Source organism: Eupeodes corollae, chromosome 2 (genome assembly GCF_945859685.1).
Source record: "Eupeodes corollae chromosome 2, idEupCoro1.1, whole genome shotgun sequence".
NCBI classification, from domain to species: domain Eukaryota; kingdom Metazoa; phylum Arthropoda; class Insecta; order Diptera; family Syrphidae; genus Eupeodes; species Eupeodes corollae.
In genome coordinates this window covers 91,947,069-92,005,827 of record NC_079148.1, presented here as the reverse complement: position 1 = coordinate 92,005,827, position 58,759 = coordinate 91,947,069, and the positions used below count along the sequence as shown (strand labels likewise).

Here is a 58,759-nt window from a genome sequence, read left to right as displayed (position 1 = left end):
TATTGTACCTTCCGAAACAGGATTTAAGTAATTGAATAACTCTTTCCTTAGTTACATTTGGAATCGAAGCTTTAGCCTAAATATTGTCGATTTCTTCAAAATAACCGCATACATTTCTAAATGGGAAGGTCCCACGATGCCTTGAACTCATTATTTAAAAAAAAAATCACAAAAATTGCTTTTAAAACTGTTACAACGCACTTTACACAACCCGTTGAGGATCTCGAATGAATGCTAAGGACTTCAAAGTGTGGCTTTTGTATAAGATCAGGCCTACAAATTATGGAGTTCAACAACCCATTTAGTCATAAGCAAATGGTGAATGAAAAACCTCTACGTTTCCTCAATAAACCACATATGTGGTCTTTACCATATTTGTCCACAAAACTCCCACTTTTCAAATCCTTGCGCTTTAAATCCGATTAATCCGACAAAATCGGTAGGTAAAGAAACTTTAATTTAAATTGTGTCAGATTGATAGAGCAGTGGTTTTAAGTTTCAGGAAAATGATGATAATAGCAATAGGTATGCGCCAAAAATTTAAAAAAAAAATCAATTTTCGTCACCTATTGGGGGTATTTTTAGCTTAAAACCTTATAAATTTGAAACCGCTGGAAACGTATTGTTGCATGCTAATCAAAACGTCAAATATGTTCTAAACCTAATAAGACCTAAAAGTTATAATGCGAATATCTCGCTTAATATGCGTCCTATGGTCAAAAGTCCACTCCCAAAAGGTCCATTTTTTAACTTCAATATTTCTCGATATAGAACACCTAGATGGCTGAAATTTCAGGATTGTAATCTAGGAATCATTCCCTTTCCAATGGTGTGCCTATCTTTGTATAAGACCAGTTTTACAACAAGTTATGGAAAAAATCCAAGTTCAAATTTTAAATGCGAACATCTCGCTTAATATGCGTCCTAGAGGGTCAAAAGTCCACTCCCAGATTTCCATTTTTGAACTTTAATATTTCTCCACCTAGATTGCTGAAATTTCCGGATTGTGATCTAGGAATCATTCCCTTTCCAATGGTATACAAATAATATTTTATAATAAATAGTAGCTCAGGAACCGAAATCAAGGATGGGAAAAAAGCATACAAATATCAATTTGTCAAAATTTTGAGGGTCGGTACAACCCCCTAGACAAATTTTAATATTTTGTTTATATATTTTTGTAATCTAAGTCCAATTACGTAAGTTTTGAGAGGTCTTTTGTTCGGAAAATCCAAACAAAAATTTGTAGGGACACCCTAATGACTACTTGATTGGAGTTTCCAATGACGCCGATATTTTCCTCCTGCTACATTAGTGTCATTGTTAAACAAAAAGAAAAAACATATCTGTGTATATGTATATGTACAGTGATTAATATTCGGTTTTTATTCTTAAACATACTTTTGGTGTTTTTTCATAGTAAAAGTTGAATTTAGGTTTATTATTTGGTTATTTTATAAATAAGTATATTACTTCCTAAATATTTCATTAAAAAAATGGTGCAATCACTTAATTCCATTAAGATATACGATAAACAACGCAAAAAGGACACATGTAAGCGCTTCATTAATATTCGTTTTTTTGGGTTCTTTGCTGAGTTTGACATTTGCTCCGATTAACAGTTTGTTTATTCAAGAGTGCCGTTAAAATAAAGTTTTGACTAGACGTCTGCATTATTTAAAAAGTTAGGTTTTATTTAAAAAGTTAATCATGAGGCGCAAAGGAAAAATGCAAGCCTTGAAAAAAGAAACCTTGTTTTTTTTCACCATAATAAAGCTGAAACATACAAAAAATTGCTGATATTTTAGAAATAAAGCCAAACACTGTTGGTGATATTGTTCGGAGGTATAAAAGAGAAGGAAGGATCGAACCAAAGAAGCAGATGGGTCAACAAAAAAGTTAATAACGAAAGAAGAACGGCTTATAGTAAGAAAAATTAAAGCAAATCCTCGTTTAAGTGCACCAAGCCAAATGAAGATCTTAAAAGCAGGAATACAAAGCAATTAGTGAATGTATTTGTATGTTTATTTTTAAATAAAAACGATTATAGGTATTTTCTTAAAAATTTTTACAATTAATTAAAACTTTTAAGTTACAAACAATTTTTTATTTTTTAAAAATAAATAAAATAAAATTAGCTACGCGTTTAGAACTCATGTTCCATCACCGGGCTACTGTTTACTAAACTTTTTTTGTTTTTCTATTGTTCATTTGTCTGTTGTGTTGTTGTTGTCAGGTTGCTATTGTTTTGAGTGTGGGAGCTTTTTGGAAAGCTTTCTTTTCTTCTTATTACTTTTTGTTGTGAATTTTAAAGCTGTGTCAACAGTGAATCATGGAGGCGGGCTCAACATGGTTTGGAGGTGCAATTCGACAAGAGGGCATGGCAAATTCAGTATTCATCGACGGTATATTGAATAAGGAATACTATTTGACGATCCTAAAAGAAAATTTAAGGCAAAGTGCTGAGAAAATGGGCATTTTAAGGAATTTCAAATTTTACCAGAACAACGACTCTAAGCACAAGGCGCATGTTGTAAGGGAATGGCTTCTGTTTAACTGTCCAAAAGTTATCCAAACACCTCCACAATTTCCAGACCTGAACCCAATCGAGAATTTGGGGAATGAATTGGACCGTCGAGTTCGCGAAAACCCTGTTTCTTCAATAAGTGCACTAAAGCAACGGCTTCAAGAAGAATGGAGCAAAATAGGAATTGAATACCTACCTTCAAACAACTAAAAATTTGCCCAAGTGACTGGATGGAGTTTTATCTAATCAAGGGTATCCAATAAAATTTTAAAATCAATGATAAAGATTAATTAAAAAATTAATATAAGTATGTAAAAAAAAACGATTATTAATGAAGTGTTATTTTTTGAGTTGTCGTATTCGTTATTTATTTCATTTTGTTAGTTTGCTATTTTAATTAAAAAATGTTTATATAATTAAATTATTAAATACAAAATATTTTAAAGACAAACTGGTTTTTAACTTTTTTTAAAGTTTAAAGTAAAATATAAAGTGTTTTTATGGAAAGAATAAAAAAAACGAATATTTATGGCACTCACTGTATGTATAATATAAAATCAAAATAAATGTTAACTTCGATGTATTTTCAGAGGCTTTCGCAGATTATTCTGTCCCGGTAAGTTTTAGCCACTTTGCAGTACATAAAGAGTTTTTCCTGTTCCATAAGGTAATTAGATCCGAGGAAGGCTCTCCTACTTTCTACTAGCACAGGAGTACATAAATAGTTTTTCCTGTTCCGTAAGGTAATTAGATCCAAGGAAGGCTCTCCTACTTTCAACTAGCACAGGAGCCTTCAAATTCGACTCGCGTCGTATTTCCTTATTAACGAATTCGCGGCGAAGCGAAAATATTTCTTCCTGTATTCCAGTGATTTCACACTTTTGGTTTGACTTTTTCTTCTTATTTTTTTGTGATTTAACACTTTTGATTTGACAGCTTTCCACACATTTTTTGTATTGAATTTGTGAAATTTGCGGTGATTTAATCAATTATTCTGGGAGGAATCCCAAGAATCCTCAATTTAAAAATTGAAAGTAAAGCTAACTATCATTTTTATATAATTACAATCAAGAAAAAATCCACGCAATTGAACACTTTCGCCCATGTATCCGTCAAAAAAAAGCTGTTGGATTTCAACTCGCCAACAAACATTATGACATTTCAAATTCGCCTTCGAATTTGTAAATTGGTAGAATTCAAGACAAAGAAGGCGAAAGTGAGAGCAATAATTGAAAAATGGCAAACTAGCTATCAAAACGATTCGACGCATTTTGCTTGCTTAACCTAATATGGAAAAATGCATTTTCCAATAAAAGAATTAATTTATCTGCAAAATATAAGATGAAGATAAAGTATTTAAATGAACTCTTTGCTATGCTTCTCCAGTTTGGGGGTCATAAGAGTACGAGGAAATTGAGAAATTCAATAGGAATTTCATAAAAAAGCCAAAATACGGCTTGTTACGCTATATACTTGGAAAGCGGACTACCAAAACTCTTGACAAATACATTCAAGTCACAGGCTGAGTTCATAATACAGGTATGCTGTCATTATGAGTAATCAAGGCTTTCAAAAAACTACTTTTCTATGCGTGAATAAGGACTGGTGGTATGAAAGATGGCAATCTATTGGCAACGCTTGTGGGGAAACCTTACATATTGATGTCAACAACCAATCTTCGAAAGAAGATTGCTTTCATATCATAAGTATATGCCCAATATTCAAAGCGCAAAGGGAAATTTCCTTTGGAAAACAATCATTAACTATGCAGGAAACTATCCAACTTCTAAACGAGTGAGACTGGAAAACCCTAAGCAATTTCTTTAACACAGTTTACAAGTATAGTATCATTATTAATATCAGAATGCGTTTGATACTTTAGTTCTTTTTTTTGTTTATTATTGAAAATTTAATTAAATTTTAAAATAGACATTTATTGTTGAAGACAAATATGAATGCTTTTTAAAATTATTTATACCAATTACAAAGCTGAAATAATCACTAGATGGCGACTAAGCCACTCTTAAATTCACTCTAATTCATCCAATTTTTTGTATTCTATTGTATTGTAATTGTAAAGTTAGTACTTAACATTTCCGGTAAGATCGAATCGCCCTCTTTTATAATAACCTCCAACCTGGTAAGACGTACTTCTCTTCAAATAAAATATAATACATATTTTGTGAACCGAACTGACTTGGTGTTTTTAATTGTTTTCGGAACCACATCTTTAACTATTAATCTTGTTGGAATCTACCCCAAACATTTATAAACTTGCCAACCAGGCTGACGGCTTAGCCATAGCTCTTAAATTCATAATTTGTATTCTATTTTTATATTGAAATGTAAATAAATGAATAACTTACTTAACTTACATTGACGGGTCGATCCTTTATATGCGAAATACAGTTGAGATGCAGGAGCTCCCCTCGAAGTCTCAGCATCATAGAAATCACCTCCACACTGTTTTCTAAAATAGTTATTTGGACCTTGGGTCATGACAGAGATGTTTGTAAATTAATCTGAGTTGAATTTGACGCTTCTTCTATACAGCGACTACGGAGTTTTTCATCAAACCTTGCAATTAATTTATACAGTTAAACTCGGCGCTCATCAACGTTACGGAAATCCAGATCCAGTGACATTTCACTCAAGAAAGCCAGCTCGTGCCATTCTGCGTACCAACTGCTTGTTTGATTGATTGCATAGAGGGCTGCTATCTTTGATAATTTTTCATTGTGAATTCGCAGAACATTGATGATGTAGTCTATATTTAGTTTTAAGGTTTGAAGTTATTGTGGTATTGAAAATGTTGACATTTCTTTGATAAATTAAAAACGTTGGCGTTAATGATTTATTTGATAAATGAGTTGTACGAAAGCGATATATAACATTAGAAGTACTTTTTTTCTCGCCACAGGTGATTACTTTAAATACGATGAGATCCAATTTAAGAAGTTGATGTTAAAACCTTGATTGTTAAGTTTTAAAATTAATAGAAATTGTGACACAACTTGTCAAAGGCTTTAAAAAATAAAGTAAATACACAATCGGCTTGTCTTCGTTTTTTCAAAAACATCTAAACAAAAGGACCTGAACTTAAATAAATTGTTAACTGTCTCTTCTTCATGAAACCATGCTCAAACAGTTTTGGTATCACAGATAACACTGGAAAACAGCATGTTTGTTGCATGAGATTTCTTAAATGAATCTGAATAATTTTTCAAAAATATATGCTGTTTTTATGTGGCAGCTCTAGTTTTGGAGTAATGAAGGGATAGGATTTTTCATTGAAAATGCACATATTTTAAGTTTAAAAAATTTATTAAACATATTTATACTGAATAAAATTTTCGTTTTTTGGATTTTCTGGAGTGAGATGTATTATGAGAACTATTTTGAATGCTCCAACAATAATCAGCCATCATATGTTCATTCCAGTACCCCTGATACCTTTCCTCCATAGTGCGAATATCCTGGTGAAAGTGCTCTCCCTGTTCCTCGCTTAGGACACCGAGATTTTCAGGAAAATAGTCTAGATGGCTGTGAAAGTAGTGAAGCTTGATGCTCATGTTGCATCCAAGCCGCTGAAAGTGTATCAGCAACTGCTCGACGTGTTGAATGTAGCCGTCAGACTTCCTACTGCCCAAAAAATTCCTCACTACCCAAACAAACTCTTCCCATGATGAAATTTGTATCATCTATCAACTTCCTGATTTGTGGGACACCGAAAATACCACTCTTGATTTTCTCACTACTCAATTTTGGAAACACTTTTACAATGTAGTTGAAACATACGCCATCTTTGTTTAGAGCTTTTACGAACTGTTTTATCAACCCCAGTTTTACATGCAAAGGAGGCAATATAATTCAGTCTCTGGATACCAGTGGAGCATTAATTACATTTTGCTTACCGGGAATCAAACCCTCCCTGGAAGGCCATTCTCTTTTTGTCCAATGCTCAGCTTTAGCTCGGCTGTCCCATAGGCATAGGAAACAGGGGTATTTTGTATAGCCACTTTGTTGGCCCAGGAGAAAATTTACCATTTTTAAATCAACACATAAAACCAGTTATGTTCCTTAATTTTGTCGAGAACTAAAGATATTGTAAGATATTCTTCTTTAACCTTTGTAGAATGAGCAATAGGTAAGGAACCAAGTTTGTTGCCATTATGTAAAAGTACACATTTCAAACTTCGTTTTGACGAATCAATGAACAACCGCCACTGCTCTGGATGATATTCTTTTAATCCCATTGCATTCATTAGACCCGGAATATCAGTACAAAACACAAAATTATCTTTTTTAGTAAAGAAAGGAAGTAAATCTTTTTTCCTGTTACGGTAGTACGATATCTTTGTTTCTCTGGTCAACAAATTTCTTTCTTTCAATCGGGAAGCTAAAATTTCTGATGCCGTTTTAGACAGTCCAAGGTCCCTGATCAAGTCATTTAGATCATCTTGATTTAGTGGTCGGGGACTAATGCAGCAATCAAAATCACTGTTGCCGTCGTTTTCGCTTTGTCCGCTGCACTGGTCTGAATTTTCCGAAGATGTACATGGTTGCTGTGGTGTTGATGTATCACCAATACTCAAAACTGGTCTTATGGCAGATTTTAAGTTGGGATATATCCACTTAGAGCAATTTGTATGGTTTATTCCTATGATTTTCGTTACACAGAAATAACAGTCGTCATGATGGTTGGATGGTTCACGCCAAATCATAGGAGCTTTGTACTTAAATGGGTCTTTTTTTGTTTGCCCACAGCCGCAAAGATTTAACACAACTTTTACATACCTGGTATCCAAGGTTTAGCATTTGATGGCAACGGAAACCCAAAGTAGTCGAAGTATGCTTTTTTCACAAAGTCCGACACATTTAAACGAAATTTTTGGAGCATATATCCTCCGCAAATGACACAAAAACAATCAGGGTTATTTAAACACGTCCTTCTTGAGGAAGACATAATGAAATTTCTAAAGGAACTACTTAAGTTACACCGCTATTAATAGAAACTATCGACTACTTAAGGGTACCCGTATCTCACTAACAAGAGCTGCTACAAAAAATCTGAGAGTAGATTTGAAATCAGAGAACCCAAATTAGTAAACAACGGTAAAAAAATGTCATGCAACACAAAAAACGGTTTATTTTGTTTTTCTGTGTAATTTAGCTATAGTTCTGTTGTCGATTAATTCATTTTTGGACCTTTCTTGTGCACAAGTATAATGAATCAACAAACTTCAAATCAAAACAATAGTGTAAAAAACTTACCAATAAAATATATATGTTTTAATTTCAAAAAACAACAATAAATTTAACTATTTTAACGTTTAATAAAAGGACTTGTTAATGATGAATATTTCATGTGATACATCAAATATAAATACTTAAACAATAAATGCATTTATGATTTTGTTTTAGTAACAGTTGTAGTCTCACGTTCCAAAGCCCTTTGTTTGGCTTTCTCATATAATGGAGTTAATTGACCTTGTTCACCAAGCATTTTTAAAAGTTCAACAATAAACGGCAAATAATTATGCTTGCGTCGGATATTTTCGATCTTAAAAAAAAAAAACAATGTTAATCCAGTTGAAAAGAAAACAAAAAAAATCTTGACTTACCCTATAACGCTTACGCTTAACAATTTCATCTTCAATCATTGATCGAATTCGGGCTACTTCAACTTGTTTGTCATCAGTTTCCATTGCATTTTCATCGGCAGTAAGTAATTTGTCAATTTGTTTCTGATAGATCATTTGTCGGTCCGAAACAATTGCCATCAGATTGAAATGAATTTCACCCTCGCTATATTTTTGCATTCTCTTCTCAATGATAGGACGAACAACGTCAATCCAGTTTTGTGACGTTTCAATTGCTCCCAAATCGATAGGACCTTCTTTCAAGCCATCCAACTCATACAGACGACCATCAATTGGTATGTAACCAATGAAATGAAATACATCTTCATCTTTGTTTTGGTTCTTAGAATCTAATTCGAATAGGGTTTGCCTTGCAAAAGAATTATGAACTGTTCGAATTTGGGAGGCGTTGCTTAGCGTAAGACCTTTGTTATATGGATCAAAGCACTGACAAAATTCCTGAAAATAAACAATTAAAAAACATTTTTTTTTTTACAATTTTGAATTAAAATAAAATATGAACATAGCAAGATTGCCGTCTGCCAGAAAATAACATTTGCTTTAATAAAATAATTAAGTAAATAGTTGGTAGGTTTTCATTAGATTTCATAGATAATTTGTTGTTTTACATTCGCTCAAACAGAAAAAATATATGATCTTTTGATAACTATCGATTTTTGCGTTTTAGTTTACGTTTTTATAAATAAATATTATAAATTGTTTTAGAAATTTGTTGGTTAATATTTTTAATAAAATAGAATTAGAAGAATAAAATTAAAAGGTTGAAAAGCTTCTTCGATAATTTAAGGCATGGTCACAGAACATGACAAGATTTGTCGTCCCAACTGATCCGTTCATCATTACACCCAAAATTACGTTCTCTAGAGAGCACACTATGTTGAAAATAGAGCCTTCGAATTTCTTGTAGTATCGGACGAATAGCTATGAAATGGTAAATATCGTCACGGTCATTTCTGTTACAACAATTGGAAAGATTGACCGATGCGGAATATAATTCATTTCAACCCATTTCAAGATGAGCCCATTCCTTAAACGGAAATGCTTCTGTTCGCAAAAGAACCTTTATGATAGATTTTTGAAGATTCGAACTTGGTTTACTCATCACTCTTGTTAGAAAATCTGCATGCAATTTCAAATTTTTAACATAAATCGGCGCAATTCCAGACTCAACATGTATTGCATAGGTTGAAAAAAGGCGTTGTATCAAACCAAATTCTTATTAAAAGGTGTGACCAAAAACTTGAACACCGTAAGACACGCAAGTGTTAATGGTTGCTTTAAAAACTCGGTATTTAGATCCTAAGTGCATGTTTTTGTTTGAGAAGAACGTTGGCCACATTATGTTGAGAGCTACTTTAGCTTCTGTACTCTTACGCTGAACATGTTTATTGAAGCTACCTTTAGCAGACATCAACACTCTCATATATTTGAATTCCTGTACTATTTCAATAGGTTGGTTGTTAAGGGACCACCTTTCTTCTCTCAACCTTCTACAACTCCATGCCTCAAATACCAATATCTTTGTTTTCTCTGAGTTTATTTTGAGGTCCCAGATATCGCGGTACGTTTGGACTTTATTGATTTGTAGCTGGAGAGAAGATAGGTTATCCGGTAGCATAACCAAGTCATCCGCGTTAAGAAGTACTTTCATACGAATACCAGAAAAACAACTCCACAGGGTAAATTATCTGAAATATCATCAATGTAAAGGGCAAACAGGATTGGGCTGAGGATACATCCTTGAGGAACACTTGCAGTGGTTTGAAACCAATTTGAAATCTCGGCCCCATCCCAAACTGTAGCATAAGTTTTACATACAAATTTTTCGTAGATATTTTCTAGATATACCAAGTGAGCCCATTTTGAAAATAAGAGCTTCTCGATTGACGGTATCAAATGCAGTTTTTAAGTCGATATAGCAAGCATACATCTTTTTCTTTTGGATACATTTGTTAGCGATACTCGATAAAGCAAAAATATGGTCAACTGTTGAAAAGCCCTCACGAAAACCAGCTTGAAACATACTTAAGTGATTGTTTGATTCTACCAAACTGACAAGTCTTTTGTATAGAATTCTATCAAATACTTTTCTAATGGAATTAAATATTAAAATACCTCTGTTATTGTCAAGTAAGCTAGCATCACCTTTCTTAAATATTGGAAATATAACAGCTTAATTAAAATACGAGGGAATGCAAGCGGAATCGTTAAGTTGTTATAAAAAGAAAGAAGATATTGCTTGTATTCTAAAGATCAGTTTTTAAGAAATTTAACGGGAATGCCATTGTTTTTATTGTTTTTCATATTAAAAAGAGCAAGTTCCTGTTCATCAAGGACTATTACAGAATCAAGCAAATCATCAGCTGTGTTTTGGCAATAATAATGAAACGAGTGCAAGTCATCTTGACATATAATTTTTGGTCTAAAAACAAAAATTCGATTTTTCTCAAAAACAAACCGAAATTTTGTCTAAAATTTTATTTTTTAACTTGGATTCTTTTAATAAGAAAACCGTATTTTTGTATTGCTTAGAAAAGGTACCGCTCATAGAACCGTTATTTTGTTTTTTTAATTTTCTCAGCAACTTATGAACTGATTTCAATATTTTTTTTTGAATAAATTCGTATATCGCTTTAACAATATGTGATTATCAAAAGTACAATTTTTATTGTTTGGATTTTTAAAAAAATATTGAATTTTTTTTTAAATCTATATCTCAAAAACGGGCCAACATTTTTTTTAAGAAATTCAAATGTAGAGCGTATACAGAGGTAGTCAAAAGTATTTACACAACAAGCTTTTTTGTGCATATTCAATTGAAAGAGCTTTTTCTTGTTGTTGTTGTTGTAGTCTAACAAAATGCTATGTTCTTTAAAGCCTTGTGTATGCCTGAGCGACCGAAGTCTATTTGGTAAGGATAACGGTACATTGGACAGAAAACAAAGCAAACGAACTGATGATTAGCGATAGTCAAAAGTATTTACACACATTTTCATTGCGTCAAAAGTATTTACACAATGCAAATTAGCATTTATTTTTGCATTTAGTTTGAGTCAGAGCAGTCTTTAAGTTCTATTGCTTTCATAACAAACTAAATTCTAAAGATTTTCAAAAAAAAAAAATTGAAAAATCAAGGGTTTTTTGATTTATAAAATGGCATTTAAATTTTTGAAGAGAAACATATTTTTCAGGTAAAATTTTGAATAGTTTTTTTTTTAAGTTATTTTAACTGGGGAGTCATTCCGTAATTTCCGAAACGATAATCGTCAAAACGATTATCATTAACGATATCGTCAATAATTTGCTTTACGTAACTTTATCACTATCGTCTCTTTCAATCGTTTTCAGTATAAGTTCGTTGAGTATATTATACTATGACTGAAATGTCAAAATGAACTCAACGAAAGATAATGCTTGTTCAATAACTTGAAAATGTTATTAAACTTGGTTTTTCTCTATGGGAAATTTTGAAAATATGCAAAAAATTCATTTCGTAAACATGCCAACTATCTTGTGATGTTTATTGTTTGTCACTTTTTGTGTTTTCATTTGTTGCCGCAGAAGATAAAACTATAATATCAAAATGTTTGTTCAATGTCCTATGTTTTTGTAAATTAGGTGCAGTAATAAACCCAATTTTGTCCAAGGGAAGGAAGTGAAGACTCCATTTTATCCACAGGGAACATAACTTGGCTTCAAAAATATTTGTTGTTTCCAAAACTAATTTGGATTAGTGCTTTGTGCAAGAGCGATACCAAAATCGTTGCCGGTCGAATATACCAATGTTCATCATTCATGTTAATATTGAACAACCGCCTGGCAAATTAAGTGTTTATAATTAAAAAAGTCCTTTTTTGCAATTCCATAACTACAATTGTAATATTTAAAAACAATTTAGAGAGATTACTAATGTTTTGTATATACAAAAATGCTCACATATGAGTTAGAATAGATAGAAAGTCCCATTCATTAATTTTCTTCGTAACCGAATTCATTGTATTCTTTTGAGTTTCTATTTCCATTTTGTAACAAAGTTAAACTACACCCAAGACTTTTTTACTTCAATTTGCTTAGTTATCAATAGAAATTAATAGCAGACGATACCTACTTAGCTATCGTGCAAACGCTATCGTTTTGACGATATCATTTTGACGATTATCGTCTTACGTGAAGTGATACTATCGTCGAAACGCTATCGTCTAACGATTATCGTTTTACGGAATGACCCCCCTGTATTAAATGTAACCTCCTCTCATCTCACCAGATCAAATGCTATGCATGAGCCCGAAAGAGAGCATAATTAAATTTGAATAACATTTCTATCTTTTATCGAAATGAATGCATTTGGTACATATTTATGTATTTTCATAACTATAACTATTGTAAACACCCAACGATGGCCGTGTATTCAATCTATTTTAAAGTTTCTATCAAGAAGTAATATCTTGGTACCTTTGTATTTATGTTTTTAAAATATTATTCTTTAAGAATAAGGTTGTTTTAACACATATTTTACTTGCCTTCGCTTATATAAAGGAATAAATACTTAGTACAAGTTAAAGAAACGGGCCAGAAAGAGTATATGTATTTTCTATAAGAATCACTTTTTCAACGTACACCTATCTACATATTGTATTACCTACAACCTCTACAACTGCTAAGTTCATAAATAAAATCAAAAACGCACAAGAGCCTGAGTGTAAAAAACACATGAATAGCAATTTTTTGTAAATGTTCGTTTGCTTGTTTTTTTTTAACTTTAATGAAAAAATAAACTGAACGTAATAACTCCATGTATGCGCTGAAAACTTGCACGGAAAAAGGAATGTGATTGGATTGTATTTGGTACCATCTACCTACCAATAACATTCCTTCATTATCATCATTAATATGTCCTCATCTATCTATCTGCATAAAGCTGAGCACTATTTTTTACTTAATTACTTTACTATATTTACTTTCCATCCTGGTTCTTCTAGTATGAAAATAAAATAAAGCTATCCAAAGGAAAAAGGTTTGAACGAACTAGTTGAATACACAAACAATTGTTTTCGTTAAGTATGCTTACAAGTATTTTTCATTTCCGGGATGGGATGAGTTGTCCTAGGATGAGTCTTGGGATGAATCGCGCGTTTTTTTTTTTTTGAAAAATGAAAGGCATTTATATCTTTGAAGAAAAACTTATTTTACAGGTATATTTTTAAATCTTATATAGAAACTTTAAACAGATTTTTTTTCATGCAGGAGAAAGTTCGTGCTAAGAAAGTGAAAGAAAGTTTTTGCTATCTTTTTATCACATATGCATAAAACTGAAGTACTTACTTCTGGTAGAAAAAATAAATACTGGTACTAATGCTCTATAATAACCCTTTCTTTTGAATGCATGTATTATTTGTCAATTTCTTAAATGGAGTCATTAATAACTGTGTAATTTCATATCTCTCGTTCGTTGATTCAAGAAAACTATATGCTTGAATCATGGACTGAAACCGGCCATTCACTAACAACACTTGTAGAACATTCCTTTGCAGTACAGGAACCTTGAAAGTAGATGTCTACATATTCCTTGCGATTGATATATTTCTTAGAATGTAAATTAGGTTTATTTATTTCTACACGGGAACTAACCAAGGCTCCTATGCATGAGGTAAACTGTAACTCAAAAGCCAATCATGTATAGCTGATAAAGTTCTTCAAAATTCAAAGGAACTCCATACAGAGGAAAATATTACATTACATTACATTTCACACTACTCTGCACATAAATGTGCAGACTAGAGAACACAGCACCTTGAGCAACTAGGCTATGTAAGGTGATAACAACACAAGACATTAATACAAGAAAGAAGAGAAAGAACAACAGAAAGAAAGAACACATGACAACAGCACGCGGTAGGTTTCGAGACGGTCCCCCATCTTTCTACTAACCACGCTCACTGATGCTTGATCTCGGTGATCGATGGGAACCGAAGAGAGGAAAATATATATACATGTATATACATTAGAGTGACCGCAATAAATCGATTTTCGGAATTGGGTCGGGGGAACCCCATAAAATGATCAGTCCTTGCAGATTTTTAGATAGCCAAAATTTCAGCTCGATTGGATAACGGTAAATGCTGCCGACACGCGCTCAAAGTTTCAAAAATCTCCGATTTTTCCCTGTTTTGCGAAGTAAACTAGCCCTATCTCCCAAACAACTGTCCCTATTTAAGTTAGTACTGTTACACATAATTCACATGCTAAATGTTTTTACCGTCACTTACAACAATGTAATTAGTAACCAAAAAGCTTTCAAGTCGTTGATATTGTTTAATAAGCAAAAGTGCAAGTTCGTATATTTCAATAAAAAACAAACGCGCTTTTTATTCGCTTATTATTTTTAATATACAATAAATTTAATGATTAAAAATTGTGAGTGTTATTTCTGTTGTGTTTTCTACAATATTTTAAGTCATTTTAAGGATTTTACAGATATTTGGTTTGGGAGCTCGATCTAATTTTATTCGTAAAACAGGGAAAAATCGGAGATTTTTGAAACTTTGAGCGCGTGTCGGCAGCATTTACCGTTATCCAATCGAGCTAAAATTTTGGCTAGCTAAAAATCTGCAAAGGCTGATCATTTTATGGGGTTCCCCCGTAACGAATTCGACAAAAAAAAATTTCTTCGGGAGTTGCGGTCACCCTAATATACATATATAGAAAAATATTCGCATCTTTTGTGATAATTTTTAATTAAATTTCTTACCAATAAAATACTCGCTTTACCACCCAACGTTTTCTTTTTCAAAACGGTAAAGCATTTTGAAATTGTTACTCCGGCAATTCTTTGCTCCTTGTGAACCTTTCCTGAGCTAATAGGTAAAATTGCTGATATTTAAAATAAATATAATGGACCGAGTGTTTTTAAATTAGACTCACGAATGCGAATATGTTGCTTTTAACACACAAAAGTATTTACTATAAAACATCAAGGTTGGTTTTTATTTACTTGAAAAATTAGCAGAAGGAAAAGAAGAAGTATTTACTGGAAAAATTCATTTGAAGCTAGTAAGTACTATTTTTTATGGTAAGTACGACTGTTCTAGTATTTACTTTGTTTTTATGCATATGACAACTTGTAAGTACTTTGCCAGTAGAAGCATTTACTATCGTGTATGCATATGGCCCATGATTTCATCGTACATTAAATACATATTTTGTTTGCTTTCATGATTGGTGCTTAAAAAAGGAAATGTTTTGGTGAAATGCAACAATAAAGGAATAGAAATACGAAATAATTTTTAATGCTAAACCATCACAAAAAAAAGAAAGAGTTCAAATAAACTTGCCTCCTAAACTTTTTTATTTTGAGCTTGCCATAAATCATTTAGCCATTTGGCTTTGAGCCAATTTTGTTTTACTGATTTCTAATTGTCTAAAAATCAGATTGTCTTGTTCGATTCATTATATGATTGAGTTCGTCTGAATAAATTGGATTGGAAATTCAAATAGTCGCAAATGACTGGATGGAGTCCAATGAAAAGTATTATTTTGATTTGAAAAATTCGACTCTGTCGTTTAACAGCTTAACAAATACTGACAGATTTTGAAAGGTATAAGATGGATGAGTCTTGATTTTATCTGACAACATTTGCATTGATTCTTGTAATTCATAATCGGTCTGTGTCGTGGCTATCATAACTTTGCGCATCGTTTTTTTAGCGGCTCTATACTTTAAGCTTTAGTAGATATAGACTGCAAATGTCAAACCCAACTGAGTAATAAGTCTAAATAAAAATCTCACCCGGCAAAAATGGCTTCTAAGATATTGTTTTGATATTTAATGATTTTGTGAACGGAAAATTTGAGAAAGCACTTTTCATGACAAGAATTACTCTTAGATAATTTCTCAATTGCTCGCAAGAGGCAATACCCGTGAAAAAGTGGCATAGGCAGGGATCGAACCCAAGACCTCTCGCATGACAGTCCATCGCACTAAACATCATGGCACGGGTACTACGGAATTTACAAATACTACAAGAAAAATTCTTGTCATGGAAAGTGTTTTATCAAATAAGACGTTCGGGTTCGGAAAATCGTCTTGCTTTTAAAAGCTTCCAAGTAACAAGAGAAATATTAACTAATTTGTTTGGATTTTAAGGATGTTGGAGCAGTACTTATGCTCTTATTTTCTTGCTTCTGCCATTGGTTAAAGGTATACATGGCATTACAACCAACCTTTGTGGATTTCATGCCATACTCGTTTTTTTTTAGGTTTTCATGTGTACAAAAAAAAAGAAGTTTTACGATAAAAACGGATAAACTACCAGATAATTTTAACCTACAATTTTGACGAATATAAGGTTTCATTTACTTTTAAGTATGTGGACAAATGCCAAATGCAGTGTCCTTCTTAGGACTTAGGACACTTCCTCCTGTTTATGAGTTTCTTTGTCTTTTTTCCATAGATTAACAAGCAGTCGTAGAAATCGTACATATCTATTTTTGTAACAATATTAAAATCATAAGAACCAAGTCAAAAAATTCATTTTCCAACTTAACTTAATGTTGAAAATTTAAATTTAAAACAAATATAAAAGCTGGACAACAACAATCACTCACTTGAGCGTTCACTCACCTTGAAATTCGTTAATGTATCTCCAAGCTTTATATCCTCGTCATTGCAATTAAGCAAAATACTTAAAATAGCTTGAGTGGCACATGCATTGTTTATGACTTGTTTGGCAAAGAAAATCTTTTCTGTTCTATTGTCTGTAACAATGGAGCCCGATGGTTCATCGTCCTGCACCCATTTGAATAGAAAGATCAGTCCATGAATGGGTTCTAGGTTTTTAAAGGAATCTGGCTCCAAACTCCAAATCTCTTCAACCTGTACCCCTTCAACACCTAAAGTTCAGATTTAAAAGGCATTAAAAACATTTTTATTGAAGTATGATGCGAAGTTGCATTGCCGGCTTTTGGGTTTGTTTAAACCAAAACTTTAAAATAAACACTTACCGAACTCTCGAATTAATTCAGTAAATACACCAGGATCGCTTTCAATTAAGCACCAATTGCCAGCGTTTTCAGCCATTTTGTTGTTTTAGGGGATTTATTAAAGGAAAAACTTTGTTCAATTCCAACAAAATTATTCTTCAGGAATTTCAAAAGTGGCAAGTGCAGACGGAATGACAATTGTTTTTTTTGTCTGTCAAATATAGAGCATGGCGCCTTAATAGAAAAACATAGAAAGTTTGTATTCAGTGCTAAGAATTGGGCGCATTCAGTGAAAAAACAAAAAAATTGTTTATATTCGTATCGAAGTACACATCCACAGGTTATTTATAGATCTTATTACAGACCTACAGTTGCCAGAAAAATGTTGTGAGTGGAGTGGTTAAACCTTATAGCAACAAAGTTTGCAGGGTTTTAAGTTGAAAAATCTTATAAGGCTGAAAGTAAAACGTTTTGGATACACTTTTTTGTAATTATTGATTTTTTCTGATGTATCACTCATGTGGTTATCATTCTAAACTCAAAATAGGAAAAAATACCATTTTCAACCGCTTATTCCCAATCAATCTTGAAAAAAACTGCCAATAGGTTAAATTTGATGTAGTTGAGCGTATATCTACACATTCGCATCAAGGAATTTTGGTTATCATTTCACTCCCAAAATTTACTGCCGGCGCGGCGCTTAGACTATTAACGTTGAAAAGGAGCAGCATAAATTTAGGCAAATCTCAAATTTAATCATCATGAATTATTTAAACTAAGTTCGGTGGCGCAACAATCCGTTTGAGAACTAGAGCCTAGTGACTGACAACTCTCAACCATTCCTGTGTGCGAGTACTGTTGTCAGGAATGGAAGGGACCTACAGTTTTAAGTCGAATCCGAACGGCAATGAATTATTTACAATCTTTAATTAATAATACAAGATAATCAAAGAGAGTTTGGATTTTAACCATATGTGTCAATTTTCCGGTCTACCGTCGGTCCAGTTGTCAAATATCAATTAAATATCTTTAAAAAAATCTTATTTTTGTTGACGTTTGTAATATTTTGTGGTTATGGATTCTTATTAAATTTTAAATTATTTTATTTACGAATATTATGTATGTATACATTTCTTTGATTTTAAAAATTTGTCCCAAACCAATAACGCACAACAATTTTCTACTACATCTAAGAAGATTATATAATTCGTTTTCCACCATTTTTAAAGACAAAAAAATCATCAAAAATTATTCATTTCAACTATAATTTGATTGTTCTTATTACTTTTTATATTTGTACAGTTTATTTACATACTTGTTTCATTTAAACATGAAATAGTCATTCCGATTACAGAATCCAGTGAATTAAATTGTAAAAAATAATTGTTCTTATTACTTTTTATATTTGTACAGTTTATTTACATACTTGTTTCATTTAAACATGAAATAGTCATTCCGATTACAGAATCCAGTGAATTAATTCCTTCCTTCCTTCCTGGCTTCCTACGATGATTTGACACTTTTAATGTGATGAAATTTCAAACGTGAATAATAAAAAAAATAATGTGAAGCATTACAAAATTAGAGATGGTGACAAGGGCATATATGTACAATTAAAATTGACACAACTACAAATTTGTATATTGGAGTTAAAGTGTATTCATGCCAAAAATTCAATTTCCACTTCACAGAAAGGTGAAGTTTTGTCAGTCAAATGTTTACGTGAATAAGAAAATTGTGTTTTATTTAACTGTTTTCATGAGGTTTAAATTTGTTTCTTCATGAAATTATAAATATGCAAGTAATATAAAAAGAATTTGTTACATTTTTGTGTTTTGAATCACTATACAAAATTTAATAGGATTTCAAGAAAACCTTTGCTAGGCAAATATGAGCATGAACCAAACTTAAAGAAAAAAGTTGCTTGGTGAGTGCCTATCCTAAGACCATTCCTGGGCTCTGCGAACAAAGCCAAACACAACCAACAAAGTTTGAGCACCACTGTTGGACAAAGTGGCAAAGAAAGCAATAGCGGCGAAGACGAAGAACAGAAAAAAAATCTCGCCAAGTGATGTCGTCGTGTTAATTTTTCCAAAATAAATGTTAAAATTTGCATTCAAATTAATAAAATATATTCAAAAAAACTCAAATAAACTCTCTCCAAAATGGGTCGTTACCCGTTCAAGTATAATTTAACTCCATTGTTATGTGAATTCTGGTGAAAATGTAACCGTAAAAAAAAAACTTACGAAGAAGAAAAAATATTTTGCAGGAAAATTGAAGTTCCGACCGAGTTCTGTGTGTGTTTTTCTTTTTGTCTTTTTTGTTATTTTCCGAAGTGAAAATATTTTTATTTTGGTCATTTGTCGAGATAATAAATTCCCAGCAAAATGGTGGTTTCCAAAGACTCCAAAAGGAAGCGCAAGGAGTCCCCGCTCATTGAATCGTCACCAGAAATGCCAAAAAGGTAAGAAAAGAAAAAATCTAATTGCAAAAAAAGAACACACTCGGATTTGTGTAGCGCCCCCAAACCAATTCGAAGTTTCTTCTCCTCTTGCTGCCGATGAAAATGTCTCGTATTTGTCATAAGGCGCTCGGTGTGGTGCGGTATGCATTTTGTATTCGAATTATATGAATCCCAATTTGACGCGGGTGGCATAGTTGGATGGATATGGATGGAGGTGGCAAAGAGGACGAAGAGCGCCCAGAAGCACATTACCTTTTTTATAACATAAATTAAAACTTATTTAAAACATTTATCGAGGGTGTGTCTAAATAAGAAATAGAACAATCGCAATCGGTGACATTTTGGCCAATTGCTCAGATTCAGAGGATTCCACTGTTTCTTGTAATAATAAATATTCGGAGAATTGTATCATCTTCCTGGGCTAACCTACCTACACCTATAAACTCTTTATTTTCTCTAAAATCTTATAATAGCGATAGTCAACTTATGATGTGGGTTGTCTTTGGAGTTGCTGTTGAACTGAACTGAACTGCACTGTCATGGATAGTTTTATCCACTTATTTTCATCATATTTATCTAACTTCCAAAATAACCTATTTTGAGGTCTATACCTGCATATTTGTTTTAATTTATGTGAACAAACTAACTTGAATTTACAATTTAATTATTTTGTGTTCTTAAAAGTCGCAGATTTGGCCTGGATAGGATGTCAATTACCTTTGAGTTGGACGATATCGATTTGTACTTCTTTAATGTCTTTTGTAGATTTTCCAGTGATTAAATGTTAATTTGTTACGAAGTTAACTAATTAAATAGGAGTAATGTCGATAGTTGCCCTCTAGGTACCTAGAAATGTTCTTTGTTGTCAAGAAATTAAATGAAATCTTTGTTTGATGCGGACTTGTGCTTTTTTAAACCAAATTTTTAATAATAAACCCGATTTGTTAAACAAACTAAATGGGTTAATATATATTTATTTAATTTTGTTCCACTGTGAGATGGTCCAGTTCTCATGTTCTCTGGCAACAGCTAACCTAGCCATTCGGTTTTTTAATGAGAGCAGTGGATGTTCTTTTTTGGCCGATCTTCCAAATATCTGGCTCAACAATTAAGCTGTCCTGGGCTTCAGTTGTTTTACGGGGTCTTCCCGTCTTGCCACGAGGTCTGTGGTTTTGTGGTTTTCAATTTGGGTCCAATCGTTTAAAGTGGTTTTAACTTGGGTAGTGAATTAATGATTAAATGGCGGGTTTTAACTGAAATTAAATTATTTTCTAGATAGGTACCTATAAGTAGAGCAATAGTAGAAAGAAGTCTGTCTTAAGCAAGCAACCCTTAAAAACATGAAAAACAACAAGGCAGCCGGGCTAGATGGAATTCCAGCTGGATCGCTTCGCACGACCCAGTCTGCAGCACTGGACACCTTGCTCTACCTTACACCTCTTGACATATTTAGCAAACAAATAGCTGCAAGTTCGGCTATTCGCCTCAATGCTTCGTCGCACTGGACTAACAACAACATTGGCCACTCCGTAATTCTAAGGTACTTAGAATCAATTCCAAAGCACACAGACTACACCATCCCCCAACTACAATTCGACAGGAATTTCCAAATTTCTATACCTACCAGATCTTTTTGGGAGGATAGGACATTCTTGGAGGATGAGTCAATCCATTTTTACACAGATGGCTCAAAAACCAAAGAAGGGGTTGGTGGTGGTGTGTACTCTGAACGAATGAAATTAAGTCTCTCATTCCGCCTTCCCAATCATTGTAGCGTGTTCCAGGCGGAACTTTTGGCGATTAAGGAAGTCTTTTCTTGGCTCAAAGAAAACGTGATATCAACATCTGATATCTGTATTTTCTCTGACAGCCAGGCCGCTATCAAATCTCTGGACTCTGTCTCTACAAACTCTATAACAGTCCATAACTGTAGATTAGCTCCAATGGAGACGACGACACAACAGTTTAATATTCACCTTTGCTGGGTGCCGGGCCATAGAGACATTCCAGGTAACTGTAAGGCAGATGAACTCGCCAGGAACGGTACAGTACAGCCCATCCTACCATGTTTGGCAAGTACTGGCATACCAATCGCTACTTGTAAACTGCTACTAATGCAAGACGCTGCAAGGAGGGCAGGCACCAGGTGGACCAACATCACCACGTGTCAAGCCACAAAAAACATCTGGCCAACACTGGATTTAAAACGTTCAAGGTGCTTGCTCTCTCTAAGCAGATCGCATATAAGCTCCATAATAGGTGTCATAACCGGACACTGTCTAATAGGAAAGCACGCCACGAGACTAGGCGTATTCTCAAATGACTTTTGCAGAAGCTGTATGGACGAGGAAGAGGAAGAAACGGTTCTTCATCTTCTCTGCACATGCCCTGCTCTAGCTCGAAAACGCAAGAATTACCTAGGAGAATTCTTCTTTAACGATCTTAACGATCTAAATTATATCAGTATAATCAGCCTCTCACGTTTCGTAAGGGACTCTAACTGGTTCCATTGAGCTTAGGAGGAAGCATCAAGATTCATGTGGTATCACAATGGGCCATCCACTATAACCTAAACTAAACTAACCATCCCCGTCTTTCCTAAATCTGCTTCTTGATTTTTTTAATAAGCTTCTTGAAAAAGAAGAAATACCTCAGTCATTTTTAATATCAAAAATGTGTCCAATTTTTAAAAAAGAAGATCCTAGCTCACTAGCAAACTATAGGGGCGTTTCGATTCTTCCTTGTTTGAGACAAATATTTACCCAAATTCTATACTGCAGGCTTATGAGGTGGGTAGAAGAAAAAACAAAAAGCCAAGCACTTTCCAAGCTGGTTTTCGCTCTGGTCTTTCAACTGTGGATCAAATCTTCGCACTCTCCAATATAGCAAAACGTTTCATCGAAAACAAACAAAAACTTTATGTCTTTTTCATTGATTTTAGGGCAGCATTTGATACTATCAACCGGAATTCACTAATTTATAAATTATCAAATTTTGGTATATCGACGACATTTTTTAGACTCTATAAACTTCTCCTCACAAATACTTGCCCTACTGTGTCAAATGGGAGTTCCATATCCAGCTTCTTTAACACTGATTGCGGTGTGCCCCAAGGTTGCCCCTTAAGCCCGATTATGTTCGTCCTTTTCATTGACGATGTCTCCCGTGATTTTCCTGGGGGTGTAAGGTTTGGAAATATACTTATTAAGGTACTACTTTATGTGGACGACCTTGTTGTTTTGTCGGACAACCCCACCACATTACAGTTACAAATCAATAGACTTAAAAACTTTTTTGATAAACGGGACCTAAATATAAACACCTCAAAATCAAAAATTATGATTTTTGAAAGCACCCGTCGAAGGAGAAACCCGCTAGAAGCATAGTCATTGGATCGTGAACCTATAGAGGTGGTTAACCAATTTAAGTATTTAGGTGTTCTATTTGTTAGCAATCTAGATTTTAGGCCCCATGTTAAGGAAAAATGCTTATCGGCAAAAACTGCAATAAACCTTATATGGAACAAAATCTTCTGCAATAAGTACATAGACATCTCAGCTAAATTTAGAGTTTTTGAAGCTACTATAAACTCATGCTTATGCTATGCCAGTCAAGTTTTTGGTTACCAAGATCTTGATGAATTTGAGATAGTGCAACGCTTCTTTTTTAAACGAATATTTAAACTTCCCAACTATACACCAACTTACGCTATACATGTGGAATCAGGGATCCCTCCGATTTTTCTAAAAAAATCTTAAATTTAATGCCGATTACATAATAAAAGTAATGCAAAGGTCAAATGAAAATCTTCATAAGCAAATGATGGATTTCGCATTCCGAAGGAATTTATCGCCGTTTAAAGAATGGTATAAAATTTAATTTAAATCTAAACCTTGGTACAACTTCTCATGATAATTGGAAAGGTAGGTTTTATGAATGTATTGCGTTGGTTGATGATTCATTGTATCTCAAGTTCTTGAATAGGGCTCGAACCTCTCCAAGCAGATTGGTCTATAAGCAGCTCAATCACACTTTGTTTGTAAACAATTATTTTAATAGTAATCTTTCTGCAAATCAAATAGGTACTTTGTTTAAAGCAAGAACTGAGATGCTAAATCTGAATTACAAACCTCACAGAAATGATAATCCCAGGTGTAACCTCTTCAATCGAAATGAAATCGAAGATGTCAACCACTTTTTAGCCGTTTGTCCAATTCTACAAGAACTCCGAAGACTTTATTTTTCAAAAAGCTTTCTAAATCACCAGGAAGCAAAACAAATTTTAAATGGAGAGTGGGGTTGGAAGGACCTTTACAATTTTATTCATCATGCCTTAGATTACCGAAACAGTTTTTTAGAGTAATTTTACATTTTTAAATATAGGAATATTTATGTATTATTATTTAAGATGTAACGAGGAAATATATATTATAAACTTGGAAATTATGCTTATTTAAATTCAATTTATTTATTCAATTGTCTACATAATCTATTTAAAAACTTACTGTAATCTTAAAAATCTTAAACTTTCTTTTTTTTATTCTCGATAAATGTCAATTTTTAGGCAGACGGCAAATGTATTTCGAGTTTTGGTCAAATAAAGAATTTATAATAATAATAAAGCCATTTGTGCTACCAAGCAAAGTAACTACTTTAAGAGAATTGCTAGCGAGTTATTTAACTGTAAAAATTCAAAAGTTTGTTGGCACAAAGTTCGGAAAAAGGGCACTGTAAACAGTCGACAGCTATTGCTGTTGAAGCAGAAACGTTTAGATTATACTTTGGTCGACTTCTGACAGGAGGAATTTCTCCACTAATTTTCCAATACGCACTACCGAATGTTGTTGATGAAGATCTCGATGCACCAATTGGATTAAATGAGTTGGTTAACGCACTTAGTACAATGAAAAACAACAAGTCCTATGGAATTGATGGCATACTAGTTGAGTTTTTTAAGAATAGCACTGCATATTTTCATGATTCTCTTTTGATATTCTTTAACAACCTCTTCTTAAACGAAGACGTTCCACGTCTATTCTTAAAGTCCCTTATTTTTCCGATTTTCAAAAAGGGTGATGCATCCTTGAAAACTATAGGGGTATATCAATTCTCTGTAGCCTAAGAAAAATATTCGCTCAAATACTGTATAATCGCTTTTCAAACTGGGTGCAACATAATAATCGGCTCAGTATCTTCCAAGGGGGCTTTGTCCTGGTCTTTCAACACTCGATCAATTTTTTGCGCTGGAGACTATAGATAGAGTAGAACAGGTAGTGGAGTTCCACAAGGTTGCGTCCTCAGTCCTATTTTGTTCGCCCTATTCATTGACTTAAACATTAACACCAGCACACGGCAGAAAGAAGGCGTCCGAGAGAAAAGTGACAATGGGCAGGCCAACCTAGAGGTTGTTAAGGAATTTAAATATTTAGGTGTCCTTCTATCTTATAATCTTAATTTGCGACAACATATAGAAGAAAAAGTCAGTAAGGCAAAAACTGCAATCAATCTTTAGATTAGATTAGATTTTTATTGGTTCATAGTTTTTTCTTTTTAGAGATTGAATACAATATTTAAGATACATAAAATCGTTTGAGCATGGCATTTGCCGTCTGCCAGATTGACAATACAATATAAACTCTATATATGTGTTTGATAAAATTACATTCTTAATTTAATAGTTCAGTCTTTATTTTAATTAAGGATTAAGATTCCGTTTGCATATTTTTTTTAACTGTAGGTAAGTTTTAATTTCAAAAATCACCGTTTTTAATTCTGTTCTTATATCTAAGAGCAGTTTTTAGGAAATCATACAATAAATCAACATTCATTTGATTTAATAAGAAAATACAATATTCTTCGGTTAAGGTATCATTTCCAAATAAGTTTCTTCTTATTTCACACAAAACTGGAAACCTTCCCAAGAAATTAATGATGTCTTCACGTTCTCGTCGGTTGCATAAATCGCATATAATCGGTAATTCACTTCTATGTGGTATGTAATTGAGTTGCAGCAATTCGCCTCGTAATCGGAACATCATTGAAATTGTGCTTGTATTATTTTCATCTTTGAAGGAGTTGTTTTCGTTGAAAGTGTAATCTAGGCGATTATATATAGTTCGGTGAAGAGATCCTGCTGCTTCTTCCTCTTGTTTTTCCCTATATCTAAGGTCTCTTTTTTTATAAGATCGTACAATAAGGGTCTCAAGTACAAATCCACACTCTTCAGCTTAACATTCCCATTCTTTAAAAATTCCTCTTTTGATCCGCACCACTTGAATGGCGACCACCTTAGGGAGCCAGTGATCAGGCAATTGCATGACACGGAGAACATAGTCAACTTGTAGTTTGAGTGTTTTAATTAGTATCGGAGGCAATCCAGTCTCAATCATAAGCATATAGTTCGATGCGTTGGGGGGGAGATGAAATGTTCGTTTCAGGTAGTACCTTAAAAGTTTCTCAACCGATTCATATTCTGAACTTCCCCATACCTGTGCAGCATAGGAGATGATTGATTCCGCTACAGTTTCAAAGACCCGATATTTACTACTGTGCCTTATGAATTTGTTGTTGAAGCAATTTTTCTAAGTAGCGTTTATTGCAGTTTTCGCCGTAGATAATTTATCTTTTAAATGTTTATCCATTTTCATATTTTGAGTGAATAGTACACCAAGATATTTGTATTCTTTTAGAACCTCAACAGCATTCCCTTCGTAATACCATTTCTCGTTTGCGCTAGTTCTGCCTGCTCCCTTTCGAATTACCATAACCTTGGACTTATCCGGATTAACCATAAGATTCCACAACTTACATAATTCTTGGAGCTTATTTAATATTAACTGTAGAGTTTCAGGTGAGTTTGCCATCATCACTACATCATCTGCAAAAAGAAGGGCTTGAATTTGCAGTCCCGCAAATATGCCACCAGGTAGACAATAGACCAAGTCGTTTATAAAAAGTGCAAATAGATCGGGGCTTAGAGGACAGCCTTGTCTGACTCCTGTTTTGGTTGCAAACCACTCTGATCTATTAGCACCATTCCATACTGACGAAGATGACATACAACTGTTTACTTCTTTCAAGGTATGAGTCAGCAATACTTTTGAACACGAAAATGTGATCAATAGTAGAGTAGCCGAATCTGAAGCCCGCCTGAAATTCACTTAAGAGATTTTTTGATGAAATCCACATTTTGAGCCGATTCTGAAGTGAAAATTTTATAAAGCAACAAATTAGAAGATTTTTTTTTAAATTAATATTTTCAATTTTTTTGTTATTATTTTTGTAATTTTTTTCAATATTTTGTTGAATTTCCTTTTGCTTTAATAAGAGCCTCAATTCTGCGCGGCATACTGTCAATGCATGATTTGACTGTTTGCTGAATTTGTGGGTTGTGATTCCACACGTGAATTACTCTTTCAATAAGTGACCGCATCTTTAGCTACTTACCTCTTCATCAGCTCCCACACGTTTTCAATGGGTTCAAATCAGGGATGTTTCCCGGCCAGTCCAACAGAGGGATGTTTTCTTCCCTCAAATAAGTTTTAATGGGCCGGACTGTGGGGCATGGAGCTCCATGTTGCATAAAAATGTAACCATACATCCATTCTTAAACGTCAAAAATATTGCGTATATATCGAATAATTAAAAAAATTCTGCAGTGCGTCTAATAATATGGCCAGGGTCTGTAAATGGTGTATACATAGTCGTGCCATAAATCCTGTTACAGAACTTCAATACCTTGTTGCTCAAAACATTCATTTGATATAAAATGATATTTACATTAGTAAAAAATAAATAATTTTGGTGGCGCAACTGTTTAGAACCAGGGCCTAGTGACTTACAACTCTCAATCATTCCTGTGTGTGAGTACTGTTGTTAGGTTGGGTGATATAGGCAGGGATCGAACCCAAGACCTCTGGCATGACAGTCCAGCGCACTTTTTTTATTAACTCCATCTTAAAACTATCTTAAAGCTAGACAAAAATTCATAAAACTAGCCTAATTAACCATAACATACAACTAATTTACTTGTCCCATACGGACACTCAAATTTAAACAATAATTCTTAATTCGTATACCCTTCGGCGCTAAGATCTATGTTACTGTAATTCATTGTATTTATTTTGTATTTAGAAAATTTTAAAAAAAACTAATTTCAATATCTTTTTTCATTTTTACTTAAAAACTACTTAAAAGAAGGTCCTTAAAATAAAACTTATACTACCTATTCTACCTATAAACTACTTAAAACTAGGAACAACCACGGCAGCAAATCTAACTATCTAACATTTTTTGTTTTTCATATTTTGTTGTCCTTTTTTTTCTTATTTCTTTTTTTTTATACTTTATAATTTGTTTTTATATTTTTAATTTTTTTTTGTGCCACCCTATTCTACTTAAAACTAAACCCTAAAACTATAAAAAAAGTATGTAAGCCGGCCAAGGCTTAAAGCCCCATTCCGGCTACCCACTATTAAGTGCCGATTGAAGCCACCAAAACTGGTTCACCCAATCAGTTCAGTCCCGTTCGGATAAAGCCCTATTGAACCGAAGGAGCTCTGCTCCGTCTTGTGCCTTGACGTCCCGATTGTACAGAAGTCGCCTATCCACGGTTCGTCGTCTGACGTGATAGATTAGCGGAACTGCCAATCTACACTGTATTAGACTGGTGGAATGAAGCCGCTCAAGCGTGCAGTCTCAAAATACTCGTTGTTCAGATAGAACGCCCCGAAAATAAAATTATTGGTCGAAAATATAGCTCTTGCAATGTGACCTCGAACGAGTTTTATCACGAAATTGTCAATTCTGTTGATTCGAGTCCCATTGTATAGGACCTCGTTGGAATAGTAATGAACAAAAGAAGATTCGGCTGTTCGATATAAGCCGGTACAGCGTCGTAAACAATGCCGCTCGAACACCCGAAACTTCTTCATCTGTTAGGCGTAACATTGAACCGGTCAACCATAAACGAACCTCGACCGTATGAAAGCCATATAGCAAATTACCTTCACTCTTTGTTCAAGCCGACTGCTGTACAATAGCCGTTTCGTCAAAGCGAAGGCTCCTTTGGTTCTGGTCAGAGCAGCATTTATATGTCTGTCAAAATATAAATACTGATCTAACCAGACTAACCATCATGCCACGAACTACTACATTTACGTTTACATTAGTAAGCAAATAATTGGTTTCAGTTCTTCTAATTTTATAGAACTATCATTGCTCTACAGATCATTTGTTAACTCCTAGACTCCAAAAAGTTATCTTGAAAAGAGCCAAGAGGCTTTTACTGTGGCACCCGAGATAGGAGCAGGAAATAACTCTTTTTTTCTAATGAAAAGAAAACGTTACAATTTATGCGACATTATCACATTAAACTAAAACTAATGTTCTAAGGGTCAAACTTAGCCAAACTTAATAATGGTTTGATTGGAAGAAATTTGAAAATAGTTGACAGGTAAATTCTTTGACAAATATTTATTTCAATACAGATAGATAATTTACCCTACAAGATTTTGCTAAGACAAAAGTGCCTTAAAATCAACAATCAACATACTAAGTTTTTAAGAAGCTTAATATTGGCGCTCGGAAAGTCCATATTTGAATTTCCAAGTTTGTATTGTGGTTAGAATTGAAGAGCTTCAAAGTTTTTTTACGGGCATTTTTAAACTTTTAACATAGAGTTAACGAAGCAGTGTCAAAAATATCAATATAAACAGAGCGTGCCACTATAGCTCGATGGCCACGACGTTTAAGGACGTTTTATAAAACTTATATTATGACCAAATAAATGAAACATCAATGAAGAGACAATATTATATAATTTGTATTTTTGTAACAGAACTTATGGCACGACTACGTATATGAATATATATATTTTATTAGCATACGACTTTAAAGCCATGTTCGTAAATCTTATATATTAAAACAATTGTACTTTATATGTTGAAAAAATAAAGATAATAATAATAATAAACAACAGCATAGATTTTTTATCTTTACGACTAGACTGGAACTTAAATACTATAGATACATTATACCTGAAAACTATCATCATTTTCCTTTTAAAGTTATTACTCTTGGTTGTTGGTGCAATAAAAATCCGTTAAAATATAAATAATTTGCATGTAAATGCAATACAAACTAACAATGTATGTAACTTAGCGATGACTAACATAGATTTCAAACCATTATAACTCTGTTAAGCAAGGGTACGAGGCTTGGGTTTGATTTTTGTACTATTTTATTCGTTTTTATGTACTAAACAGTTATGTGGTTTTCCAAAACTAAAAAGAGAAGGGAATTTTTAGATTTGATAGATTTTTATTGCTCGTCTTAAATAATTTACATTGTTTACAAAAATCAAAAAAAACATGACATTCTGCCGTGTGCATAGGTGACAAAACATAAATTGGAAACTTATTTTTTATGACATAAGCATTTAGTTTTTGATCAAGATTAAATTAAAACAACTAATTTTAGTTAAAAAAAAATTATATAATTGTATAGTTTTGCTTTCTCAAATAAGCATTTCAAGACGTCCCAATTTTTAGGTGGTTATTTTATATCCCGCCCGAGACAGACTCTGCCCCGCAGAAATTAAAAAAAATATTTGCTATAAGCTAGAATTCATAAACTTTAAAAATGAAATAAGCTTCTATTAAAAATGTTACTTAACAAGTTCTTCCTTAGACCTACTAGTTGAAAACTCTTAAAATACCACTTCGCGAAAATGGCAGCAGCTCTTTAAACAGGTTTGCACAAAATAATACCAGAATTATGTTCAAGTTAATTTTCATATTAAGTGTCTGTTTTCTGTTTTCCCGAACGAATTTTTTTTTTCAAATGAGTCTGAAATAGTCAGATACTAGAAATAAATGTTCTATGTCATCAATAACGACAGAATAAATTATCTAGTTTAAATTGGAGTTAACTTGTGCCGAGTTATAAAAGCATATAACAGAGTAAAAGGACATTTAGCAAAAGTTAGAACAATGTATATTTTGATAAAAACTAATTTTGAACTTAATGTGTTCAAAATTAGTTTAGATTTTAAATAAGTTAATAAGTAACACAAAAATATCTGCATAATTTTTTTGGATGTCCCGCTTTCGACATAGAAATTCCTCTTTTTTTCCCTAAAAATGTTTCATAATCCCGATTTGCCCGCAAATCTCTAGGATTAGATTCTCTTTGGACTGTTACGTAACCTAACTTATTTATTTTTAATAGAATGTAGTGTTGGCTTTAGAAAAAAGTAGAACACATAATAGTAGAAATAATCGTTAATTTTTTGTTTGTATTATTTTCATAAAAAATAAAAACTAAAATAAAATATATTAAGTATAATATATATTAAGACATCGATGGCCAAAATAATAATACATAATTCAAATTCTGTTACTACAATTTTATCACAAAAGTCTTTTTTTTTTAATATTAAAATGATCACAATGTATTGTAACTAATATTTTATATATTTCATGTGTCTTTTTCAAAAAGACACAAAATAAGAGCAAATTAGATTTTTCCTAAGGTTAAGGCAAAACATAAGTAAACCTCAAGACTTCAGTACTTGGTGTGGAGTTCTTTGTTTTTAAGAACCGATTTACACCTTCCTTCTTGGTATAGAGTCCACTCGTTTTTGACATGTTTCTACAGGTGTTGCGTACCATTTTCTCGGATTTCTTTCCAAAGTGTCTCCGTTCTTGGTCTGTCTTGCACGATAGTTTATTTTTTAAAATTTCTCAAATATTTTCTTTGGGGTTTAGATCTATCGATTGTAAAGGCTATTGTAAAACTGGCACATTCTCTTGTGTAACCCACTTTGTCACGACTTTAGCTTTGTGTTTGGTGGCCATTATCCAGCTAGAATGTCTACACTAATGGCAGTTTATCTTTTGCAAATGAAAGCATAACGTTTTCGAATATATATTTGGAGGTTTCTTTTTTCATAATATTTTAGATCCAAAAGATAGGGCCTACTACATTATAAGAAAAGCACTCCGGAATTTGTAAACTACCGTGTCACCATACTTTACCTGCTTTGTGGTATTTCTAGTATTTAGTTCTTCATTGTTTTACCTTGTTATTATTTTGTGCACTAAAAAATGAGTTTCGTGAATAAAAGAAACGGTGCTCTTATAAATTCAGTGAAATTAATTTAAAATCCAAGAACAGGGTCTCTACTGTGTAACTCGATTCTACAATGAAATTGCTCGAATTCGAAGAATTGGTACTATGTATCTATTTGACTACTTTCAACCAACGAGAATCGAATAGTTTTAGTAGCGCCAACTATATTCTTATGAACTTTCGATTAAACGAGGAACTACGTAACTCGAAAGTAGAATTCAAAACAAGGCAAAATCGAAAATAATCACTCTACATCAAATATGCTTGCGAGCGAAGTTTTTTTTTTTGTCAAAGTGTAAGTGTAAGTTTTTCTTCCTCGCTCATTTCAAAATTCATCATCAGCGGGCACAAGACTCTTTCGATTGAAGTCAAAACTTCGGCAAATATTTTTGACATGGTTTGCTGTGCAATTCCAGCGTTCTAGTCACCACCGATTTGGTTTTGGTAACCTCCTGTTGCCAAAAATTTCAATGCTGCTGTTTAATTAATCATAATCGGAACATCATTTTGTCTTCTGAGAGTAGTCATGTCGGATGATATAGTGTTAAGTAAGAACATGAATCCGTCTTTAGAAAGACGATAGCTCTTAACAAAACTAAAACAAAAGTATATACTTTTCATTAAGAATGCGTTCAAATATTCTACCGTATATACAGTTGTGTTCATAAAAATAGCAGTGCGCTCAAAATAAAACAAAAAGGAATTCAATATCAACGTTACAATACATTTCACTAAACTTCTAATAACAAACTAAAATATTTTATTTATAATAACAGAAAATAAGTATTATCGATTTTTACCGTTAGCTTTGTCACAGTAAAAACCGTTTTTTAAATATATGGCTGTTCATAAAAATAGCAGGGCATGACAAAGTACTAGATCTATTACGTAAGAAGTAAGAAAAATTGTAATAAGTTATATGAAAGTGTAGAAATAATGATAGCTTACAATTAGTTCTTTTTTTTATGATGCTTCGCATCTACATGGCATCGAGTCCACTAAAACCTGACACCTTTCGACTGGTATTGCGTTCCACGAATCACGCACTGCTTCCCACAATTATTTCGAATTCTAGGGTTTTGTTTTATGAACTCCGTTCTTAACATCCCCCCACAAATTTCTGTATAATGGAAGTCTGAAATCACCGGTATTCCTTAGATTATAAAACGAATTTGTTCCGTTGTAAATATGTAGGATACATTTCATTTTTGATTTTAAAAATCATCACAAGCGCATTAAATTTAAGTCTTTGTTCAATATTTAACCATCCGAGGACCGTAAGCATGTCATAAATAGGTGTTCTATATTCGCACTTAATCACTGTTCTCATTGCTCTATTCTGTAATACTTGAAGTGTTCTTATATTTTCTCTATTTGACATGTATATTATCGACGAACAATAATCGAAATATGGTAGAATCAATGTATTATAAATATTTAATGCACAATTTAAAGGTATATACTTTCGAATTCCTTTAAAAAAACCGATCATTTTAGAGATTTTAGCGCATTGATTATAAACATGTTGACTAAATTTGAGTTTATTGTCGATAAAAACACCAAGGTATTTTATTCCATCCACACATTCGATAAGTTGACTATTTATTAATATATTGACATTTAAACCACCATTATTTAAGCACATACATTTAGTCTTAGTTACATTAAGTTTTAATTTATTTTTGCAGAGCCAGTTGTTAATTTTTTAAATTTGATTTTGCTTTACACTTTGACAAGACTTGAGATCATTTCCTGCAACGTAGATCAGGGTACCGTCTGACATTTTAACCATGGTTTTGCCTTTTTTGACGTATGCTTTGGGTTATAGTCTTTTTGGTATACCCAAACCTCCTCGAGAATGTTCACATACTCGGTTGCATCCCTTATACCCCCCATGAGATAAATAGTCCCGACACCGTAATATGAAAAGCAAACTCATATCATAATTTTTCCTCCACCATGGTTCACTGTTTTTATAGTGTACCGTGGATAGTATGCTGCATTTTAGGGTCTTGTCACATATTCTCGACGACCCTTGGACCCAAAAAGGACTTTTCTTTCATCGCTTCACAGAACATTCCTCTATTTCTCTTTGCCACATGCCTTTTCGTCAAGAATGTTACCTTGCGTGGTCTTCGGGCCGATAGCTTCGCTCTTAAATGACGTCTTCGTATTGTGACAGCGCTAACAGACAGTTATAGTCCATTTCTTATTTTCATAGAGCCTATGAAAGGGTTCTGTTTTGCTTACTGAACAATTTTTCTGTCAGTTCTTTCAGTAATCATCCTGGGCGTCATTTTGGGCGTCTTAAATATTTTGATAGGTTTTTCCCTCTAAACGCAGTTTTCGAATAAGTTTTCGAATATCTTCGGTGCAGTGTCTTGACCGTCCGATTGTTTATTTTGGAGCTAATATTTATTAATTTTTTATATGCTAGTATGGTAGAAATACTTTAATAATACTTTAATAATAATACTTACTGAAAAATAAAAAAAAATAATTTTTAACACTTTTTAATTATAAAATCAAAAGCACTGCTATTTTTATGAACACTCTATATCCAGAGAGTTTGAAATAATGGGTGTTCACCGGGAAAAGTAGAGTATAACTTCAAGCTAAGTATGAAAACGAAAGACCGTTAGATGCAAGTAAAATGCCAATTTTTTTTGTAAGAATTTCCGTTCTTAAAATAATTGACAATCTAATAAAATGTGACCAGCACTGCTATTTTCATGAACACAACTGTATGTATGTACATATATGTACAAACCTTTTCTTACTCAGCTCCATTATTTTGGAATTATCTATTATTCTTCTGCGTTTGATTTGCTGGTACCGTTCTTCATTTCCTTGCAAATTGATCCAAATTCCAACGGTGTCCATTTTTGTAATAATTATTCTTGTCACAAAATTGTATGTTTTTTTGTTTTTAAAACTGTCAAACAACTCGATTCGAAGGTAAACATCTTTTCTTTTCTACTTTCATGCGTAGTACGAGTTACATAGTAGAGCAAAGTTTATAAGAATGACTTCTGAGCTGATTCCATTTCGTCATTGAGTTTAAACTTAATTTTTGTCACAATATCTGCTTCTAGTATTAAAGTGATTTTTGCTAAGCACCCAAATCTATGCTTTCTTTCGTCATTAATGGTCATGCAACGTTTTTAAAGTTATAGTAACATTTCTGGATTCACGTACTTTCGTGGCTATAGTAAGTGATAACAATTTTCAAAATACAAAGAAATTATAAAATAATAATAAAATGTTACTTTCAAATTAAAAATATGTGTTAGAGGTCTTAACAAGATTTAGAACTCTCTTCTAATGAGTTATTCTAAAATTCCCGCTGTAATATTATTTGTTTTAAATGGTTTTTCACTTCATTTTTTCATTAGTATTCAAGTTTTAAAAACGTTTTTGGTACTACGCGTGAAAGTCCTCTAAACATGATTTAAGTTCTAGAAGAAGAAAAGCTTTTGTTGAATTTTATTCGTTTTGAAACACCACCACAGATAAATCCCTGATCCATCCTATGTGACAATTATTTTATAACGCTTTTTGCCAAATCCATGGATTTATTGAGCATTTATTTATAACAAGTTTTTATTTAGCGATTTTAAGAAAAGGAGAATTCTAAACTTTGTTACAAATTGTAATTTCTTATGAATGAAAGCCAATCATATTAATAATTAAGGTACTCCCTATCTCCCGGCATCTAAGTTAAGCGAAGGCCGTTTTAGGACGAAGCAAGGTCTTAAATCTCTTTTCGACAGAGTATTAACAAAGTAAATAAGTATTTATCTTGCTTGTCGTTGATGCAGGGACTTCTTTTTACAACAGAGCAGACGGGCTCCAGCCTGAACTATAGACATTTCCTTAAATCATGCATCATGCAAAAATTAAACAAATATTTGGTCAGAATCACAAGAATGTTTTTTTTTATATTTTTTCCAGGCAAGCTTAGCATATTTTGTGATAACTGTACCATAAGTCCAAACAAAAGACTTACAACAGCAAATTGCTGAAACATTTTTAATTGAGTGCTTATCTTAGTTTAGTTGTAAAAGCAAAAAACGCGTTTTTTAAATGCAGTTATTAATAAATTAATAAAAACCTTCGTTTCTATTATTTTTTCCATCACTGTAACTAACTCAATATTGTCTGGTGTTTTTAACCTTTCGCACAATTCAGTGACGTTGGTTATTGTATTGAAAAAATGTCATTTAATAGGGAAATAGAAGGTGTTTCTGGTACCTACATTTACGTTCATTTGACGTCAAACTAAGTCTAATGTTTATGTGTAATAAAGTCTATGTTTCGGCTGAAGAAAGATGTTTATGCATGAATAAGTGCTTAAGTAAACAAATTGTTGAATTTAAGTGTTTTGGATTTTCCTTTTTGTATTATACCCGTTTTAAGGATATATTCCAAACAACTATGCTTTTATAAGCTATCAAAAAACCATTGACGACAATGAGAGATTTCTTTGAAGACGAATTTTGTTCAATGCAACTATTTAGTTTTTTAAATGCAATTAATTAAAAACTCCAACAAAATATTACTATCGACTTAAAAACTGCCCTAACAAGCGAAAAATGTATTATAAGTTTTATTTTAAATGATACGAGGGTAGCTACTTATATTTCTAGCCTAGGTAACAGTAAGTGTTGCCAGGCGCCATATGACATTTTCAACGGAAAGTTGGACATTTTTAACCATAACCTTCTGCATAACATGTTTTATTTGATTGATGATCTTTGGGCTTTAGTTTGAGTAGCATCAATAAAATATTACATGAACATTTGGTTGTGAAAAAGATTTGTTCGCGTTATATCCCGCATAATCTGTCAAACGCTCAAAAGAAGGCTCGTGTCGATTGGTGCAAGGAAATGGTGAAAAAGTACGGTGAAGGTGCGTCACACAGGTGACGAATCATGGATCTATGCGTATGGGCCCGAAACAAAACAGCAATCGACTGTATGGGTCTTCCAAGATGAGTCAAATCCAACAAAAGTTGTTCTTGGAAAAAGCACATCGAAGCAAATGGTTGTCTGTTTCTTCGGCACTACCGGTCACGTGGCGACAATAGCGTTAGAGCAACGCAACTCGGTCAATATTGAATGGTTTACGACCATTTTTTTGCCAGGGGGAAAAAAGCAAATCATTCTTCATCATGACAAAGCAAGCTCTCACACATCGGCTCAAATAAAGGATTTTTTTTTACCAGCCAACACTCAAATTAATGAGTCATCCGCCGTACAGTTCTGATTTAGCACCCAATGACTTCTTTTTATTCCCGCACATTAAAACAAATGTGGTCACAACGTTTTTCGACCCCTGAAGAAGCCTTTGATGCATTCAAAAACTATATTTTACAGGTACCTCATTTGGAGTGGAAAAAGTACTACGAAAATTGGTTCGAACGCATACAAAAGTCTATTGCTCTTCATGGAGAATATTTTCAAAAACAATAAAACCAATTTTAATCGTTATTCTATGTTTTTTTGATTATTATACCAGAAACATAAGTAGCAACCCTCGTAGTGAAAGAAAATGTACTTATTCCAATTAGTCATTTTTTGACAACTTACTATCAAAACTTGACTTATTTTCATGTGTTTTGTGTCGTCTGAACATTCCCAATAAATTCGTTCGTGGTCAATACAAATTTGAATTTATCGAAGTCTAATTTCAAGTTTCACAATGCGAACTTTTTAAACCTTTTTAGATAGATAGTTCATAATAATAAATGCCAATTGTTTATTTTATATTTTTTTTACAGGACGAAAGTGCAAGCACAAAGAAAATTTGCACAAGGTCAAAGTGCACCAGCATCATCATATAGTGCCGCATTGGCGTCATCTTCAACAGCCGCCGCTGGTGTAAGTACATCATTAGGAAATTCTGCAACTCAAGAAAACCGTGAACCACCAACTGAAATTTTGCCCAATAAAAGGCCAAAAACCGAAGACTTTTTAACATTCCTTTGCTTTCGTGGAACTTCGGCTCTGCCTGCACATTTAGATTTTTTAAATCAAAATACATCTCAGGCTCCAAAAGATGAATCTCAAGATACAATTGAAAAGTCTAATGAAGATACAGAATCATCACCCACGACGAAAACAAACCTGCAAAAATCTACAAGATCATCGTCTACCAAAAAGAAGGACAAATGTGCAACCGTTGATGAAAGCTCTACATCAACGCTAAGTGTAAAGAAATCTGAAACCAAAAAATCGATAGCAAAGAAAAATGAAGAAGCTAAGGATGAAAAAGTCATGGCGTTCGCAGTCCGAAAGAGGGCAGAACAATTACCTGAAGGTAATCGTCGCGGCAGACCTCCAAAGGAAAAATTTAACAAATCCAACGACGGAAATCGCCGTTCGGTCAGAAACAAAGATAACTCGAAATCTTTTGCAGAGCTGGATGACAATGAATCTGAAACAAATGACATAGAAACCGGCTCTGTGGATGGTGGACAAGATTTGTCTAAATCTGAAAAAGCAACCCCACAGCAAAAGGGCAAACGAGGAAAACCTTCTAACTCAGCTAAGAAAAAGCTCGAAACAAGCGGAACGGCACGCGAAGTTCAAGGCCCACCAATCGAAAAACAAGGACTTGAAGAACCCGTCCAACCAGCAAAACCAACACAGGCCAAAGAAAAAACCGTAATAAAAAGGCCCCGCCAAAAAGAAGCTCCCATATTTGTTCCGTCACCAGAGCCAACAGGTGGAGGAAGGATGACACGGCAACGGGCTTTTTTCGAACCAGTCAAAGTAATACGTCATGAAGAAAAAAAGGAAGACGAAGAAGAAGTGGAAAAGAAAAAAGAGCTAGAGGAAATCAAAACCAAGGAACCTTCCCCACCGCCTGAACCCGTGATTCAAAAACAACAAGAAGATGACACAGCTCCAAACAGAGATATTTTTGAGTTTTCTTCAGAAGACGAACAACCTCTGGCAAAGGCTATTAAACTTAAAAATTCAAAAGAAAGTCCCGCGAAAAAGTCATCACCAAAAAAGCAGCAAAAACTTGTTGCCCAAACAAAAGAGGTGGCCCAAAATAAAGATGAAACATCAACAAAAACGAAACCAGTAGAAATCGTAAAAGATACGGTAATTGAAAAGTCAGCAAACAAAAGCGAAGATGTCAATGACGAAACGACTGAAGTCCAAGATGACGAGAAGATTCTACCGGAAAAGATCAAAAAGACGCCTGGCCGAAAGCCCAAAAAAAAGATCATAGAAGAGCAAAGTGTTGTGTCTGAAAAAAGTTCAAAAAACTCAAACGATCAACAAAGCCAACAAAAACACGATAATGATGATTTAAAGTTATTGCAAACAACTACAGCAACATCAAGTTCAACAACTAGGCAAAAGAAAAAGTCAGCAGCAGAGACTCCTGAGCAAGTTGAACCTGAAATTCGAAGCACACGACCATCGAGAAAGACTAAGGAAGCTGCTACTATTTATATGGGTATCATAGGCCAAAAGCTGCAATTGGGCGAATTTGACGACGACGAATTGTCAATAAGTAGCTTTCCCGATCTGCCCAACGTAAAAGAAATGGAAAAAATGGAAACAGAACTAAAGAAGAATGTAGATCAAAATAAACAATTGAAAAACCAGGCTGCTGCTGCTGCCGCTGCTGCTAGTGTTGCTGCTGATACAACAGACAAGTCCGAACTTAAACCAACATCACCCGTAAAAAAAGATATCGAAAAGCCTCCAGCAAAAAGGGGTCGCCCTCCAAAAAGCGGCGTTTCAAAAGCTGCTGCCAAACAAAAACCCACAAAGCCACCTCAAATAGAGGGGATGCTTCGGAAAAGGGAAGAACCAAAACCACAAGAAATTAAAGAAAACGAAAAAGAAGATGATGAAGACTTCCTACTGAATGAAGAAGTCAACGAAACCAAGCGAAAACTCGAAAAAAGCTTTAGTGACTCAGATGACGAACCACTGGCTATAAAATTGACTAAGGGCTCAGACGACTATTCAAAAAAGTCTGATAATCCGCCAATAGTAAGCATGCCAAGTATGACGTCTATTGAAGAGCGAGCTAAAGAACCACGGCCGGCTCCAAAGATGTTAAATCTCCTGCCTATAACAACCCCAGCACCCACGTTGCAATGCAATGTCCCAACATCATCTCATGTGAACTCTACCTCACTGAAGTTGGATGATAAACCAAAAATGCCCAACCCCTTACCCACACCGGTTCCTGCATTTATACCACGACAACCTACACTCAAAACTCCTCCGGCTCAAACTACCATTCCTCCCCTGCAGCCAACTATTAAATACCAAACTCCACCAACGACATATCCTCCCCCGATTGAAGCATATCCGTCTCCAAAAATCAATCCAAACTTTCTAACCCCAAAGTTTGACCGGAATATAGATCGACGCATAGTTTGCCTTGATGGCTCCTCTTCGTTATCAACTATGCAAAGACCAAGTAGCAGTTTTCCATCACCATCTCCAGTTAAATTTGATATGTCGACTCCAAAAACGCCTAGTACTTCAAATGCAAATGCAAAGCTTCCTATGGTGCCATCAACAACACCTTCTAATGCGCAGCCGTCATCCGATCCGCTAAAGGATGAAATTGGAAGCATTCTGGCTGCGAATTTGATGCCAAGCAAAGAGGAATCAGGTAAAATCTTTGGTATTGCCAGTGTAAGTTTGGCACAGAGTTCTGGGCCGGACAATACAAAGTGTACCTTGGGTAAATGTGGATCAATCCATAAGCCTGTGCTTGGTCCAGTTGTTCCAACGGAATCATATCTAGGCGAACAATTATCTAGTAAAGAAAGGCGAAAAGCCAAGGTCAACATGACACATGAACAGATTCAGAAGTGGTTAATAGAATGCTCTTCGAATCCGGACGAGATTCAAGACGATTTGGACGATGACTTTGATGACAATCTCCGTCCAAACATCTATGCAACTACGCCTCCGCCAACAAGAGACGACAAAGAGAGTACTTCATTCAGTTCCTCTTCAAAAACCACCAGAGATTTGGGAAAAAGTGAAAGCGCCTGGTCAGGTAAAGGCCCCTCTTTGAAAGCTACGCCTGTTGTTTTGCCCAAAGACGATCAAAGGCCAGAAGAATGTTCGTTCTCCTCAGATGCAGGAAACAAAGACCTAAAAGACGTTCCCAAGGACTATCAGAATCAAAAAAGTACAGCTATGAATAAGAAAAATGACACAGTCACCAAATCTAAAGAAAAAATCAAAATGGATAAAAATAAACAGGAGAAAGAAACGAAGAAAGTTCAGGATAAAGGTTCCAAAGAAGGGACTGGTCCTCAAAAAGGAGCAAAGCAGCCAAACTCGGCAACTACCACTACTGCAGCTACATCTTCTCCACGACAACAAAAAAAAGCAGACGAAAGTAAAAAGACTGTAGCAATTAGCTCGCCCACTTCCAAAGCTGGTAATGCGGCCACATCCAATGCAGCAAAAACTCCAAAACGTACAACAGTTTACAACTCCAAGCTGAAGGAAACGACAACAACAAGTCATAAGAAGAAAGCCCCATTTTCCTACACTTTTGGTGCATTTTCGGCAGATAACGAAAAAAGTATTTATTCCTTCGACAAAGAGGAGGACGATGATACCAAGCTTCCTATATCCAAACCATTCCGGAGGCAAAGTCGTCGGGAATCACACACCGAGGATTCCAACCAACTTGATCAAGTGGCATTGCACACAAATTCCACCAACGCTGAGAAAAAACATGAAAATAAATCGCAATCAAATGTTCCTGTAGCCCTGGCTACCGAGAAGAATAAGAGTGCAAAGGGAAGTCCAGAAAAAAGCAAACAAATCGTTGATTCTGGCGAAAATGAAAAATCTGGCGATGCCAATGTGGGCGATTCTGATTCTGATATTCATACCTTTTACATACCCCTTCAAGGAGCTGCAGTTGGAGGAAATGTTGAAGGCAAGTCAGATATGATCCAAGGTGTGGCAGTGAAACTAGGCCGAGAAGGGCCCGAAGGACCCAACCAAAAAGTTGTGATGCACGCGACTTTAGTCACCAAGTCGCAGATGGGTTCAAACTCAAAACCGCTACCGGATTCAATGAATGTGTCGGAAATAGTGAAGAATCTTCTAAGCTCAACCTCTTTGCAAGCGAATAACAAGGATTCCAGTATTGTAGCGCCAATAACGCCGCCTTCGGCATTTGTCCCTGCGGCGAGTAGTTCAGCTTCTGTTGCTGCTGTGCCGCAACAAACAGTAGCAGCAAACACAACAGCTGCAACTTCAGTGGGTAGCTCGAAAAGTGTGCCTGTTGGAACAGTTCAACCTAGGTTTAAGTCAAATGAATCGGGTGCAGCGCAGCCGAATAATGCATCCGGGTCGGGTGCTTTAACACGCGTCAACTCGAACTCATCGCTGTTCTCCGGTTCTAATAAATCTCGTGGGCAATCCAGCAAGAAAATCAAAGACGATACCCCAATAAAAATGTGCAATAATACAGCTTTTCCTCGTCATGATGATCCAACGCAAATGGTTGAAGCACCAATATTCCGGCCAACGGAAAAAGAATTTTTAGATCCGATGGAGTTTATTGATAGGATCACTCCGATAGCGGCTCGTTTTGGTATTTGCAAAATCATACCACCAGCTAGTTTTAAACCAGAATGCAGGGTGTCGGACGACATGAGATTCACAGCGTACAATCAGTATGTCCATAAGATGCTTCACAGATGGGGTCCAAGTACGAAGGAACTGAGTGCAATTAAGAAGTATCTAGCCACACAAAGTGTTGTGATGAATCACCCGCCATGGATTGGAGGAATGGAAGTTGATCTACCAAGACTTTATCATACCGTTCAAGAGTTGGGAGGCCTCAAAGAGGTTATAGAAAAGAAAAAGTGGACTCGAGTGGCCGAAGAAATGTGCATTCCTAAGTTAGCGCAGGATCGCGTAACAAAGCTAGACGATATATACTGCAGGTATCTCCTACCCTACGATACATTGTCGCCAAATGAACGTCAAAAACTTTTTGATGAAGTCGAATCTGACTGGGCGAAGCGTGAAGCAAGAGCAAGGCGAAATGCAGATCGATTTGTAAACACTGAAAGTGTCAGCAATGAAGACGATGACGTGTCGAGCGAAGACGATGAAGAGTCAGAGGAAGAAGTAGACGGCGTATCCATGGAGTGTATAGTGAAGGGTCGAAGTATGCCCCTGAGTCAATTTTTCCGAATAGCTCGCAACACGATGTCACTGTGGTTTAAGAATTCAGAGCCTTCTGTGACCGAAGTAGAAGCAGAATTCTGGCGGCATGTTGCTGTACGAGATAGCCATGTATGTGTGCATTCCGGATCCATTGACTCCAGTGGCTGGGGGTATGGTTTTCCCTCTCCAGGACCAAAAGGCAAGGGATCTGTGTGTGCTCGTCACCCATGGAATCTGAAGGTGTTGACAAATAACGCTGGTTCAGTGCTGCGCTCGTTGGGTCCAGTTATGGGAGTAACTGTTCCAACACTTCACGTTGGCATGCTGTTTAGCGCTTGCTGTTGGTATCGAGATCCACATGGACTATCATGGATTGAGTATTTGCACACCGGTGCAAGTAAATTGTGGTACGGGATTCCTGACGATCAAAGTGCGAACTTCCGATCTGCCCTTACTTCTCTCATCCCAACTCACATTCAAAACAAAACAATTTGGCTGCCCTGCGATACGGTTATGGTGCCGCCGCATATGTTAACTGATCGCGGGGTGTCCTTATGCCGTATAGAACAAAAACCAGGAGAGTACGTTGTCATTTTTCCGAGGGCCTACACTTCAAGTGTATCAACTGGTTATGTTGTATCAGAAAGTGTATATTTTGCTACAAGCTCTTGGCTGGAATTAGGAAAAGATGATTTCAGAGTGAGTAACAGCACAATAACCAGAAAAGCCAAGAAACATTATAATTGTTGTTTTTTTATTTTTATTTAGGATATTCACGACAGTTGTGAACCAGCTATGTTTTCCTTGGAACAGTTATTGTTTGCTCTAGCATCTGATCAGCGTGTAACGGTTGATGTACTTTCGCAAATGTTGCCTATGATCAACGAGGTGTTCGAAAAAGAAGTTGCTGCTAGGGAACAACTTAAGGTAAGTGGCAATCTAGTGCAATAAATAATAATTCTAATCTAATGTAATATTAAAAAATATGCCTATTGCATTTTTAGTGTAATAATTTCCAAATAAGAATAATGTTTTATTATTTGTGGTGAGAACAGAAGGGTGGAATCTACTTAAAGGGATGATTTTTTATATTAAAACGCGTTTATCACAGAGCTTTTTGACTTTAATTTAACTTCGGTTCAATTAAACAATTTCCAATGAAAATTGGCAAACTATTGGTTGCCGTGATGAATTTGTAAACGGGTATAGCCATAAGAATGTTTTCTGAAATATGTACATTTAAAAAAAAAAATATCTTGTATCGCAAGTCACTTTAAACAATTATATACCAAAAATCCTAAATTTTTACAAACATACAAAACTGCTACAGTTTTTTTACACGAATAATCGGACACCTGAAATATAAGTTTTCGCGATGCATTTTTTCCAAGAAAACCTATGAAGAGTATAAAACTTTATAACAATTTTATGTAGAACTAAAACCGGTTTGTATCTCAAATAAGCAAATTACAATTTCAGTAATTAAACAGAAACTTAATATTCAAAACAAAATCAACCATATAGTTATATATATATATAGCAACTCGACGACGCCCAGTTCATCTCATATATGCTGAATCGTATTTAGATCTGATGATTTTTTTTGTGTGTTTTAAAGGCTTTGGTCAGCTATACAATAACCACGACCTTGTGTAAAAAATATTGGCATGGTAGAAGATGAAATTATCTGGCATTCCAACCACACCGACATTGCAACCTAAGTGTTGTTTCAAAAAAATGCCAACGAATGAACTCACAACCAATTCCCACACCATCACCAATAGATCAACAATTGATGCTCCTGTAAGCATATGAGAAAATTCTTCATTTGCTTCCGAACCTTTAAGGTTAAGTTGTCTTTGGTCTTATTTATAATATTTTCATGCAAGGACGGATATTTTAAGGGGGGAGAGGGTGAGTCACACCCCTAACATAAAGATGAGTTTTTGAGCACCGCTTAAAAACGTTCTTTAATGTTCTCCAAATTAGGTTGACAAAATTAAAACAACATAATGTAATTCTTAACCTTACATTTACAGATTTCAATGGCTAAAGTGAAAACTTTAGTTATTAGATTATTTTAGAACACTGATGTCCCGCAAGATATGGTCTACCTATTATTTGGACGACTCACTCACATATAAAAGCAATCTAGGATTTGAACAGTTTTCTAAACCATATCTAAGAGCTAAATAACAATAGTTTAGAGGTGCTTTTTTGCATTTCATTTCAGAAATTAACAGCGCAAAAATATAGGTGCAAAAACCCTGGAAATTAGAAAGTATTTTTTTTCTTCTGTTAGAAAATAAAACAGAATCTCGAATTTTGTTCGTACTTAATCTAGTATTACTATTGTTATCAGTCTGCTTATTCGTAGATTGGAGCTGATGCTAGAAGACAAATTAAAAACTTTTGAAAATAGTTTTATCTTAAAGTAGCCATTCATTCATTCACCTCTGTTGGGTGCCGGGCCACAGAGACATCACAGGAAATTGTAGAGCCGATGAACTCGCTAAAAATGAAACCACCATACCTATTCCACCTAGGGAGAATATAGGTATACCGATAGCTAAATGTAAACTTCTGCTAAAAGAAACAGCTTTTGCTATAGCAAACTCTAGGTGGCCCAATTTACCAACATGCGTAGCCACAAGACTAATATGGCCTTCACTGGACCTGAAGCGCTTTAAAGACTTGTTATCTCAAAGGAGACTTCATATTAGCTCCCTAATAGGTGTCCTTACGGGACATTGTTTTTCTTATAGACAGACACGCAATAAGACTTGGTGTAGCCTTAAATGACTTCTGCAGGAGCTGTATGGACGAGGAAGAAGAGGAAACAATCTCTCACCTTCTCTGCACTAGCCCTGCTCTTTAACTAAGACGCAAACTTCATCTGAGAGACTACTCTTATGATAATCCCTGTGAACTAGGTTAGGTTAGGTTAGGTTATAGTGGCTGTCCAAGATGGAAACGGACACACTTAGGCCAGTTTAATGGCCCATTGTGATACCACACGAATCTTGAGGCCTAAGCTCAATGGAACCAGTTAGAGTCCCTTACGAAACGTGAGAGGCTTTATGGAAATAGGTGCATTTAAGTACATAATTTTTCTAAAAATTAAATAAAAACAAATCAAGGTAAACTATAAGTTGGGAAGAAACAAATTATACGTTTTTCGAGAGATTCAAAGCTTTTATATTAAATTAATAGATATGAAACTTTAATTGTTTTTCAATTAGCCATTAGTTCAACGAAAGTGTCATCCTTGCAGTTTTGGGAAATTTATATTCTAGAGCACTAGTGTTCTAGAGCATCCGAACAAAGCAAATACACTTCAAAAAGTAGATTTCTTTAATTTTTTCTTTAAGATCTTAAAAGTTTTTGTAAATAATAGAAAATCAGTTCTGTAAGAAAAACACATAGTGAAAGCCTTACACTACTTATGTGCGTCAAAAAAAATAAGATAGATTTGAAGACGAGTTTCAGAAATTTTAAAGCAACTTAATATCAAATTGGCGATCTCTTATTAAAGGTTTCTTCTTAAGGACCTGAATATTTGCTCTTTCCCTTAGAAAAGATCTTATAAAAATAAATTAAAGCATTACTTACTTACTTACTTACTTAAGGTGGCGCTACAGTCCTGTGTGAACTAGGGCCTCACCCAACAAACTTCTCCATCTAGCTCGGTCCCTAGCTAGATGTCTCCAGTTTCGCGCTCCAAGTTGGGTGAGGTCACCTTCCACTTGTGCGCGCCACCTGATCCGCGGTCTTCCTCTACTGCGCTGTCCTGTGGGTGCGGATTCGAAGGCTTTCCGGGCCGGAGCATTGGTTTCCATGCGCTCCACGTGACCCAGCCATCTTAGTCGTTGGACTTTTACTCTTCTTGCTAAGTCTACGTCGCTGTACAGCCCGTACAGTTCGTCGTTCCATCTTCTCCTCCACTCCCCTTCGATGCATACGGGACCGTAGATCACACGAAGAACTTTTCTCTCGAAGCGACCCAAGGTGCTTTCATCCGCTTTTGTCATGGTCCATGCTTCTGCACCGTATAGCAGGACGGGGATGATAAGGGTCTTATATAGCAACACTTTGGTCCCCTGAGAGAGGACTTTACCACTCAATTGCTTTCTTAGTCCAAAGAAACAGCGGTTAGCAAGAGTTATTCTGCGTTTGATCTCAGCGCTGGTGTTGTTTTCTGCGTTTACAGCGGAGCCTAGGTAGACGAAGTCCTTGACTACCTCAAAGGTACGTCTGTCGATTGTGACGTTTTGACCAAAACGTCGGTGTTGTATGTCCTTTCTAGACGACAGCATGTACTTTGTTTTGCCCTCATTAACCGTTAAACCCATTTTTGCCGCCTCTGCCTCAATACTCACAAAAGCCCCATTGACATCACGCTGAGTTCTTCCGATTATGTCAATGTCATCAGCATATGCCAGTAATTGGACAGACTTTTGAAAGATAGTGCCTCTAGTGTTGACGTGTGAGCTCTGCACTATTCTTTCAAGCACGATGTTAAAAAATCGCATGACAGCGCATCACCTTGTCTAAAACCTTTTTTGACATCAAAAGGTTCTGTTAAATTGTTTCCAACCTTTATGGAGCAGCGTAAATTCTCCATGGTCATCCTGCATAAACGGACGAGTTTGGCAGGGATGCCAAAACTAGACATGGCTCTATACAGCTCGTCCCTGTAGATGCTGTCATATGCGGCCTTGAAATCGATGAAAAGATGGTGGGTGTCGATTTGGTGCTCTTGAGTTTTTTTCCAGGATCTGCCGTAATGTGAATATTTGATCAACTGTGGACTTTCCTGGTCTAAAACCACACTGATAAGGACCTATCAGGTTGTTGACGATGGGCTTTAGACGTTCACATATTATGGCAGAGAAGATTTTATAGGCGATGTTAAGTAGACTTATTCCTCTATAGTTGGTGCAGTTTAGAGGGTCTCCTTTTTTCAGGATCGGGCAAACAATACTGAGGTTCCATTCATCGGGCATGTTTTCTTCCGACCATATCTTACAGATAAGTTGGTGCATGCTCCTAACCAACTTATCTCCAGCTGCTTTAAAGAGCTCGGCATTCAAGCCATCTGCTCCAGCGGCTTTATTAGACTTCAACTTAGATATGGCAATCTTTACTTCGTCTAAGTCGGGAGGATGGGATTGTTGGCTTCCGTCGTCTATATTGAATGGATCATCCTGCCTGACAGCGGAATTCAGTTCTTCGTCGCCGTTATACAGTCTGCAGAAGTGGTCCTTTAATATCCTCAGCATTGACTGCGGTTCCACTATGATGTTTCCACTTTCGTCTTTGCAGCCTTCGGTTCTAGGTATATGTACCTGTGAATTTCGTTTCACCTGTTCATAAAACTTTCGAACCTCATTCCTGCTCTTATACCTCTCAACATCCTTGACCGCACGCTTCTCATGCCCTCTCTTTTTCCTTCTGAGAATTCGGCGTTCCTCTCGCCTCTTCTGCTCATAGAGCTCACGAGCAGCTCTCGTCCTTTTATGCAGCGCCGCTTTGCGTGCCTGTTGTTTGGCTGCATTTGCCTGCCGACATTCCTCATCAAACCAGGGGTTCCTTGTTGGTGGCTGTTTGAAACCCAGCACATCAGAGGCGGCTTCTCTGATTGCATCTTGGCAATGTTGCCACTGGTTTTCGATACATTGTGTTGGCGGCAGAGAACTTCGAGAGAGGTTACTTGTCACTCGGTCGGAAAAGAATTTGGCGATCTCTGGCGATTGTAGCCGTTCGACGTTGTATCTTCTCCCAGCACCTCCCTGTTTTGCCTTGGGTCTGGAAATCCGAAGTGCTACCCTAGCTACAACGAGGTAGTGGTCCGAGTCGATGTTAGCTCCTCGGAAAGTTCGTACATCCATAATGCTGGAAGCGTGTCTAGCGTCGATCGCAATATGGTGAATCTGGTTGACGGTAGATTGATCTGGAGAAGTCCAAGTTCCTTTGTGGATGTTGAGGTGTGGAAAACGCGTACTGGCTACCATGACGTTTCGCCCCGCAGCAAAATCTATGAGCCTGAATCCATTGTCGGAAGTGTTGTCGTGCAGGCTGTTCTTCCCGATTATTCCACCAAAGATGTCTTCCCTTCCTAGCTTGGCATTAAAATCGCCCAGGACTATTTTAATATCGTAGCTAGGACACTGCTCATATGTTTTGTCTAAGAGCTCGAAGAACATATCTTTGGTGTTGTCGTCTTTCTCTTCTGTGGGGGCGTGCGCGCATATCAGGCTAATGTTGCCGAATTTAGCCTTGATGCGTATGGTCATGAGGCGCTCATTGATGCACCTATAGCTCAAGACTTCTTGCCTTAGTCTGGCTCCAATGACGAATCCGCATCCAAATAAGCGCTGTTGGTTTTCGTGGTAGCAGTCACCATAGTAAATATCGCAGTTTTTCATCCTCTTTTTGCCCGGCCCATCCCATCGTATTTCCTGGATGGCGGTGATATCTGCTTTATATCGTTCTAGGGCCTCCGCTAATTCTTCGGCCGCACGTGGTCTGTTAAGGGACCTAACATTCCACGTGCATATCCGAAGTTCGTTGTCCTTTATTCGTTTGCGTTGGTTGTCAACAGTAAATCCGTCCGTATCCGAGGCTTGTTGGTGCTTCGCAACTTTGAAAGCTTTTACGTGGCCAGGAAGTCACCCCGACGCACAACCCCCAACCTGGAGGGCCAGATCCTAAGTATAACTCCAAGGATGGGGAGCCGGATAAAACCGCTCCTTACAGGCCTGGGCTCCGAATAAGTCGAAGAAGCCCTATAAGGTGTTCACTAAGTAGTTCAACCTTACTGGAACTGTAGACGCCACCGTTGATTCCATCTCGGGAATTCCTCCGCTGCCGTCTGGATAAGGAGAGGTGCCTTAGTGGAAACACCTCTCCCCACCTCTCTCGTTTGCTGCCCCCAACAACTTTCCACTGGGGTTGGAACCCAATCTCCAGTTGAGGTACTAGGCACCCGATGTTCACCACGTGGAGGTGAGAGTAGGAGTTGATAGACAGAGGTTGGTTTTAAGAAAAAACCTGTGGACGCTTGTGTCCTCTTGAATGCACATGTCTACCATTTGAACATCAAAGCATTACTTAAGTTTTTTTAAATTCTTGATTTTGCGAAAACAAAGATTTTAGTTCTTTTTGACTGCAAACCACTTTTTGGTGAATATCATTAAATGGCGAACAAATATTTTGATGAAATCTTTACTTATGCAACTTTACTGTATAAGCTTAATGGCTCATATGACCCCCCCTCAATCATCTTTTGGTCAAAATTTGATGAATTTGTGCTGCGCGATTGGAATATTGCTGGATTTCCGATTCACTTATGTTTTTGGTACAGTCCTCAGTTAAAAGTAGTACTTTAAGCAACAAAGCAGTAAAATACAAATTAGAATTTCATATAGAAAAATATACGGGGCTTATATCAATTAACGCAACACCTTTTTTGGTTTTTAAATAATAACATTTTGTATAGCAACAGTCCGTGACTTACAACTCTCGGCCACTCCTGTGTGTGAGTAATGTTGTCAGGGATGAAGGAACCTACGATTTTAAGCCGAATCTGAACGGCTAATTTAGAAACCACTTTTCGAGACAAGAATTACTCTAGGAAGATTTGTCAATTTCTCAGACCCGTGTACCCACGAAAAAAAAAACTTTAGATGGCACAGGCAGGAATTAAATCCTCTGGCATGACAGACCTACGCACTAACTATTACGCCATGAGTTTTTAGACCGTATAATTATGTAGAGGGCTATGGAAGGGGTTTCGTTGCAAAATTTTTGAAATTTCTTGTACTAAATGGCTTTAAAAAAAAACTTAAAGCGTTGCTAACAGTTTCATTATATTATTATAAATTAAGTGCATTAGTCTCTTTATATTATTATAGTATCACATTTAAATTTTGATTATAGCTTAAAGTTACCGTTATCTTCTTAATTTTAAGACATTATTTTATTTGTTTTAAACGAAAATTATAAGATTTCATATCTAAAAGCAGTTACCTAGTTCTTTTTCATCCAAAACATCAATTTTCTTAGTTTAATTTAGACCAAAGCGCTGCTCTAACAAGTAAAACAGTAAATTAATAAATGAAAAAAGCCCTAAAAGGTAGGTTATGGCTCATTTATAAAAGAAAATAAGCAAATCATTAAACAAAAACAAGTTAAGAGGTTCTCAGTTAAGCTTAAAAGTTCGCAATGGTTCCTGTTATCCAATCGCTATAAAATGTTTTTGTTTAATCAAATACTATACGGGCAAACACGACCTGTCATAAATCTTGAAAAAACACTAATGGGTAAAATTTGACCGGAGATCTTTTACATTAGTTACTTTGAGGACCATATGAAGGTTAAGTATTTAGACCTAAAGCAAAAATTGAATATGAGACATATACATAGGTGTATACACAGTTGTTCAAAGTAACTTACTTTGAAAAGGCAAAAGATATTTCACCACATTCTTTTAAAATGATGAAACAAAATATACCATTTTGGGTCTGACTACGAAAGAAGTTTCACTTCCGTCATATTAACAAAGAAAAAAACGGTGCAGCTCGTAGCATCATGGTGTTGGTTTACTTTTCCCAGCTTAGTATTGGGCCAATCTGTCAATTCATGTTGAAACTTGATACCACTTAGATGACATATTTAGCAAAATAATGATAGCAAGCCCTCTTCAACTTTCGGGAGTCAATGCCTTATCGTATAGAGGCGATCAACAAAATGAGGAGACCATTCTGGCTATTGTAAAAAAACACTAACCTTTTTTTATTTCCAAACCAACTGCTTCTTAATTCAATGTGAACAATTTGGTAGACAAAAAAATATATTTTGAAGAAATATTCTTAATTGCAAAAACAAATTCTACCGTTAAAAAAAAGAACAGTTACTTCCACGACTAATCGGACACATGAAATAGAAATTTTCTCCGAGAAAATTTTTGGAGATATGACATTTAAAAACACTTTTTTAACTAGAATAGGCCAAAATTACAACTGCGCCATTAAACAAATTATATTAACTTAATAATAAAAACAACTCTATAATTTAGCACCTTACACATAATCGGACACTTAATATTTAGTACTTAGTTGCCAATCCTTCCGATTTAATCGCTTTCTCACCACATCGAAGTAATGAAGAAAAACGTTTTTAAATTAATTCAGGGCGTATTTTTTGCCCGTCTTAAGGTCTTCAATGTTTCAAAAGTTCTTTTGAGCAACTCGACATCCCAGTTAATTTAATATATGCGCGAATACATTAAAGTCGTGTGACTTTGTCTGTGTTTAAAGCACCTTAGGGCATTTTTAAAATAACCAGGACCTTGTTGTACACCATCATTCATTCTCAAAACTCTGGAACGATTGATTGATATCCATGTACGTAATAGCATTGATAAGAGACTCTCTCAGTCTCAGCATACTTACTGCAAAGGGAAATGGGTAGAAACAGCCTTACACACTCTAGTAAAAACTATCGAATACTCCCTTGAGCAAAAGAAATACACTATGGTGGCCTTCCTGGATACTGAGGCCGCTTTCAACAACGTTGACACATCCGCGATCACTTCTGCTATGACGACCCTAAACGTCAAATACTCACTCTGTGAGTTGATTAATCTAATGCTGAAAAGCAGGATCATTAACTCTAAGATGGGGCATTTTTGTACGAAAAGGTCTGTCGGTAGAGGCGCTCCACGAAGTGGTGTTCTGTCCCCTCTCCTGTGGAACATAGTGGTAAACGAATTACAAATATCCCTTGAGAGGGAAGGTTACAGAGTGGTTGCGTATGCCGATGATGTTGCTATCGCCGTCACAGGCGAACATCCTAATACACTGTGAGACCTCCTTCAAAACGCACTCAATATGCTTACTAGATGGGTACAGTACAGTAATAAGACTCAACGCCGCATCTTAATGGACCAACAACAATGTAGGGCACTCCATCATTTTGAACCTCTTTGGTTCTATACCAAAGTACATAGACTACACTATTCCTAAACCACAATTTGAAAAAAACTTCCACGTATCCATTCCATCCAGAGATGAATGGGAAGAAAAAAAAACTCTTGGATAACAAAAGTATTCATTTTTATATAAACCGATCCAAGAAAAATGAGGGAGTTGGTAGTGGTGTGTACTCAGAAAAGCTTAATCTAAACATCTCATTCTGCCTACCTAATCATTGTAGCGTCTTCCAAGCGGAAATTTGAGCGATCAAAGAGGTTCCCTCCTGACGTGATATCAACTTCTGATATGCGCATCTTCTCTGACAGTCAGGCTGCTGTCTCTTGACGGTGTCTCAACCAAATCTCAAACTGTCCTTGATTGTTGATCGTGGAGATGGAGATGGCGTTGCAATTTAACATTCACCTATGTTGGGTGTCGGGCCACAGAGACATTACGGAAAATTGTAGAGCCGATGCACTCGCTAAAAATGGAACCGTCATGCCTATTTCACCCGAAAGGGAGGAGATAGGTATACCGATAGCTACATGTAAACTTCTGCTAAAAGAAACAGCTTTTGCGATAGCAATTTCTAGGTGGCAAAATTTACCAACATGCGCAGCCACAAAGCTCATATTGCCTTCACTGGACCTAAAGCGCTCTAAAGACTTGTTATCTCAAAACATACTTCATATTAGCTCTCTAATAGGTGTCCTTACGGGACACTGTCTTATAGGCAGACAAGCAATACAACTTGGTGTAGCCTTAAATGACTTCTGCGCTTGCCCTGCTCTTTCACTAAGGCGCAAACTTCATCTGGGAGAATACTCTTTTGATAATCCCATTGATCTAGCTAAAAAGGATATCAAATATCTTCTTCGCTTTATAAACAGCTCAAAATGGTTCGACTAGTGGGAAGTAATTCTCTGGATTCATGTGGTATCACAATGGGCCTTCTCTTTTGGCCTAAGTGTGTGGATTCTGAATCCGCAGCCACTTTAACCTAACCTAACCTAACCTTGTTGTACTAGATGTGTGCTTTGGGTAGTTGTCCTAGTAGTCTTGTATTTCGAGTTTACTGACTCTGGCCCACAAAAGTTATTTCAACATTTCGATGTTAGCCATTTGATACATTTTACCCTTCACAAAATGTTCCGTTCATCAGACCTTGCCTCATACCTTAACCAACCAACCCTCATGCTTTACAGTAGCCCGAGTATGCTTATTAGTGAATTCTTCATTTATGTTTCGACATTTATATATTCTTCCATCTGAACTTTTAAGGTTAAATTTGCTTCTATCCGTGAACAAAACCTAACTTAATGGTTGTCTTATGTCTAACTAATGGTTAACTAACAATACAGAAACATGTAGTTCCACCCTATTCCAAGACACGTCCTGTTCATTAGAAAACTTAAGTTTCTCATTTCTGTTTTTTCACTGACATATAACTTTTTATACACGGCTGCACGGCTATTTCGATGGCGATGCTTCCTCTTCTGATCGTTACTGACTTCTTAACTCGAGGTCTCCTTTTTTCAAAAAAAAATCATTTGGTGTCATTTCGATGTAGAACAAGAAACTAGTTAAAATGTAAGTAAAAGCCTTTCGTAATACAAGGTTAAAAATAACATCATCATTATCAAAAATACCGTTACAGAGCTACTACAGTACAAGTGTCCAAAATAAAGTTTTTTTTATTAAAACTTAAATTTAAAAATGTTATCAGATAATGATTAAGCTGTACTACTTCTAAACATTTTCTTCGAGAAATTGCATTGCAAAAATTAACGTTCTCTTTGTCCTATTAGCCGTGGGAGCCACAGAAATAATATGTGGCTATTCGGTCGCATACATTTTAAATGTCTAAAAATTAGTTATTTCCATTATTATTTAAAAAAAGCTACACTTATGCATTTTTACTAAAAACTAATATAAATTTAACAATTATTTTAGGCTGCTGGTGTGACATCAACTGAAAAAATTCCAGCAGAAAAAACAAATAAATCGAAGAAACAGCCCATAGCTTCGATTCAAAGTGAATGCGACTTATGTCGAGCTAATTTGTATATATCCATGGTTAAAACCGACGAAGGAAATATCTACTGTCTGCAGCATGCCCTCAAAAATCTTAACAAAGGAAACATTCAAGCCAAACAATGCAAACTCATATTTAGCTACAACATTGAAGATATTGAGAATCTTATCAAAACTTTAAAGGATCGACTTGTACAAAAGCGAACCGCTGCTAATAAGAAATCTAAGTAGTATTTAGGGACTCGAAGGCGAGTCAGAAAAAAACTCTATTGAGATCGCAGCACAACAAAAATGCTTGTGCAATGTAAATAATATAGAAATTTCTAGTTGGTAATTTGTACATCTCTTGATGAATATTACATAACAAAAGAAGTAAGAATAACGTTTATTTTTCTATTTGACTTGTAGATGTCTTAGCTTTAAGTTATTGTTGTTGTTTGTATATATAATAATATTAATTTATGAAATCCTAGTAAAAAAAAACACAAAAGCATTTTATTTTCATTTTCAAAAACTATTGTCGAGATGCTAAGTCATGTTTGTCTGTAAATTAAAGACTAGGTGCGCAAAAACGTAAATTAACATTCAAGTCTAATACAAATAAAAACGTACATATAAAACAAAAGTAAACAAACAAACAAAAAAGAGTATAAAATACCAGTAAGATTGTTAAAGTAGCACTTTCAGAAAATACATTTATAAATATATAAATAAATACATATACATACATATATGAGTACACTAGGTCCGTGTATGATAGTTTTTAAGATAACAATAACAAAAAATTATAATTTCAAAATTAAATCAAGAATAAATTTTTTTATTAAAGCTATGATATAAGTACGATATTAATAATTATTATTGATTATTATAAATATAATCGTATACATATTCAATATAATTGTGTGTTAAGAAATAATTGAGTTAACCAGTATGTGTTGTGTGTGTATATATAGCTCATATAGTACCTATATATATACATGGCAATATATATATATTTATATTATTATAAATGTGGACGCTCTCAGTACGAAGTTTGAGTAATTTTATTTGCTCATAGCGCACCGCTTGTAGACCGTAATGTATACTAAATTGTTTTATGTTGCATATTTTATATAATATACTTTTTTGTGATTTGTGTAATTTTCCTTATTAAGATGAGAAATCGTGTTTTATTTTTCCTTTTTTTCTGTTATTCTATTTTTATTCACAAATATTTTTTTAAATAGAATGTAAGAATTATTCAAAAAAAAGTTCTGTGTATTAACTTGAATATATTGAAATAAATATTTGATGTATGTATGGCTATATGTACATTATATACAATTTAATGTAAACTATTGTGTTTTTACACTTCAGAATTTTCAGAAAGTAGTAAGCTTATAGCAAGCGTCAAACTAAGATCAGAGGCTCATCATAAGTGCATGCGTTAGTTGTTAACCAAACAAAACACAATTTCCATGAGAGTTTATGCTTTAGCCCACATTGTCCCGCAATATATTATAGGAATGATGTTGTATATCAACGTAATACGTCCATTGCCCCGACTCCTTCAATTTCAGAATTTTACAGAATTCACTATTGTTTTTTTTATCCAAGCCCAAATCTGGACAGAGTTCCAACTTATCGTGATTTTGATGCTATGTCTAACCCAAACATTTTCTCGTTGTATCCTGAAATCGGTTTTACGGAGGTATCCATACTACTATCCAAAAATTTCCCGACAACAGCAGTGACGAAGATCTATCGGATGATGAGCATGAGGTGAACAAAAATCTTCCGCCTCTATATATTCCAGAGTCTGATGAATCCGATTGGGAATTAGAGGATAATATTCCTCTATCCCAGATGATACCTCCCTCAAGTAGAAGTGCGAGAGCTGAAAAACCCCGATGGCGGGATGGGTTTTTGGAAAATGGTGATCATGAAACCGCATTCACAGGTGATACGACATTACCTGAGGAAATAAGGAGCTTGAATACGCTAGTACAATTCTACAAGTACTTGTTTACAGACGAAATGTTCAAATATATAGAGCAAGAAACTATCCAAAACTCCTGTGAAAAACGTCCCGAAAAGATTGCCCTTATTACAGCAATGGAACTTGAACAGTTTGTTGGAATATGCCTGTACATGTCCATCGTACAGTTACCATCAACCTAGGTTACCCAAAAATTGTAATGGCATGTAACCGCTTCGAAGAAATAAAAAGATTCATACATTTCAACACCAACTAGACGCAAGTACCCAAAGGACAACCACGACATGACTCCTTACTGTCCCTGGAGAAGAGTATATGGCAGTAGATGAACAAATCATACCAACCAAAAGCAGATCACCTATGCGGCAATACAACCCAAAAAAACCACACAAATGGGGATATAAAAATTTTGTTCTCAGTGGTAGCTCTGGATTCAGCTACGACTTTGAACTTTATACTGGAGCCCAAGGACATGTACAGTTGGTAACCGATTTACCAAAGATTAGTACATCCAGTGACGTTGTTGTTCGACTGGCGAGAACTGTTCCCGACGGATTCAACTACAAATTATTCTTTCACAACTGGTACACGTCCTTACCGCTGTTACCTTGCAAAGAAAGCGATTTTACCGCTAGGAACAATAAAAGCCAATCGGATTCGGGGATATAAAGTTCCTACCGAAAAGGAATTGAAAAAAAAGGAAGAGGTGCAACTGTGGAAAAACTGGTGACAATTGATAACCTGAATATTTCTGTGGTAACATGGTTTGACAACAGAATTGTGAACCTTGCTTCGACATAGGTTGGCAGCAAAACCGTCTTCTGAAGTCCAACGCTACCAAACTGTATCATGTCCAAAGGCTGTCATGGCATATAATCGGCATATGCTCTTCTTGGCTACTATGAAATACAAATTAGATCAACAAAATTTTACCACAGAATATTCTTCCACATGATCGACTTGACAGCCGTGAATGCGTGGCTATTGTACAGACGAACGCTTGATGGTTCTGAGGCGTGGCTGCCACTAGCAGATTTTAAGTGCGCGGTAGCCGAAGATGTATGCCATGCCAGCAAACCAAGTACAACAAACAAACGTGGACGACCCTCTTATGTCATGGAGAATAATCTACAACTGAAGAAATTGAAGGGACCTGTTGCCATAATGCCATCGCAGGACGTTCGATTAGATCAATTAGATCACTTTCCTGTTTGGACTACAAGACAGCGGTGTAAGGTTCCAGACTGCCCTGGAAGATCTTATGTGGAGTGCCAAAAATGCAAAGTAAATCTTTGTTTGAATGAGAAAAGAAACTGTTTCACGATATTCCATACTACATAATTTTTTGAATAAATAGTTGATTTAATTTATTGAAAAATGTTTTGTTTCATTTCTGCTCAATGTGCCATATATGATCCAAACCGGAAATCGCAAAATTCTCACGTGTTTTTTTTAATTATAATTAACTATCAAATATATTTTTTTCATGAAGAAAAAAAAAATCATGCAGTAAGGGGTTAACCATTTTACTTGACTTCAACGAGTCGAAAATCAGATCTTAATGCCCGAACAGATAATAAACTTCACTTGTTTCTCACCTCTGACCCTGATATAGATATACACAATCAGTTTATTGACGTATTTTCTTCCTCTCATGTCAAAAAATCCAGTTAGATAAAAAGCTCCTAAGAGAACCGTTTCAAATCAAATCAAATTGGGTGGCGCAACAGTCCGTTGTGAACCAGGGCCTAGTGACTTACAACTCTCAACCATTTCTGTGTGCGAGTACTGTTGTCAGGAATGGAAG

General features: G+C 35.2%; 2 protein-coding genes across 2 annotated transcripts; one reads left to right on the top strand and one right to left on the bottom strand.

The window, feature by feature from the left end:
- Positions 1-7,843: 7,843 nt before the first annotated feature.
- On the bottom strand, positions 7,844-17,373 carry LOC129945459 (ubiquitin carboxyl-terminal hydrolase isozyme L5). Its single transcript, XM_056055224.1, has 4 exons — positions 17,191-17,373; positions 16,811-17,079; positions 8,152-8,628; positions 7,844-8,090 (listed from the first exon to the last, which is right to left on the bottom strand). The coding sequence occupies exons 1-4, from the start codon at positions 17,264-17,266 to the stop codon at positions 7,935-7,937; spliced, it is 978 nt and encodes a 325-aa protein (XP_055911199.1). The 5' UTR covers positions 17,267-17,373; the 3' UTR covers positions 7,844-7,934.
- Positions 17,374-19,208: 1,835 nt separating this feature from the next.
- On the top strand, positions 19,209-56,308 carry LOC129944227 (protein piccolo). Its single transcript, XM_056053528.1, has 4 exons — positions 19,209-19,636; positions 37,551-43,659; positions 43,729-43,887; positions 54,891-56,308. The coding sequence occupies exons 1-4, from the start codon at positions 19,560-19,562 to the stop codon at positions 55,200-55,202; spliced, it is 6,657 nt and encodes a 2,218-aa protein (XP_055909503.1). The 5' UTR covers positions 19,209-19,559; the 3' UTR covers positions 55,203-56,308.
- The last annotated feature ends 2,451 nt before the right edge of the window (positions 56,309-58,759 follow it).

What these genes read in the sequence shown, in the direction of transcription:
- LOC129945459 (XM_056055224.1), bottom strand. Translation starts at nt 17,266, where the DNA reads ATGGCTGAAAACGCTGGCAATTGGTGCTTAATTGAAAGCGATCCTGGT. An exon ending in ATACATTAACGAATTTCAAG is followed by an intron (nt 8,629 to 16,810) that starts GTGAGTGAACGC and finishes GTTTATTTTCAG; the next exon opens with GAATTTTGTCAGTGCTTTGA. An exon ending in TTAAGCGTAAGCGTTATAGG is followed by an intron (nt 8,091 to 8,151) that starts GTAAGTCAAGAT and finishes TTTTTTTTTAAG; the next exon opens with ATCGAAAATATCCGACGCAA.
- LOC129944227 (XM_056053528.1), top strand. Translation starts at nt 19,560, where the DNA reads ATGGTGGTTTCCAAAGACTCCAAAAGGAAGCGCAAGGAGTCCCCGCTC. An exon ending in TCACCAGAAATGCCAAAAAG is followed by an intron (nt 19,637 to 37,550) that starts GTAAGAAAAGAA and finishes TTTTTTTTACAG; the next exon opens with GACGAAAGTGCAAGCACAAA. An exon ending in TAGGAAAAGATGATTTCAGA is followed by an intron (nt 43,660 to 43,728) that starts GTGAGTAACAGC and finishes ATTTTTATTTAG; the next exon opens with GATATTCACGACAGTTGTGA.